At 45.9% G+C, this 72,089-nt stretch overlaps 1 protein-coding gene across 6 annotated transcripts; it reads right to left on the reverse strand.

The window, feature by feature from the left end:
* Positions 1-19,729: 19,729 nt before the first annotated feature.
* SGO1 (shugoshin 1) lies at positions 19,730-52,713 on the reverse strand. 6 transcript variants are annotated; one of them, XM_077268892.1, is made up of 11 exons: positions 52,368-52,505; positions 52,232-52,292; positions 49,137-49,298; positions 48,868-49,064; positions 48,501-48,602; positions 39,163-39,236; positions 26,521-26,657; positions 24,646-25,512; positions 24,027-24,239; positions 22,035-22,230; positions 19,730-21,766 (listed from the first exon to the last, which is right to left on the reverse strand). In XM_077268892.1, exons 3-11 carry the CDS (start codon positions 49,276-49,278, stop codon positions 21,628-21,630), a joined length of 2,067 nt encoding a protein of 688 aa, XP_077125007.1. In that variant the 5' UTR covers positions 49,279-49,298; positions 52,232-52,292; positions 52,368-52,505; the 3' UTR covers positions 19,730-21,627. The 6 variants fall into 6 exon arrangements, with proteins under 6 accessions (XP_077125007.1, XP_077125004.1, XP_077125005.1 ...); XM_077268889.1 differs by lacking the exon at positions 52,232-52,292 and having other exon boundaries at positions 52,484-52,713; XM_077268890.1 differs by lacking the exon at positions 52,232-52,292 and having other exon boundaries at positions 52,368-52,519.
* Between the last annotated feature and the right edge of the window lie 19,376 nt (positions 52,714-72,089).

Genomic DNA, 72,089 nt, shown 5'->3' on the forward strand with positions numbered 1-72,089 from the left:
ACAGGAAAACTTCTAGACAATAAAGAGTATAGCTACATATCAAGTCATAGACAAGCACAAAGGCACAAGGCATGTCTGACGCCAAGCCCGGAGGTATGAAGACAAAGCTAAGCCCGAAGACATGAGGCCAAACCCACTGAAAAATTAGGCTTACATTTTTAGTTTGCAAATGATAAACATCATTTTTAAGTGAGAAGTCCACATATGAATTTTAACAGAATACATTTTGTTTCGTTTGACATAAGGTACGCAAGATGACCACTTATTTATCCAAGAAAACAAAAGTGCTGTTTAAAACCCCCAACTCGGATGAAGGCTTGATGTGTGATTTAGGGAATAAATGTATGAAACAGGAGCCTTTTCCTTTCAGGATTCCCTAGAGTAGTGTTACTCAAATGAGATGCAAATCCCACCAGAGGGACACCGACTGTCCTTGAGGCGCAGCTGGAGATGCAGCTTTATTATACAAGATCTTATTCTGCACACTACAGATTGAGAAGCCCAGACATCATCACTGTCTGTCTGATGAAATCACAGTAAGGCTACTTTGACGCTAGCGTCATACGACGCACGATGCAATGCGTCGTGCCGACGTACCGACGCATGCTGTGAAAGCGCTGCACAACGGGGGCAGCGGATGCAGTTTTTCAACGCATCCGCTGCCCCATTGTGAGTTGCGGGGAGGAGGGGGCGGACACGACGCACCAAAAAACGTTACATGCAACATTTTTTGGTGCCGACGGTCAGCCACAGCACGACGGTTGCGACGTGTGGCAATGCGTCGCTAATGTTAGCCTATGCGGAAAAAACGCATCCTGCAGACAACTTTGCAGGATGCGTTTTTTCCCCTAAACGACGCACTGCGACGTACGTTGCACAACGCTAGTGTGAAAGAGGCCTAAGGCTGGTTTCACATTTGCAGAGGACTGCGTAGTTCCTCATTTAAGCCCCGCCCACTGCCGTGTCTCTTCAGCTCCGCCTACGTCGGCATGCGTCCTGCGTACCCTATCTTTAACATTGGGTACGCAGGCCATGTGGATGCCTCCGCATGTGTTGTTTTCACGCTGTGCCGACCGCAACAAAATGCAACACGTTGTGTTCTACGCAGGTCGGCGTAGCGTGAAAATGACACATGCGGAGGTATCCACATGGCCTGCGTAACCTATGTTGAAGATAGGGTACGCAGGATGCATGCGACGTAGGCGGAGCTGAAGTAAGAGGCGCAGCAGTGGGCAGGGCTTAACGGAGGAGCTACACAGTCCTCCGCAAAGCCCTCATCCGCAAATGTGAAACCAGTCTAAGGCAGTGTTCAAACCAGGGTTGTGGAGTCAGTTGTGGAGTTGGTGTTGGCATAAAATGGACTGACTCCTAAAATATATAATAAATTGGGTACAGTAGTACAGTGCAGGATGTGATGTAAATTATTTCATAGTAATTTGGGAAAGTTACGAAATGTCCTATAAAGGTCTGCCCTGTTCCCAATACAAGGATCTCGGCTTTAGTTGACATGAATCTGTGCTGCACTTTATGTACAGTCTCAGTGCTGTGGGGTTGAATTGTCTTGCCGCCATATTAAAAGAAAAAAAAAAAAAACAGCATTTTACTGTTGCAGCAAATTGAATGATATTTCTGAAATCTCTTGCATACGTTGCTTATTTTTGCCTTGTTAATTTGGAGTTTCAATTCTTTCAGCGTTTTTCACTTATTTTAATGAATGGGGGAAAAAAAAATCCAAAATACACAAAAAACTGAGCATATTTTAGGTTTAATTTTTCCTACCAGCACATCAGTGTTTGCAGAAGATTTTTTATTTTTTAATTCATTTATTTTTTTTAAATGGCATTCCCTTGACATCACTTTGTGGCTTTTGAAGAATGAAGTGGTTATCAGAAGCTCAAAACCACTGAAGTGGTTAGCTGTTAGAGTGGTGATGATTCATTTTCCATCAACTGAAAAGGGAACCAGTCAGGCAAATCATGCTGCCCAAACCACCGAACCATTAACCCCTTAAGCCCCAAGGATGGTTTGCACGTTAATGACCGGGCCAATTTTTACAATTCTGACCACTGTCCCTTTATGAGGTTATAAGTCTGGCACGCTTCAATGGATCTTGGCGATTCTGACATTGTTTTCTCGTGACATATTGTACTTCATGATAGTGGTAAAATTTCTTCGACAGAACTTGCGTTTATTTGTGAAAAAAACGGAAATTTGGCGAAAATATTGAAAATTTTGCAATTTTCTAACTTTGAATTTTTATGCCCTTAAATCACAGATATGTGTCACAAAATAATTAATAAGTAACATTTCCCACATGTCTACTTTACATCAGCACAATTTTGGAACCAAAATTTTTTTTTTTTAGGGAGTTATAAGGGTTAAAAGTTGACCAGTAATTTCTCATTTTTACAACACCAATATTTTTTAGGGACCACATCACATTTGAAGTCATTTTGAGGGGTCTATATGATAGAACATAACCAAGTGTGACACCATTCTAAAAACTGCACCCCTCAAGGTGCTCAAAACCACATTCAAGAAGTTTATTAACCCTTCAGATGTTCTACAGGAATTTTTGGAATGTTTTCAAAAAAATTAACATTTAACTTTTTTTTCACAAAAAATTTCCTTCAGCTCCAATTTGTTTTATTTTACCAAGGGTAACAGGAGCACATGGACCCCAAAAGTTGTTGTACAATTTGTCCTGAGTATGCTGATGCCCCATATGTTGGGGATAAACCACTGTTTGGGTGCATGGCAGAGCTCGGAAGGGAAGGAGCGCCGTTTGACTTTTCAATGCAAAATTGACTGGAATTGAGATGGGACGCCATGTTGCGTTTGTAGAGCCCCTGATGTGCCTAAACATTGAAACCCCCAACAAGTAAAACCATTTTGGAAAGTAGACCCCCTTAGGAACTTTTCTAGATGTGTGGTGAGCACTTTGACCCACCAAGTGCTTCACAGAAGTTTATAACACAGAGCCGTCAAAATAAAAAATATTTTTTCACAATTATGATCTTTTCGCCCCCAATTTTTTATTTTTCCAAGGGTAAGAGAATAAATTGGACACCCAAAGTTGTTGTGCCATTTGTTCTGAGTGCGCCGATACCCAGATGTGGGGGTAAACCACTCTTTGGGCGCATGGCAGAGCTCCGAAGGGAATGAGCGCCGTTTGACTTTTCAATGCAAAATTGACTGGAATTGAGATGGGACGCCATGTTGCGTTTGGAGAGCCCCTGATGTGCCTAAACATTGACACCCCCCACAAGTGACACCATTTTGGAAAGTAGACCCCCTAAGGAACTTATCTAGATGTGTATTGACAGTTTTGAACCCAAAAGTGTTTCACTACAGTTTATAACGCAGAGAAGTGAAAATATATATATTTTTTTCACAAAAATTATTTTTTAGCCCCCAGTTTTGTATTTTCCCAAGGGTAACAGGAGAAATTCGACCCCAAAAATTGTTATTCAATTTGTCCTCAGTATGCTAATACCCTATATGTGGGGGGGAACCACCGTTTGGGCGCATGGCAGAGCTCGGAAGGGAAGGAGCGCCATTTGGAATGCAGACTTAGATGGATTGGTCTGCAGGCGTCATGTTGCATTTGCAGAGACCCTGATGCACCTAAACAGTAGAAACCCCCCACAAGTGACACCATTTTGGAAACTAGACCCCCCATGGAACTTATCTAGATGTGTTGTGAAAACTTTGAACCTCCAAGTGTTTCACTACAGTTTATAACGCAGAGTCGTGAAAATAAAAATTATTTTTTTTCCCACAAAAATGTTTTTTTGGCCCCCAAATTTTTATTTTCCCAAGGGTAACAAGAGAAATTGGACCCCAATAGTTGTTGTCCAATTTGTCCTGAGTATGCTGATACCCCATATGTTGGGGTAAACCCCTGTTTCGGTGCATGGGAGAGCTCGGAAGGGAAGGAGCACTGTTTTACTTTTTCAACGCAGAATTGGCTGGAATTGAGATCCGGACACCATGTCGCGTTTGGAGAGCCCTGATGTGCGTAAACAGTGGAAACACCCAATTCTAACTGAAACCCTATCCCAAACACACCCCTAACCCTAATCCCAACCATAACCCTAACCACCCCCCTAACCCTGACACACCCCTAACCCTGACACACCCCTAACCCTAATCCCAACCGTAAATGTAATCCTAACCCTAACTTTAGCCCCAACCCTAACTTTAGCCCCAGCCCTAACCCTAGCCCCAACCCGAACTGTAGCCCTAACCCTAGCCCCACCCCTAACCCCAATTCTAACGGGAAAATGGAAATAAATACATTTTTTTAATTTTCCCTAACTAAAGGGGTGATGAAGGGGGGTTTGATTTACTTTTATAGCGGGTTTTTTAGCAGATTTTTATGATTGACAGCTGTCACACACTAAAAGACGCTTTTTATTGCAAAAAAAATTTTTTGCGTTACCACATTTTGAGAGCTATAATTTTTCCATATTTTGGTCCCCAGAGTCATGTGAGGTCTTGTTTTTTGCGGGACGAGTTGAAGTTTTTATTGGTACCATTTCTGGGCACATGACATTTTTTGATCGCTTTTTAATTCCGATTTTGTGAGGCAGAATGACCAAAAACCAGCTATTAGTGAATTTCTTCTTTTTTTTTGGGGGGGGGGGGGGGGCGTTTATAACGTTCCACGTTTAGTAAAATGGATAAAGCAGCTTTATTCTTCGGGTCAGTACGATTACAGCGATACATCATTTACCTAATTTTTTTATGTTTTGCCGCTTTTATACGATAAAAACTATTTTATAGAAAAAATAATTATTTTTGCATCGCTTTATTCTGAGGACTATAACTTTTTTATTTTTTTGCTGATGATGCTGTGTGGCAGCTCGTCTTTTGCGGGACAAGATGACGTTTTCAGCGGTACCATGCTTATTTATATCCGTCTTTTTGATCGCGTGTTATTCCACTTTTTGTTCGGCAATATAATAAAGCGTTTTTTGCCTGTTTTTTTTTTTTTTTTTCTTACGGTGTTCACTGAATGGGTTAACTAATGGGAGTTTTATAGGTCGGGTCGTTACGGAGGCGGTGATACTAAATATGTGTACTGTTACTGTTTTTTATTATTTAGATAAAGAAATGTCTTTATGGGAATATATATATTTTTTCTTTATTTAGGAATTTTTTTATATATATTTTTTTTCTACACATTTAAAAATTATTTTTTTTTACTTTTTTACTTTGTCCCAGGGGGGACATCACTGTATAGTGTATACTGTGTCAGATCAGCGATCTGACGTGCCCTGCTCCTGGCTTACCAGCGCCTGCTCTGAGCAGGCACTTGGTAAGCCACCTCCCTGCAGGACCCGGAAGTAGCCCCGCGGCCATTTTGGATCCGGGGCTTGCAGGGAGGAGACGCTCGGTACAAGGTGAGCATATCGCCTTGTACCGAGGGTCTCAGGGAAGCACGCAGGGAGCCCCCTCCCTGCGTGATGCTTTCCTATGCTGCCGGAACACTGCGATCATGTTTGATCGCAGTGTGCCGGGGGTTAATGTGCCGAGGGCGGTCCGTGACCGCTCCTGGCACATAGTGCCGGATGTCAGCTGCGATAGTCAGCCGTAAGCGCGGCCGATCGCATATGACGTACTATCCCGTCACTGGGGATTAAGTCCCAGGTCACCTTGACGGGATAGTACGTCATATGGGATTAAGGGGATAATCACAGCCTGGCTGCACAATTGCAACAAAGTGTATCATTCTCTGAATTTCTCCAACGTGTCAGAAAATATAATTTAAACATCTGGATGGGAACCAGGGACAGAGAATAGAATAGACTAGTCCAGCTCAACCCCTGGCCAGGTCTTCCAGTGCTGCTGCAGGTGACTGACAGGTCTCTCCCTCGCCCCCCAGTTAACGATATAAACTGTAGAAGCTTATTTGCTAGTTGGGTCACACAGTCTGTGCTCGAAGGACAACTGTCCATGCCAACTATGGTGACCCTTGAAGTAAAAAAATAGGGATTTTTGTGTACTCACCGTAAAATCCTTTTCTCCGAGCCATTCATTGGGGGACACAGACCGTGGGTGTATGCTGCTGCCACTAGGAGGCTGACACTAAGTGATACAAAGAAAGTTAGCTCCTCCCCTGCAGTATACAGCCTCCTGCTGGCTCTCAGCTAACCAGTTCGGTGCAAAAGCAGTAGGAGATCAATAACAATATATGAGTGTATAGCATGTCAATTTATAAAACAAGCACAAGCTAATAATAGGGTGGGAGCTCTGTCCCCCAATGAATGGCTCAGAGAAAAGGATTTTACGTTGAGTACACAAAAATCCCTATTTCTCCTTCGCTTCATTGGGAGACAGACCGTGGGATGTCCCAAAGCAGTCCCTGGGTGGGGACAACATCAGATCAGGCCTTGCGAAACGGCTACTTACAAGTGCGCCACCGTGGCCTGCATAGTCCGCCTGCCCAGACTCACATCTGTGAAAGTCTGGGAATTAAGAGTGCTTCAAGAATGCATGCGGACTGAACGAACCCGCAAGCGTGCTTTGCTGACGCCTGGTGCCTAGAACCCAAGAAACCTCGATAGACAGGGAGATAGGCTGACATCTAACACGGAAGGACTCCTGGATGGTGTAACGAATCCACCAGACTAACATGGCCGATGAAACGGCTAAACCCTTCCTGTAACCGTCAGGAAGCCGTCCTCTTACCGTGAGGTAGTCTAAATAAAGTACCAACCTTCGGAAGGACGCCGTCCTCGAGATGTACCTACTCAGAACACTCACCTCGTCCAGAATATGGGGAACCCATTCCGTTTTGTTAACTGGTGCCGAAAGAGATGAGGGAAGAACGATGCCCTCATAACAGTGGGAATAGTATACCACCTTGGTAACAAGGGAAGGGGATGGCCTGAGGACAACCTTGCCTTGATAGTAATAAGGAAAAAAGTCTGAAAGAACAGAGCTGCAAGCTCAGAAGACTCGTCAGGATGAGGAGATCGCAGAGAAAAAAGGGCGACCTTCCCTGATAGTAAAGTCTGTCCGGATCAAAAGGAGTCTACTGTAAGACTCCCAGGACCATTAAGGTCCCAAAGATCTAACAGTATGCGATAGGGAAGAACCACATGTGAAGACTCCCTGCGAGAAGTCCATAGTTGCAGTTTTGGTGCAATAAGACGGAAAAATACTAGTTCTGCAAACGAGAAAACCTGACATGGTCAGTGCGGATCTCCCAGGATCACTGGGGCCCTTCCTGCTTCCAAAAAGATCTCGGAAGTAGTGGATGAGGGGTTATGGAAACTGGTACCATGGAAGAACCAGAGCATGCACTGTGATGGCTTTTGGATCTGGAGGCTCTAACCATGAACTTGAGTACATTGGCGTTCAGTATGGACGCCATCCGACCTACATCTGGAGTGCTCCAGAGAAGACAGATCTGAAGGAAGACTTCCGTGTGAAGTTCCCACTCACATGAGGTGGGACCCTGATGGCCACCCAGAGTTCTACTCCTGAGATGTGTAGTGCCGAGATCACCGAATGATAGATCGTGGCCCAACAGAGAAAGTGAGGTACCTTGGCCATGACACCTGACCGTGGGTACCTGCTAGATGATTGACTTATGGCACAGATGTGGGATTGTCCAATTGAATCGGATGTGGTGACCCGCCAGAAGGCAGTGGACCTGCTGTAGAACTAGCTGTACCGTTCGGATCCCCAGATCAATGATCAGGAGAAGAGGACTGGCATCGGTAGTCACTAATAACCATTGAACTGGGAGAATCTCTCCTGGATGAGGAAGGAGCTCAGAGACTACCCTCTGAAAGCCTGTTTGACCTGCAGAAAACGAGAGGAGGGAAGGAAACCGCTTCCATTGTAGTCACCAATTTTCCTCAGAACCTGGAATGAGGGGATGAGTGAACAAGTGCGCGAGCTCCCTGTTGAAGGGCCACGGCCATGTCTCAAGGGAGAATCACCAACCTTCTGGAAGATTCCAGGACAATCCTCAAAAAGGATATCTGCTGGGCTGTAAATGAAGAAAAACTTGTCTAAGTTTAGCTGCCAGCCCAGGAGAGAGGGTATTGCAGGATATAGACGAGTCAGCGCAGGGCTGCAAGAGCGGCTAGAAAGTCGACCAGATAGTGCAGGACGGCCATGCCTCTAGGGTGCAAGAGGAACATGACAGCCGCCATAACCCTTGCGAACACTCTGGGTGCGGTAGCAAGGCCGAAAGACATGGTCGTGATTTGAAAATGCTGTTCGCGAAAGGGAAAGCGAAGGAATTTTTGAAGAGGGAAAAACATAGGAATGTGAAGGTAAGCTCACAAATGTCGGTGGATGCCAGAAACTTAGCCTTTTTCCGCTGAAGTAATGGCTGAGTGGAGGAACTCCAGCCGAAGAAGGGGGACCTTGTCAAGCTTGGTAGAAGTTGAGGTTCAAGGTCGGTCTTACCTTTCGGTCCCCTTTTTGGAACCAAGATCCCTTAGATCTAGACCGTCCTGGACAACTGATCCACTGCTGGTTGGGTCTATAGGAAACATGCGATCCTTTGTTCCTGTGTGGGGAACACTCCTAACTTCTCACCGAATAACCGATCACTCTAGTAAGGGAGTGATGTCAGAGGCCTTTTGAACGCAGAGTACGCTTCCATTCTGAGCTATAATGTCCTTCTGAGTGCAATGGCATTCGCTGCTGACAGCACCGCGCAAGTAGACGCATCCGAGAGGCGTGAAGCAGCTAATCCCCTCGCTCAAGAAATTTGATTGACCAGCTGTACCGTCTTCGGGAGGTTACTGTTGGAAATCAACGTAGTTAAGGTATCTGACCAGGAGACTATTGCTCTAGCCACACATGCGGCGGCTAAGGAAGGGTAGAGCGCTGACCGGAGGTCGCAAGATGGAACAAACCAGATTTGCTATCTGACAGTCCGTTGTATTTTTAATTGATGACCCATCGGGCAGGGGTACTGGTAGGTATACCACAGGAGATTCTACCCGGTTAATGTCAAGTGGCAGAATGCACGGCTGCATGCAGGTGGTCAGGAAAAAGGGAATTAGACCTACCGGTAATTCGGTTTCCAGGTAGTCCCTCAGGACAGCACAATGGAGGATGTCCTTCCTTTGACCTATAGCGGGACAGGATCATAGAGAGGTTTAAAGGACCCTCCCACCTCCACCCTCCAGTGTTTTTTCAAAGTACCACAGAAGGATGGAAATAAATGGTCTAAACATGCCCTTACAAACACGTGTGTTATAATCCATTTAACGGCTTCATCTTACTTTCGAGCCATGGTGACTCAAAGGACGAACGATCTGCCGGTAGATTAATCCCGTACAAGCCTAAAAAGAGAAACATAAGGGAGGGAACTAAGGGTGCTGTCCTGAGGGACTACCTGGAAACCGAATTACCGGTAGGTCTAATTCCCTTTTTCCCTTACGTCCCTCAGGACAGCACAATGGAGAATACCAAAGAAACTCTCCCAGGGTGGGTACAGAAGCCCAGGAATCAAAGTCCCAGGCAAAAAACAGACTAAATATATAAAGGATCTGAAAGATCAGAAAAACCATAGATATCTAGAGAGATCCGCAAAGAAAATCACCGTAGTGAGTGCCTGGTATACATCTATAATGGCCAAATTTCAGTATGAATGTGGTAAACGAAATAAGCATCAGAAACAGAGAGGGAAATTCACCCATTGTACTCCAATACCAATAATGAACCACAGCAAGTTATTTATTGTGATAGATACTTATAGACATCGCAGCCCCAGAATAAGGTTAGAAAACCTTACTGCCCAGCAAAATATAGTGAAAGTCACAGCCACCACACAATGAGGACTGTACCAACCAATAATAAGCTGCATGTGCTTATAACAGGACTGTTCCTTCATCGGTCCTTCTGGGCTCAGGTTAAGCCTTGGTTACAGGCCAGCTTACCGTACTAGAAGGAGACCTGCAGGACAGAGGCCCTGGACTGCGGAAAGATCAAACCAATAACAGTTAGTACACGGATAATGGCAGAGCATTGGGATGTACACACATTACTCATCCAGGAGACCACGTCTATTCTAAATCCTTAGATGTCTAATCCCAAGTAAGGGTTGGATATTATTGAAACTAAGGAATACACCATCCGGCAGGTAATATCTCCTGCCATTACCAATGCTGGGCTTCTATTAGAAGCGCTGAAAGAGAAACGTGGATCATCACTCCTGTTTTCCTTGATGTTAGACACAGGGAGTCTGTACTCTGAATCGATGAAGGTGGTGGTGCTATTAAAAATCTTCCGACACTTGAAATTATTCGAAACTGCATTTATACGAGTCATTAGTCCAGACATTATAAGTATGTCGACTATTTGTCCATATATGCATATACGCACATACATATCCCAAGAGGCAATCTTCTCAGGGATCTTTATACACTCAGACTGCCATTGTGGGAGTAACCATATTCCATGGCTACAGAAAAAGTAGGTCTCTTCCCCATTACGGAGGGAGATTATCTACTGTGAGGCAGTGAGACTATGGGGTCTTAACAGTAAGAGCCCTGGATCCAGTTTCATTTATCTTAGGAGCCGTGACTGCTGTAGGAGCCGCGAGTATGGGATCCTCTGCCACACGACAGTACTGCTACTTCACCACAAGGTACAGAAGGCAGTGCTGATGACCCTGGAAAACAAACCGCAACAGACTTATGGGACAAGAATCTGTCTGATTGCCGAATGTAGAGTTTGGGAAGGATCAATAATAACAACAACAATAAACTTTATATAAAGTCAACATATTCCGCAGCGCTTTACAGCTTGACAGTTTCAAACGCAACAGTCATAAGTAACCACCATATAATAATTAAAGCAAAATAAAGACCCTGCTCGTGAGAGTTCAATCTACAATGAGGCGGGGAAGATACAATGTACAAGTGTGTATTAACAATGTTGTATAACAATGATGGCACAGCCATCTTCAGGGGGTGGGGGATAGATGGAGATAGTGAATGGGCTACACACACACAAACATAAAATGACTGATTAGGGAACGTGATAGGCCGCTCTGAACAAATGTGTTTTGAGGGAGTGCCCAAAACTATGCAAATTGTAGATGGTCCTAATATTTTAGGGCAAATCATTCCAAGGAGGAAGGAATCCTTCCTTTCAGCTCGTGGGATTTTTCCCATTCCCAGGACAGTAGTATGTCCTTTTATAGGATGTACCAAAATGACATATGTCATCTTTTAAAGCTAATTATGTAATAGACTTGCCTTTAGCACTCAAGGTAGAATCTACCTGACAGATCTGTTCCAAACAGAAGAAATGCAAATTCTACTAAGACAATTCAAGCATATCTGTTTGCTTGACTAAGCCCCAGGGTGGATAAAAATCAATGTTTTTTAAAAAAAAATCAAAAAAATCGGATTTTTTTGATTTAAATCGGATTTTTTTGATTTAAATCGGATTTTTTTCAATAAACTGCTTTTTGAGGAAAATATTTTACCATCCAAAGGTTCTTCCATCATGAGATAAAGCTGAGTTGTTTAACTCAGTAGCATAAAGGCTGTATATGTGTAACATTCACAATGCCATGCTCTTCCAGAGGTTTCTGTAGGATTAGTGGGCAGTTTCTCTCCTATATTATCACAGACGCTCGCTTTACTTACACAGTTCTCAAAACTGAATTTGACTCCGCAGAGGTCCCAGCCTCTTCTTCATGGCAAAAATGTTACAACATGAACAGAGTTGAGAAAAAGACCTTAATCCTATTGTTCTACAAACCTATGAATACAGAATCAACCCCTTCAGTGCCAAGTCCAAGAAGTTAGACAATATGTTTCTGATTGTTTGGAGTGGAATAGATCTGCACAACACAAGAAGAATGTGAATCTAAGTGTTTTGAGGAGGAAGGGCAAGCAGACAAAAAAATGAAAGTGAAACTTTGAGCACAATACTGCAGCACAGCCACAGACAGACAAGTCTGGATCTGTTTGTGTGTACGATCTGAGGTTTATTACATTCTTTCCTTATAATGGCAGCAGGCCGTAAAAGAGACCCAGTTTGGGAATATTTTAATGAAGCTCCTTCGCCTATCGGTAAGGCAGGCATGCGTGCAAAATGCAAACGATGCAACAAAGAGATGCGAGGCCTGGTGGCGTGAATGAGGCAACATCATGAGAAGTGCGGTGATGAAGATGACCAAAGAAACACTTCACTATCAACATCTTCATTTCCCTTCTGGTTGCAGTTTTCATAATGTGATTTCAAACGGCAAACAAGTCCTTGGATATCCTTTTGACAGTATTTGCACTTTGCTCTTGCACCTTTCTTTCCAAGATCTGCTGCTGGCATCTCAACAAAATGAACCCAAATAGGGTCTCTCTTACGACCTGCCATGGCTCACACAGATCACTTATGAAGTTTGATTGTTACTACAGCCAAGTACTGCTGACTATCCAACAAGTTTGGGCATGTCAACTGAATGGAAAAAGAAACTAAACCAAAAGTGAAACCAAGCTAGAAGTGTGGAATTAAAGGGGCAGTATGAACAAAATGTGGAGGCTATTAATAGTTTATACAATTAAGACATGCTGCTTTTAAACACCTACCTATTGCCATATAGTAAAACAAAAAAGATTTTTACTTACTTTGGGGTCCCCCCCTCACCCTGGCGTTAGATCGTTGCCCCTAGTTTTGTCCGTGTAACTATGGGCGCACATGCGCACTGCTCTCACTTCTCATTTTAATCATGATTTATATTAAAAAAAACCTTTTGATTTAAATCAGTGATTTAAATCATGATTAAAATCATGATTTAAATCGATCCGATTTAAATAGAAAAAAATCTTTTGATTTAAATCGTGATTTAAATCATGATTTAAATCGGCGTGATTTAAATCAATCCACCCTGCTAAGCCCTGTTGTAAAGAATGAAGTAAAGTAACAGAAGCTGGATCTGGGTCCAAAAACACAAGGACTCCATATCCAGAGTTGCGGCCCAAGACAAAATGTGAAGTGGTAGGCCGATGATACAATGTGCAGCCACACAAGGCACAAGACAGAAGGTCTAACCCAGTGGTTCACCGCCAGAGGCGAAAAAAGCACCAAGCCTGACACACTAATGATACCCCCTGAGGCACAGGGCACCAAAACCCTATGATGCAAAATGATCCATATAGGAACTATGAAGCAATATAATGCAATATGATGTCCAAAGGCACTATTAAGTAATCTGATTCAATACGATGCAATATGATGCAAAGTCACTATGAAGCGCTATAATGCATATAGCAACTATGAAGAAATATGATGCACAAAGGCAATCTGAAGCACTATGATGCATACACGAACAATGAAGCAATATGATGCATATAGGAATAATGAAGCAGTATGATGCATGAAGTAACTATGAAGCGCTATGGTGCATATAGGAACAATGAAGCACTATAATGCATATAGGAACTATGAAGCAATATGATGCATGAAGTAACTATAAAGCACAATGGTGCATATAGGAACAAAGAAGTAATATGCTGTAATATAATGCACAAAGGCAATATGAAGCACTATGGTGCATATAGGAACAATGAAGCAATATGCTGTAATATAATACACAAAGTCACTATGAAGCGCTATGATGCGTATAGGAAACATGAAGCAATATGCTGTAATATAATGCACAAAGGCAATATGAAGAGCTATGATGCCTATAGGAACCATGAAGCAATATGCTGTAATATAATGCTCAAAGGTAATATGAAGCGCTATGATGCGTATAGGAACCATGAAGCAATATGCTGTAATATAATGCACAAAGGCAATATGCAGCGCTATAATGCGTATAGGAACCATGAAGCAATATGCTGTAATATAATGCTCAAAGGTAATATGCAGCGCTATGATGCGTATAGGAACCATGAAGCAATATGCTGTAATATAATGCACAAAGGCAATATGCAGTGCTATGATGCGTATAGGAACCATGAAGCAATATGCTGTAATATAATGCACAAAGGCAATATGCAGTGCTATGATGCGTATAGGAACCATGAAGCAATATGCTGTAATATAATGCACAAAGGCATTATGAAGCGCTATGATGTGTATAGGAACCATGAAGCAATATGCTGTAATCTAATGCACAGAGGCAATATGAAGCGTTATGATGCATATAGGAACCATAAAGCAATATGATACACAAAGGCAATATGAGCACTATGGTGCATATAGGAACAGAGATGCAATATATGATGCAGAAAGGCAATATGAAGCACTCTGATGCATAAAGGAACCATGAAGCAATATGATGCAATATGATACACGAAGTAACTATGAAGCGCTATGATGCATATAGGAACTATAAAGCAATATGATGCCGTATGATAACCCAGAGGCACTCAATATGTTGCATAGATGTACTATGATTCAGTATCATGCACAGAGACCCTCCATATGATGCATAAAAGCAGTATGATGCAGTATTATGCACGGAGGCACTTGATATGATGCACAGAAAGACTAGGCCATGCTTGAAGGTGCCAAACAAGAGACCAGGCCTACACTTTTAAGCAAAAGAGCAATCTATCAGAGGTCCAGATAAATCTCCACTCTGAACAGTACCTCTCATTTGTCAGACTGACTCCACCCGAAGGAGCTAATTAATGAGCCGCAGCTGGAGGGCAGTCTTCAGGGAGACAATGTGCTGAATTAACACCTTGTGTCCTCCTACGGACGGAGTAGTTAAGTTGCAAAGAAAAGTGAAACACTTGTTTATTGAACCAAAAAATGGAAAGCATGCTTCCAAAAAAAAAATCACTCTGAAGCCCAATCATAAGGCTCTGTGCAGACAAAACCTGCAACTAACTGAAGTCCAGTCATGAGATGTAGCCTGGACATATGGCCCTACCATAGCCTAGAGGTCCAAGGCCTAGCTGCAAATGGGTTCCAGGTACAGCTTTGACACAAAGGCATGAGACTAGAGTCAGCCCAGAGGCCCAGGCCATCAATGCAACATTTAAACCATGCACTCACCTGTGCTGGCTCCATACCTGCTAGAAGACAGGGGGAGCTGGTAACGCCGAAAGCCTACCGTGGAAGGAAGCGGCGTCCCCATTACGCTTCTCCTGTGCCCCCTTCCGTGTTCCATCGTGGAACGCACGCCAAACCTATGTGCCGGCGCTCCATCACTAAGCGCCACGGCCTTCTCCACCACACGACCTTCGGACATAGAGGTGTTTTGCCGGTTGGCGTCCGAGCCGAGAGCCCCCCACCGGGAGGAAGCGGCTCTACCCAGGAGCCCGTCCGCTCGACTGGTCTCTGGGGCTGAGGGACTCCCCACCGGGGAGTTTCCACCCTGGGCTACTTGACAGGGGGAAGGATTGGACCAGCCGCACGATCCCCCTGAGCCCATTGCACAGGCTGACTGTTGGCTGAGGAACCTCTCAAAGAGGAGTCGGCCACGGTCCACTTGACAGGGGTGAGAGAATCCACAGGCTATCTTCACTCTAGGAGCAACCTCTCATACAACCGTCCCCTGTAGGGACAGGAAAAACACTGGAGGGTGGAGGGTCCTTTTAACCTCTCTATGATCCTGTCCCGCTATAGGTCAAAGGAAGGACATCCTCCATTGTGCTGTCCTGATGGACGTAATGGAAAAGCCATCTCTTGCTATCGCCGCTCTCTTTTGATGGTGCGGAGTTAAAATGATGAACCCTCGATCCACCATCCTCTTAACAGGGAAGTGGAGAGGGATCGTCCACCTTCTTGCATCATCTGCTAAATAGTGGAGATGCAGAGGGGGGTGTTCAGATGCCAAAAAGGGAGCCTCTATTCATCCACAGAGTTAAGGTCCCCGGGTGGACAGGGCTGGTTGTCCGGCGTTAGGTCTGGCTGCAAAAGAGGATACATGGAGGCGACACTCCACGTGCTCATTTATTGATGGTGTGGGGAGATCGGTGCCCTTTAAAAGATCCTGTCGCCCCTAAGAATCAGACCATGCATGGCAGCTCACGTCTTAGGTGGGTATACGTGGAGGGGACACCCCACTTGTTTGCATATTGGCTGAAAAAGGATACCGCACTTGCAGAGGTTTCTGTCCAGTAGATCGCTTATCCGGATGCTCCCTGTCCGGGTGAATGGCAAATGCTCTGCTAGGGAGTTTAGTTTCCTCATGACGGACACTGCGTGATCTAGAATAGAACCAAAGTCCTCATCAATCTACAGAGATTGGTTGATGATATCAATAGGCGAATCCATCCTTTTCTGAAATTCTGGAGTCCAGAACGAAGGCAAGATCAGATCCATATTCAGAGACTTGTTCTCAGCAAATCATTGGTGAGGGATCAGGAACTGAAACTTCCGTTTTCTAGGAGCGCGTACGTTTCTAGAAAACTTGTGGCTCCTGCTAGCCGACGGCTCGCATGAAGGAAAGGGACCATCTATATTGGTCCTGTGAGCACTCCGAGCCACAGAGTTTTCACGGAGGGATTCAATCCCTTGGTCAGAGAATCCATGGGTTGCGGCAGTGACGAAGCCCACTCAGAGAACTAGGTACTCTGGGATAGGCGGCGGAGGGCTGCTGAGCTCATTTAGGGTGAACAGCTTCGGACTGGTCATATGCCTTTAAGACGAGGGGATACTGTTTCTGTGCCTTTAAGTCTAGGTAATACTGGTTATGTGCCCTTAAGACCAAGGAATGCTGGTCCTGTGCATTTAAGACCAGTGAATGCTGGTCATGTGCCCTTAAGACCATGAAATATTGGTCATGCGCCTTTAAGACCATGAAATATTGGTCATGCGCCCCTAAGACCAGGGAATACGGGTCATGTGCCTTTAAGACCACGGAATAGTGGTCGTGTACGTTTAAGACCAGGCTAGTAATATACCTTGTAGGAAAGAAAAAGCGCAGATAGTGTCTTATCTCACGATTTAAAGGAAGATTCACCAGTAATGTAACTGCCCACCTGATGAAGATTCATAGGCATAGTGCCGGCTGTCGCAGATCCGCCGGTCGACACGCGACCGTAGCTAAATCGCTGCATAGGAGGATTTGTGGGTTATGATCCACGCTGCCAGCTCATCCAGAAACAGACAAAATGTACAATTGAACAGTGGTTTATTCTACGCGTTTCGGAGTGCACATGAGTCCTTCAGGAAAATACCACAATGGTATTTTCCTGAAGGAGTCATATGCACTCCGAAACGTGTAGAATAAACCACTGTTCAATTGTACATTTTGTCTGTTTCTGGATGAGCTGGCAGCGCAGATCATAACCCACAAATCCTCCTATTCAGCGATTTAAGACCAGGCAGGAGATACTGGACATGTGTCTTTAAGCACAGGGGGAAGATGAAGGGGAAGAGAGCAGTACTTCCTTACCCGGATGCAGAGTCGTTGTGCCCCTTTAATGCAAAACCATAGCCCGTGTGTGAGTGCTGGCAGGGTGGACCAAGATGGCCACCAGAAGCTGCAGAGGTGGTAAAGTCTCGAAGAGAGCGAGAAGCGCCAATTCGGGGGCGGAGCCACATATGCGATGTGGGTGGAGCCTAGTGACTTCCATGAATAGGCCCAAGCCGGGGCCTAAATTTCTGCAGCCGGTGTGAGCAATACCAGGGGTAGAATAGAGGGGCGTTGCCGAGAGAAGCAATCGCTCCTGTGCCAGGGAAGAAGCGCCAGAAAAGGTGGTCGGAGCCGCCTTAGCACGCCATAGTGTGGGCGCGGCTTCCAGGATGCCCTACGGACACTAAGCAAGAACTGGTTAGCTGAGAGCCAGGAGGAGGGTGTATACTGCAGGGGAGGAGCTAACTTTCTTTGTATCGCTTAGTGTCAGCCTCCTAGTGGCAGCAGCATACACCCACGGTCTGTGTCCCCCAATGAGGCGAAGGAGAAAATTGAACTATTTTCTATGGGTGCAGACTGCCCCAGCTCTCAATGGGTATACTAGCAGAGATACTGTTATTTCCCATTTGGATGGAATTTCCACAAATGCTTAAGTCTAGAGATGAGCGAATATGTTCGGTTCCTTCTTATTTCGACAAGCTATAGCACTTGCCCAATAGCTGCATCGGTAATCTGGACACCTGGATCGCTCCTGCTGATCAGCTGTCCAGTGCCGCAGCTGCATGTGTCACGGCTGTGTCAGTCACAATACATGCAGGCCTTTCCCCGGGAAGGAACAACCACGGGAAGGGCAGCATCCAATAAAGGAAAACATCCAATACAGGAAAACCACCTATGCCAAGCATGGTATCCATCCACAGACAGCTGTTTCGGGGTTTTTGCCCCTCATCAGTGTGGAGTAGGAATCTGGCTATTAGGAGCAGTGCCTAGTAAAAAGGCTGTAAAGGCACAGATGATTGGCCTCGGGGAGACCAAAACATCCAACACCACGGAGACACCATCACGTGTTGCTCAACGCAGCGATCCAGAACACTGCCCCCATCCCTTATGGGAAATATGCAAATGCATGTAGAGTAGCTGCGGAGACACCATCACGTGTTTCTCAACGCAAGCAGTGAATAGCCAGGCCTTTCCCCGGGAAGGAACAACCACGGGAAGGGCAGCATCCAATAAAGGAAAACATCCAATACAGGAAAACCACCTATGCCAAGCATGGTATCCATCCACAGATGTTACCATGGATGTTTTGGTCTCCCCGAGGCCAATCATCTGTGCCTTTAAAGCCTTTTTACTAGGCACTGCTCCTAATAGCCAGATTCCTACTGCACACTGATGAGGGGCAAAAACCCCGAAACAGCTGTCTGTGGATGGATACCATGCTTGGCATTTCCTTTATTGGATGCTGCCCTTCCCGTGGTTGTTCCTTCCCGGGGAAAGGCCTGGCTATTCACTGCTTGCGTTGAGAAACACGTGATGGTGTCTCCGCAGCTACTCTACATGCATTTGCATATTTCCCATAAGGGATGGGGGCAGTGTTCTGGATCGCTGCGTTGAGAAACACGTGATGGTGTCTCCGCGGTGTTGGATGTTTTGGTCTCCCTGAGGCCAATCATCTGTGCCTTTACAATACATGCATGGAAAGCCCAACAAACAGGCTTTCCATGCATGTGTTGTGACAGTTAACTTTGTGAGCTATAAATTTGCCATACCATTTAACCTGTGCTATAACAATTTATTTTTTGCAAACAAAAATAGCTTTTAGTGTGCAAAAGTAGCCCCCTTCCCAAAGAAAAAAAAAAAAAAAAAGGTATTTACTAGTGATGAGCAAATATACTCGTTACTCGAGATTTCCCGGGCATGCTCGGGTGTATTTTTTAGTGCTCGGAGATTTTCATCGCCTCTGCTGAATGATTTACAGCTATTAGCCAGGCTGAGTACATGTGGGGGTTGCCTGGTTGCTAGGGAATCCCCACATCTAATCAAGCAGGCTAGTAGCTGTAAATCATCCAGCTGCGGCGAAAAAAAACAACTAAATCTCCGAGCACTAAAAAAAAAATACTCGGGAGGACCCCCGAGCGCGCTTGAGAAATCTCGAGTAACGAGTATATTCGCTCATTACTAGTACTTACATAAATCTGGTATTAGCTCACTATTAAAACCTTGCATGTATTGGTGGATGTTGAGCTCTGAAGGGCATCACCCACCTATATGTACTACACACACAGCCAAAGGAAACAATACAAAAATAATAGGGCCGACACTCCTTTCCTATACACATATCAATATCACATGTCAACATTTTCCAAACATTAAAACAAAAAAAAAAAAAAAAAAAAAAAAAAAAACACTGAAACATCCAGATTTCAAAAGAAATCATTTATTCACACATTAGCAATAAAAGTGGCCCCAGACTACATAAGCAATGCTTTATTACTATTAGCAATCCTCAATGAATAAAATTCTTCAGTGGCTGATATATAAGCTGCCGTTTTCATATTACCAGGCAGACAAATACACAGCGTAAAGAGAAAAGTTGAACATCAATACCTTCCTATATTGACCTACACATTTTACCACTGAAGCAGGTTACTCCAAAGTTGCTGATTCTTACTGTGCTAAAAAAGCAGAAATGGCAGTTTTTTTTTTTTTGTTATTTCTTGCGTATATCTGACAGTGTTTCATAAAGATTCAGACTTAAATTAATTATTAATCAGTATAAAAACCATTTTATGTGTCAATCTAAAAAAGCGCAAACCTAACATTATGATAGATTTTCTATATAAGGGTAACTTCTATAAGGAATGGAAAGTGGCAAAATGTACATAAAGGCGACTTCGCTTACGTTTCATATTGTTATTTTGTATAGAATGGGGTCAATAAGGTAGACATGGATTAAGATAGAGCACATAGCGCCTTCCGCTCCTGTCGGCTTTTCCTGGCTTTACTTGATGGAGCTGAAGACTGACTATAGGCTCACACTGTCATCTGTGAACAGACAAGCTGGGGGAATGCTTTACACTGTGGCATCACATATAATATAAAGGCATCAGACAATAATATGAAATGTGAATGCTTCTACACTTAAATATTTACAAATACATAGATGCACGTGTTAAATAATACTGCAAAAACTATGCAAAATGTACAAGCAGGCTTGTGCGAGATTAACCTTTAGAATAACCCTGCAGTGCATCCCGTCGTGACTTTGGAGGTCCTACAAAGAGGCCCCTTTCTGAAGATTTTAAAGGACCCATCCCTTGTCATAACTAGATTACTTTTTTTTAACTTGGTGTAAAAGCCACTATTCTCTGGAATAAGGTTTGTTTTTTGTTTTTTTTGGGAAGAAATTTGAGATATGGTCCTCTTTCCTGTATATAAATCTAGTCTTTTAACAAAATAGGAGTGGTCCTCCATTCTTCTGTAGATGTCTTCTTGAGGACCAAGCACAGTTGTCTAAAAATGCTAGATTTAAATATATGGAAGAGGGCGCCATGTGGCAGGAATAGGCGCAGGAGCAAAAAAAATAAATAAATAGACTGCTTCGGAAGAAAAGAGTTGTTTACACCAAGCAAAAAATTACATAATTATGGCAAGTGATGGGTGGGCTAAACCTCACAGCCTTTGGCATCCTGTATACTAATGCGGCACCATTGTAAAGTGTGCCGTTATACAAGCACAAATGCCACTGCTGCAGCAAATATGACAGCACCTAGACACCGGCGTCGTTATTAGCCAACAGCATGTAAAAGTTTACGTGGAGGAAGACGGGACTCAGGTTTCAGCTGCAACATACTTTACAGAGGTAATGAATGTATCTTTCGGCAGGTTATCTATGGCGGTAGAGGTTCCAGGATTATTATTCCAACAATATACTGGATCTCCAGCACCAGTACCTTACACATTGGGAGGCGAGAGGCACTGATCGCTCATGAATTCTGAAAGGCAGAATTTGATGCAACACCTCTTTCCCCTGGCCATGAGCAGCACCGGAGAACTCCCCTGTAAAAACACATATGCCCATGTATTCTGAAAGCTGCAATACGATTCCTATTCAGTGTTAATTACAAATCCATCTACTACTGTTTCCTTGGAATTCAGACAGCAGAAAGTCAGATATGTGCAGACCTCCAAATATTGCATATGTGATTTGTAATCCTAATTCATATGAACCTCCACCCACAGTAAAGGCATCTTGTTCTCGCCAGACAAACCCTATTTACAGTATATACAGTGAGAAGAGTTACTAGATTTTTAGTCCATCAACGACAGCCAACAAAAGCTTCGTTGTATCTTGCCAGCGACTTCCTGTTCATTGAATTACGCTTTGAATCACTGTTCTTGAATATTGGAGAACTTAAAAACTCAGTATCTGTGAAGGGATCACCTCTTCTAAGCTTCCTAGAAAATAAAGGACATTGTGAAAATGGCTATTCAGGAGGCAGAAACAGATTAATCTGCATTTGACAAACTCACTGAGAGAATGATCCTGAAATAGTGCATTAAGATAGAGTAAAATCAGAAATCCACTATTGACAGGTCATATTGAAGCGTATATGTGGCATCTTTATTACAAAATTATTTTTTTTTTTAATATAAACATGTTCTAAGAAGATGTTTCTAGAATTATTGCAGGTGTCCACATGGGGAAAGCAACCTTTGAACTCACTTGTTGAGACTTGGCTCGGCATAACTGACTGTAACTGTACATCTCCGCCTCCTCCTCATGCAACCGGCAGATATTTTCCTGTCATCAGAAAACGGGAAGGAGTGTTTCTTAAAGTCGGCACTTCCAGAGCTTGCAGACAGATTTGTCACATCTGCCAGGCTAAATCGAGGAGCTGCAGAAGTTCCTTCTAGTTCACCTGAAATGAGATGGGTAGAATGGCCCGAGTCACACAACAACCCACATTAAATGTCTTAGGAGTGCATCACTAGTTTCCAGAACAGTGTATTTGAGAACCATTAGCCATGTAGCAAACAGTCGCAGACTAGGCAGCTATCCCAAACACTTCTGTGGTTGGAAGAGTGAAGACTAGTGATGAGTGAACGTGCTCAGATACGGTATTATCTAACTATGTTCCAGTCCCCACGCCTGCATGTGTTGCGGCTGCGAACAGCTGTGAGACATAGTCGCGGGGACTGGAACATTTTTTTTTTTTTGAGAATGCCAAAGTCACTTGGTTAGCACCCGAGCATACTCAGACCTACACCTTATCAGAGAATGGTCTACTCTTATCTTCAGCGGTCAACAGTCCGCTCCATTTCGATGTGTCATTTCAGTGCCTCATTCTTGGCAATGATGGGAACTCAGCAACAGGACAATCAGCAAGTTATCACCTATCCTTTGGATAAGTTATTAGAGATGGGCGAACCCGAACAGTACATTACGAATGCCGAACTTAACACCTACTGTTCGGGTACAGACACCGAACACGGACTTCACCAGGAAGTCAGTATTACTGTTCGGGTTCGGCTGCCCGAACACCCAGTGTTTGACAGCGCAGCAAACACTGCTTTTGATCGACAGTGAAATCATCCCCGCCAGCCAGAGAGCCGCGGTTCCCACACTGTCAAATGACAGCGTGAGTGCTCAGCCTCGGATGTGATCGGAGGTATAAATTTTACCTCCGGTCACTGGTGTCAGTGGATGGGACTACAGCTTCCATCATCCAACACCTGCTGACGCTAATAACAGCGAGAGCAGGAGAGACTGATGGAGTAATCATTAGACGCTCCTACGCTATAAAAAATTAAAAACACACCACACACGCAATGCAGGGGTTCCCTTGTATTTTTGGTAGCCAGACAGGCAAAACTCACAGCTCAGCTGTCAGCAAGTCTTTTTTCAAAATCAAGAATAGAGGGGTCCCCACTATGTTTTTGTAATTATTTAAATAAAAAAATTAAAATACGGTGTGCGGTCCCCCCCATTTTTAACAACCAGCCTTGCTAAAGCAGACAGCTGGGGGCTGGTATTTTCAGGCTGGTAAGGTGACATGGACTTTCCATGAGGTAGAATTGTAGTTCTAAAGATGACTCATACAGGGAAAAGAGACGATGCTTCTACACAGAGCTTATAAGGATTCAGTTGGTCAGTTTTAATTACGTGATGTCAGACGAATTGGAAAGCAAAATAATTAACCGGGTAGAAGGGCTAAATTAGCTATTATAAGTACACAGTGCTAAACAAGATGAGGTTTTCAATATACGAAGAGGATAAAAATTTTGATGGGAGTGCATTTTTAAAGAAGTTGTCCTCGAACAAACTCTTCTCAATCTCTGGGTTTCCCCCTTTTTAAAATAACACCTATACTCACCTTCTTCTGGGTTGTCAATGGCTCTCACAGGGATTGTGTGACATTAGGTCACGCGACCCTTGCAAGCCAATAAACGATTGCTTCACTCTTGTTCGACAAATCACATACATCTGGAGGAAATGAGAGCTACTGCTGTGTGACAGCGTTCCACGATCGCTGGGAAGAGTCAGTGTCAACTCTGCAGGAACGACACTGGCACTGGAGGAGAGTATAGGTGTTACTTTACCAGGGGAAAACATAGGGATTGAGAAGAGTTTGTCCGAGTAGTGGACAAACCGTTTAACCACAGAACCATACAAATGTGTATACTGAAATGATACAAAACAATTGTAAATGCCTACACATATTCTTGTCTGTAGAATGCACCAGGTTCTCCTGTGCACTCTGGCCATCCTTGCTTAGCTTGGAGTTTTCTTCTGTCTTTATCACTCTTGGTAAGGAGACCATCTGTCGTCTTCTTTCTGTGGCGTCATCTGCAGGTTTGGCATCAGTCTCCACCGTACCTTTCGTACTACTTCTAGCTTTTTTCTTTCGTCTCGAGACATCTGCAATCACTTAACATTGACAGTACATGTAATGATCACAGAATAAGCATGTTCTGAACTCAGTGCAATAAAAAAAAAAAATACAAGTAACTGACGGTGTCCAACTATTGCAGTTTTAATCAACTATTGCAGAAATTTAGGCTAAGCAACTTTACATACCAGAAAGGTGGGAGAAAAACAAAACTGGCCTTAAAAATAAATTATAGCGTTAAGTCCTCAACAAGTGTAAAAACCTTAGCAGGATGTACAGGGACAGTGGGGACTCAGTAAACTACTTAATCTTACCATACCAGAAGCCTCTTTTCAAGTGAAGTCTACAGTGTTGTATGGAGAACTAGACCCTATGGTCTCCTAACATGCCAATACAATTTCTATTTTACGGTACTATGACAGATTTACAAGAAACTACACAAACCTGGTTTAACCTGTTCACTGCATTTATTTTCAGTCTTCTCAGCACATGGTTGCTGAAGTTGTTTGTTTCTTTTGGACCTTGGTCTTATAGGAAGAGGTGCAGAATTTTGCTCCACATTGCGATTTTTTGCCTTGGCTTTAGTAGGTACGTACAAGCTATCATTTAGCTCATCACTGCTACTACTGCTGCTTTTAACGGACTGGTCATAGTCTGGCTTTTCATAGTCTAGCTCTTCCTTCTCTGGCTCTTCATTCTCTGGAGGGTGACTGCTCAGCTTGAATTGCCTAAATGGACTGACGTGTACACTTTCCTCACAAGCAAAATCATAAGCGTCGCCAGAATTTAAAGACGAGTTCATTTTGTCTTTGGGGACAATTTGCTTGCTTGCACCCCTGTCTCGACTCTTTGACCTAGCTCTTGGCTTTGGCTTTTCCCAAGGTTTTTTCAGTGGAACAGGACCTTGACTGTCTGCTTTGCCTTTGATTACTTTTTCCCTTCCAGTGCGAGACTCCGTTTTCCCTTTAAGAGGCTGAGATTGCTTTGGTTTGGGATCCGGGGTTGAACTTGATATCTGGCAATGGTTTGTGAATGGAAGAAATTCTTCTTTTGATGGGCTTTGGAAGGGGGACATAACCATGACTTCATCATTACAGCATTTTTCAACAGGAAGGATTACTTCTGCAGAAACATCACACTTGGAATTAAGGTTTTGCTCTTCTATTGACTTGACCATGGGACATGCCTCTATGCAAACATTTATGCTAGAGACGCGACGTCTTATTGACACGTTTTTAAAAAAACTATTTTGAGTTTCCAAATCCGTTTTCTCAGGATCAGACTTCGGTTTACTTGAGATACATTTCAATGCTGATAAATATAGAAAAAAAAAAAAAAAAAAAAAAAAGTATGTTTTACTGAAATTTCTCTAGTCCATATGAATGCAGAAGGTGACAAACTGAAGAAAATATATATTGGAACAAGACTAAGTACTATACCACAGTGCCAAAGTATGCAAACGTCCACTTAAAGAGAGCATGTCAACAATTAAAGGGAACTGCTTATGTTCTATAAAAAAAAAAAAAAAAGCTATTAACCTGCAGATATGGGTCAATAGCGTTCTGAAGCTGCCTGGCACAGGGCACTGCTACCAGGAGAAAATGAACTTTATTCATGCACTGATAATGCTCCCTTTCATGTAAAATTAGCTCTGGAAACAGATTCTCAGGGAGATCTAATGTCCGGCCCATAGATCTTAACAGCTCATTTACATATTTTTTAAAAAGTGGATTACTCGCATATTTAAAAAAAACAAACAAAACATGGATTTCTCAGGAATATCAAAGTATAATTTTTTTTAGAAATTTCTAGGACCTACATGCCCATGTAGACAGTTTAGGAGGATTGATCCCACTAACAGATTGAGAAAGTTGAGCTGAGAAAGCTGCTGCCACCGCCCAACCAGGCTCTCAATGTACAAAGTCCATAGACAGCGAGGTGCTTAGTTGCTGGATTTGTCAGCAGTGTTACTCAGTGATAAACCCCTCACTGTAAGTAAACAACAGCAGGCACTTTGACAAATGACACATCCCTGAATTCTGTGTTTCAGCCTCTATTTCTTGCGGTTATCAGATTGCGCAGCAAAAATTTGCTGACAGATTCCCTTTTAAAGAAGCCAGATGAGTCTAGTTGGCACGTCTCTGCAAATCACATAAATGCAGTCTTAACACCACCCATCCCCAAGGGGAATCATGACCATGTGCACATCGCACCGTCACGACTCAACAGTGTGTAGTCAGAGTGACTGAATTTATCATGTAGCAGTTTCTATATTTGGGTGGGAAGTGATTGGATAAAACATATTAAACAGTTTCAAACCTTTAGATTTCTGGTTTCCCGAAGTCACTTTCTCAGAAGATTCTAGTTGGTGACTTCTTCTGCCAGGTCTTGATGCTCTTTCCAACAACTGGCAAAAATTCCTCTGTGTGTCTGAGGCTGGCTCCCCAGTCTGTGGCCTGCGACAGATAAAGCAAAAGAAATACCTGTGACCGGAATGGGGCAATATGCCAGCAGGAAAGTGGCAACCAAATCAGTGCCACCAATTTCTTAAATGTGGCAACTGCTTTAACTTTGTGACCAAAGCATATTTTTTGCAATCTGACGTGTCACTATGTGGCAATAACTCTGGAATGTGATTTTGAGACTATTTTAACCCCTTCATGACCCAGCCCATTTTGACCTTAATGACCTGGCCATTTTTTGCAATTCTGACCAGTGTCCCTTTATGAGGTAATAACTCAGCAACGCTTCAACGGATCCTAGCGATTCTGAGATTGTTTTTTCGTGACATATTGGGCTTCATGATAGTGGTAAATTTAGGTAGATAATTTCTGCGTTTATTTGTGAAAAAAAATGGAAATTTGGCGAAAATTTTGAAAATTTCGCAATTTTCACATTTTGAATTGTTATTCTGTTAAACCAGAGAGTTATGTGACACAAAATAGTTAATAAATAACATTTCCCACAAGTCTACTTTACATCAGCACAATTTTGGAAACATTTTTTTTTGCTAGGATGTTATAAGGGTTAAAATTTGACCAGTGATTTCTCATTTTTACAACAAAATTTACAAAACCATTTTTTTTTAGGGACCACCTCGCATTTGAAGTCAGTTTGAAGGGTCTATATGGCTGAAAATACCCAAAAGTGACACAATTCTAAAAACTGCACCCCTCAAGGTGCTCAAAACCACATTCAAGAAGTTTATTAACCCTTCAGGTGCTTCACAGCAGCAGAAGCAACACGGAAGGAAAAAATGAACATTTAACTTTTTAGTCACAAAAATGATATTTTAGCAACAATTTTGTTATTTTCCCAAGGGTAAAAGGAGAAACTGGACCACGAAAGTTGTTGTCCAATTTGTCCTGAGTACGCTGATACCTCATATGTGGGGGTAAACCATTGATTGGGCGCACGGCAGGGCTCGGAAGGGAAGGAGCGCCATTTGACTTTTTGAATGAAAAATTGGCTCCAATCTTTAGCGGACACGTCGCGTTTGGAGAGCCCCCGTGTGCCTAAACATTGGAGCTCCCCCACAAGTGACCCCATTTTGGAAACTAGACGCCCCAAGGAACTTATCCAGATGCATAGTGAGCACTTTAAACCCCCAGGTGCTTCACAAATTGATCCGTAAAAATGAAAAAGTACTTTTTTTTTTTCACAAAAAAATTTTTAGCCTCAATTTTTTGATTTTCACATGGGCAACAGGATAAAATGGATCCTAAAATTTGTTGGGCAATTTTTCCTGAGTACGCCGATACCTCATATGTGGGGGTAAACCACTGTTTGGGCGCTCGGCAAGGCTTGGAAGGGAAGGCGCGCCATTTGACTTTTTGAATGGAAAATTAGCTCCAATCGTTAGCGGACACCATGTCGCGTTTGGAGAGCCCCTGTGTGCCTAAACATTGGAGCTCCCCCACAAGGGACCACATTTTGGAAACTTAGACGCCCCAAGGAACTTATCTAGATGCATAATGAGCACTTTATACCCCCAGGTGCTTCACAGAAGTTTATAACGCAAAGCCGTGAAAATAATTCTTCTTTCCTCAAAAATGATTTTTTAGCCCGGAATTTTTTATTTTCCCAAGGGTAACAGGAGAAATTGGACCCCAAATCTTGGTGTCCAGTTTGTCCTGAGTACGCTGATACCCCATATGTGGGGGTAAACCACTGTTTGGGTGCACGGCAGGGCTCGGAAGGGAAGGCACGCCATTTGGCTTTTTGAATGGAAAATTAGCTCTAATCATTAGCGGACACCATATCGCGTTTGGAGAGCCCCTGTGTGCCTAAACATTGGAGCTCCCCCACAAGTGACCCCATTTTGGAAACTAGGCCTCCCAAGGAACTAATCTAGATGTGTGGTGAGCACTTTGAACCCCCAAGTGCTTCACAGAAGTTTATAACGCAGAGCCATGAAAATAAAAAATAATTTTTCTTTTCTCAAAAATGATTTTTTAGCCCACAATTTTTTATTTTCCCAAGGGTAACAGGACACATTTGACCCCAAAAGTTGTTGTCCAGTTTCTCCTGAGTACGCTGATACCCCATATGTGGGGGTAAACCACTGTTTGGGCACATGCTGGGGCTCGGAAGGGAAGTAGTGACGTTTTGAAATGCAGACTTTGATGGAATGCTCTGCGGGCGTCACGTTGCATTTGCAGAGCCCCTGATGTGCCTAATCAGTAGAAACCCCCCACAAGTGACCCCATTTTGGAAACTAGAGCCCCAAAGGAACTTATCTAGATGTGTGGTGAGCACTTTGAACCCCCAAGTGCTTCACAGAAGTTTATAACGCAGAGCCGTGAAAATAAAAAATCATTTTTCTTTCCTCAAAAATAAATTTTTAGCCCGCAATTTTTTATTTTCCCAAGGGTTACAGGAGAAATTTGACCCCAAAAGTTGTTGTCCAGTTTCTCCTAACTACGCTGGTACCCCATATGTGGGAGTAAACCACTGTTTGGGCACACGTCTGGGCTCGGAAGGGAGATAGCACCATTTGACTTTTTCAATGCAAGATTGGCTGGAATTAATGGTGGCGCCATGTGGCGTTTGGAGACCCCCTGATGTGCCTAAACAGTGGAAACCCCTCAATTCTAACTCAAACACTAACCCCAACACACCCCTAACCCTAATCCCAACCCTAACCACAACCCTAACAGCAACACACCCCTATCCCTAGTCTTAACCCTAATTCCAACCCTAACTCTAATTCCAACCCTAACCCTAAGGCTATGTGCCCACGTTGCGGATTTGTGTGCGGATTATTCGGCACCGTTTTGAAAAATCTGCAGGTAAAACGCACTGCGCTTTACCTACGGATTTACCGTGGATTTCCAGTGTTTTTTGTGTGGATTTCACCTGCGGATTCCTATTATGGAGCAGGTGTAAGACGCTGCGGAATCCGCACAAAGAATTGACATGCTGTGGAAAATACAACGCAGCGTTTCCGTGCTGTATTTTCCGCACCATGGGCACAGCGGATTTCGTTTTCCATAGGTTTACGTGGTACTGTAAACGTGATGGAAAACTGCTACGAATCCGCAGCGACCAATCCTCTGCGGATCCGCAGCCAAATCCACACCGTGTGCACATAGCCTAATTCTAACCCTAAGTGCAACCCTACCCCCAAGTGCAACCCTACCCCCAAGTGCAACCCTACCCCCAAGTGCAACCCTACCCCCAAGTGCAACCCTACCCCCAAGTGCAACCCTACCCCCAAGTGCAACCCTACCCCCAAGTGCAACCCTACCCCCAAGTGCAACCCTACCCCCAAGTGCAACCCTACCCCCAAGTGCAACCCTACCCCCAAGTGCAACCCTACCCCCAAGTGCAACCCTACCCCCAAGTGCAACCCTACCCCCAAGTGCAACCCTACCCCCAAGTGCAACCCTACCCCCAAGTGCAACCCTACCCCCAAGTGCAACCCTACCCCCAAGTGCAACCCTACCCCCAAGTGCAACCCTACCCCCAAGTGCAACCCTACCCCCAAGTGCAACCCTACCCCCAAGTGCAACCCTACCCCTAATGGAAAAACAAAAATAAATATATTTTCTGTATTTTATTATTGGCCCTACCTATGGGGGTGATAAAGGGGGGGGGGGGGATTGTTTACTATTTTTTTTTTATTTTGATCGCTGTGATAGAACTTATCACAGCGATCAAAATGTACAGGGAACGATTCTGCCGGCCGATTCGGCGGGCGCACTGCACATGCGCCCGCCATTTTCCAAGATGGCGGCGCCCATGCGAGAAGACGGAGGACACCGGGAGGGACACCAGGACTAGGTAAGTATGGGGGGGTGCGATCGGACAGCGGGGGGGGGCGGCGGAGGGGAGAACGGGGGAGAGACGGAGGGGAGAGGAAGGCGCTTAGGACAGGACGGAGGGGTAGGGAACACTGACGGCGGCTGCAGATCGCCGCCGCCAGTCGGTAGGGGGGCCAGATCGGATTCTCCAGCCATGGCCGATGCTATTGCAGCATCGGCCATGGCTGGATTGTAATATTTCACCAATTTTCATAGGTAAAATATTACAGATTGCTCTGATTGGCTGTTGAAAGTGAAACAGCCAATCAGAGCGATCGTAGCCACGGGGGCGAAGCCACCCCCCCTGGGCTGTAGCACCACTCCCCCTGTCCCTGCATGTCGGGTGAAATTGGAGTTAACCCTTTCACCCGGCCTGCAGGGACGCGATCCGGCCATGACGCATATGCTGCGTCACAGGTCGGGAAGGGGTTAAGAAAGTTTGCACTTCATGATAGAGAAACTACATGCTATAAAATACAAATCTTTATTAACTATTAAAATACTGTAGGAAAACAACAAACAGTGGCAAAACACATACAGAGGCTTAAAACATGTACCGTATATACTTGAGTATAAGCCGACCCGAGTATAAGCCGAGACCCCTAATTTTGACACAAAAAAACTGGGAAAACTTATTGACTCGAGTATAAGTCTAGGGTGGAAAATGCAGCAGCTACCGGTAAGTGTCAAAAATAAAAATAGGTACCAATAAAAGTAAAATTACCGTATTTTTCGGACTATAAGACACTCCGGACTATAAGACGCACCCAGGTTTTAGAGGTAGAAAATAGGGAAAAAAAATATTTGAAGCAAAAAAGGTGGTAAAATATTTAATAACAAACATACTATTATATATAATAACAACACATATAATAGTATGTTATTATGTTGGAAGCTGCGGGTAGAAGATGGAGCTGCGGGTGTCTGTAAATATAAGAATGGGGGCACAGGGCTTATATTTAAAGCACCACTCCAGCACTGAAAAATAACACTGGAGATCTGCTTTAAGAACCCATGGGAGAACTATAACTCCCAGCATGTCCTGCAGATTCTATGGCATGCTGGGAGTTATAGTTCACCACAGGAGTGGCAGAGTGCTTTATTGTGTGTTGTAGTGACTAACCTTTTAATTGTGGCAGCCAACCAGCTGTGGTGAGGTAAAATGCTGGAGCATCCCATGACACCACAGAGTGCTCCCTCTTGTTGCCTCTCCACAGCACAGGAGGAAGCTTGCGGATTGTAGTGTGGTGTCTGCAGGACCTGTGATGACATCAGAAGAGGGAGGGCTCTGTGTTGCCATGTGATGCTCCAGCCCGCCCTCTTCATGACATCACACAGGTCCTTGTGCTGGAGCACTCAGCATCCAGCACAGCCGGCAGGCAGGTATGCAGCGATCTTGTGTCCCCTCTGGCCCCTGCTGCTGCCTCCTCCACCAGACACACAGATCTCCCCAGCTGCTGCAGGAATCCAGCGCTGGGGAAACCATGTGTGTCCCTGTGAAGGAGTAATCATTTGCTGCTCCCTGCCTCAGCTGACAGGTGGGCGGGGAAGCAGCTAATGAATATTCACTGCATTTTAATGATCAGAACCATGTGGTTTCCCCAGGGCTGATTCCTGAAAGGGAACCTGTCACCACGTTTTTGGAAGATGGGATAAAAATAGCGTTAAATAGGGGCAGAGGTGGGCGTTACATTAGTGTGTTTGTTATGCGTTTATTACCCACCTAAGTTGCCGAAATACCTTTGCAAAGTCTCCGTTTTTGCCTGTCAATCAGGCTGGTCTGGTCAAAAGGGGAGTGTTGTCTTCCCCCAGATTTTGCGTAGTTTTCCGTTGGTGGCGTAGTGGTGTGCGCATGCCCAAGGTCCCGAATCCTCTGCCAGGGGATTTAAAAGAGCGCGCTGTTCGTTATTTCATTGGTGATCGGTGGGCGCGGCCATCTTCCTTTGGCCGCGCGTGCGCAGAAGCGGCGCTCTGCTGGCCGCGGCTTCAGGAAAATGGCCGCCGCGATATCCATCTGCGCACGCGCGGCATCCCGCGGCCATTTTCCTGAAGCCGCGGCCAGCAGAGCGCAGCTTCTGCGCACGCGCGGCCAAAGGAAGATGGCCGCGCCCACCGATCACCAATGAAATAACGAACAGCGCGCTCTTTTAAATCCCCTGGCAGAGGATTCGGGACCTTGGGCATGCGCACACCACTTCGCCACCAACAGAAAACTACGCAAAATCTGGGGGAAGACAACACGCCCTTTTGACCAGACCAGCCTGATTGACAGGCGAAAACGGAGACTTTGCAAAGGTATTTCGGCAACTTAGGTGGGTAATAAACGCATAACAAACACACTAATGTAACGCCCACCTCTGCCCCTATTTAACGCTATTTTTATCCCATCTTCCAAAAACGTGGTGACAGGTTCCCTTGAAGCCTGGCAGGGACATTTTTCTCCCTCCTGCCTCCCAGTGCAATCCCACTCGCTACTGCCCCCTCCCCACGTTACATCCCTACCATAAGACGCACCGACACTTTCCTCCCAAATTTGGAGTAAAAAAAAAGTGCGTCTTATGGTCAGAAAAATACGGTAATTGAGACATCAGTAGGTTAAGTGTTTTTGAATATCCATATTGAATCAGGAGCCCCATATAATGCTCCTTATAGTTCATGATGGGCCAAATAAGATACTTCATACAGTTCATGATGGGACCCATAAGATGCTCCATACAAAATACGCCCCATATAATGCTCCATAAAGTTTATGATGGGCCCCATAAGATGCTCCATATTAAAATATGCCCCATATAATGCTGCACGAAGGTTAATAATGGCCCCGTAAGATGCTCCATAGGAAATATGCCCCATATAATGCTCAGTAAAAGTAGGTTATTGCCCCATAAAATGCAGTTTATGCCGATAAAAAAAAAAAAAAAAAATTGCGCAATTGTCCGGTACTTGTAGCGTCTCCATTATTCGTGATCTGGGGTCGGGTGAGGGCTTATTTTTTGCACACCGAGCTGATAATTCTAAAAACCGCACCCCTTAAGGTGCTCAAAACCACATTGAAGTTTATTAACCCTTCAGGTGCTTCACAGGAAATAATGGAAAACGGAAAAAAAAAATAAAAAAAAAAATGAACATTTAACCTTTTCCCATAAAAATGTTACTTTAGCACCAATTTTTTAATTTTCACAAGGGTAACAGGAAAATCCACCATAAAAAGTTTTGTGCGATTTCTCCCGAGTATGCAAATACCCTTTATGTGGTGGAAAACTACTGTTTGGGTGCACGGCAGGGCTCAGATGAGAAGGAGCATTGTTTGAGTTTTGGAATGCAAAATTGGCTGGAATCGACAGCAGATGCCATGTCGCGTTTGGAGAGCCCCTGATGTGCCTTAACAGTGGAGGGGAAAAAAAACAAAAAAAAAAACACAAATTATCCCGTTTTGGAAACTAGACCCCCTTATCTAGATGTCTGGTGAGCATCTTGAACCCCCAGGTGCTTCACAGAAATGTATAACGTTGAGACGTGAAAATATAAACTATCAAATTTTTACGACATAAATGTTTTACCCCAAATTTTTTATTTTAACAAGGGTAACAGGATAAAATGGATGCCAAAATTTGTTGTGCAATTTTTCCAAAGTACGCAGGTACCTCAGATTTGTTGGAAACTGCTTGGGCGCATGCTTGGGCTGGAAAGGGAATGATTGCTATTTTGTCTGGAATAAGTTGCGGATACCATGTCACAATTGAAGAGCCCCTGACATGCCAAAACCCCCACCGTTGATCCCATTTTGTAAACTACTCCTCTCAAGGAATTCATATAGGGGAGTAGTGAGTTTTTTTTAACTCTCAGGCAATTCACAAACTTGGGATAAGTAAATAAAACATTTTTTTCCATTAAAATGTTGCTTTGACCCAAAGATTGCAATTTTCAAAAGGGATCATAGGAGAAAATGAACAATACAATTCGTTATGCAATTTCTCCTGAGCAAATTAATATCCCATATGTGATCAAAAACTACTTTGAGGCACAGTGCAAAGCTCAAAAGAGTAGAAGCGCCATATTACAGTGCAGATTTTACTGCACTGGTTTTGAGGGGCCACCTCTAGCTGAAGTTAATTTAGGGGTGCATTGATCATTTTGACACCACAGGGGGGGGGGGGGGGGGGGGGGGGGGGTGTCACAGAATTTTACACCATTGGTCAGTGAAGAAAAAATAATTACATTTTTACCACAAAAAGAAATTGCCGTAGCCCCAGATTTTACATTTTCACACTTGGAAATTGGTAAAAATGTTACAAAAATGTGTCACACAATTTCTGCTGAATGTGGCAATACCTCATATGTGGCTGTATAGTACTGCTTAGCCAAACAGAGAGACTCGGGAGGGACAGAGCGCTATTTGACTCGGAGAACACAGAGCCCCTAAATGCCACAAGATCAGAATCCCCACCCAAGTTATCCCATTTTGGAAATTACATCCCTTTGAGAATTTATCTACAGGGGTAGTGATGATTTTAACTCCATATGTGTTTTCCAGAAGCAAACAGCAGTGGATGTTGCCAAGTGAAGATTGCACACTTGCTGTTGCAGCGACCAATACATTGTAGTGCCCAGTACGTTATGGGCTGCTCATGCTTCTGGAGACATGCACCCGTGAATTAGACGAGCTCTCATCACTACAGAAATGCCAAACATGTGGTTTAGGTACACTGTGGGCTCAGAAGGTAGGGGGGGAGGTATTTGGATTTGGGAGTGCAGAATTCATTGGATTTCTTTTGGGGGGGGGGGGGGGGGGAGGAGTCAGCACTTTCACAGAGCCTTTGCACTACTAGTACCATGGAAGCCCTCTGTATTTCCATTAATTGATGATGGACCTGAGTGGGGACTTATTTTTTTTGTGGATTGAGTTGAAACTTTTATTCGGAACATTTTACATAACGTTTGGGATCAAATTTATCCTGCACTCTATGCTGAGCACTTACTTTGGGGGTCTCCATCTAAATCTTCAAGTGACATGATTCAGATGAAACCTCCCGAGGGATCCATTCACTATAATGAGGCAGCAGAGTTACACTGAACTTAGTCTGGCCTCTGTTCAGTGGTGTCCTTTTCAGAGGTGCACTAAACTGGGGGACCTTGCCTCTATGCAGGCCTAAAAAGTCTGACACCACTGGATCACAGGTCAGACAGTCTACAGTGCCACCATCTGTCTCATTACATGGAATCTTCAGAAGGGGTTTACATCCTAATCAGGTATTTCAGAGATTTACATGGAAACCCCGATGTAAATGCTCAGCATAAAGAGATCTTTGAGAGGCAGAACGAACAAATCAACATCAAGTGAAGAATTAGTTTTATTTATTTTTTACACAGTTCCTTGTGCGGTATAAGAGATTAGGCGACTTTATTCTTCGGGTGGTACGATTACAGCGATACCAGATTTATCTCAGGTTTTTCTGTTTGGCAGCTGTCACAATAAAAGATGATTTGACAAAAACAAGTTTTTGTGTCACCATATTTTGAGAGTTATAATTTTTCCATCTTTCAGCAGTCATGTGACAGCTTATTCTTTGCAGGACAAGTTGACGTTTTTATTGCACACATTTTCATGCACATGACATTTTCTGATCACTTTGTATTCCAATTTTTGGGAGGCAGCATGAACAAACAGCAATTTTTTTTTCTTTATTGCCATTTATTGTGTGTGATAAAATTAATAAGGCAGCTTTATTCTTAGGGTCGGTACGTTTACAGCAATACCACATTTATTTAGTTTATGTTTTGCAGCTTTTACATAACATTTTATAAAAAATATAAAAAAAAAAAAAGTTGTTTTTGCATCATTTTACTTAAAGGGCCACTGTCACCCCCTCCAGCCGTTATAAACTAAAAGAGCCACCTTGTGCAGCAGTAATGCTGCAGTCTAACAAGGTGGCTCTTTTAGTTTTTGATACATTTATTACCTCAAAAAAGCGTTTTAAAAATTGGCCACACATACCAGATATTGTACCAGGAGGCGGTCCAAAGCGTCCTGTATGAAGCTCCCAACTGCCGTCACTCTTCTCTTCAGGGGCGATGGTCGCCGCCCCCTGAGCGCTGTTATCTTCTGAAATCCGGCGCCTGCGCTGTGCGTGCCTGCCTGGGGCCTGCGCAGTGTTCATTGTCAGTGCGGACACACTGTTGCTGAATCCCCCGCCCCGCACTGTTATTCATTATGCACAGTGCGGGGCTGGGGTTCCTGGGCATGCGCACTGCATGACGCTCCCCAGCTCCGACGCTCCCCAGCTCCCCCGCCTTCCCAGGAACCCCAGCCCTGCACTGTGCATAATGAATAACAGTGCGGGGCGGGGGATTCAGCAACAGTGTGGCCGCACTGACAATGAACACTGCGCAGGCCCCAGGCAGGCACGCACAGCGCAGGCGCCGGATTTCAGAAGATAACAGCGCTCAGGGGGCGGCGACCATCGCCCCTGAAGAGAAGAGTGACGGCAGTTGGGAGCTTCATAGAGGACGATTCGGACCGCCTCCGGGTACAATATCTGGTATGTGTGGCCAATTTTTAAAATGCTTTTTTAAGGTAATAAATGAATCAAAAACTAAAAGAGCCACCTTCTTAGACTGCAACATTACTGCTGCACAAGGTGGCTGTTTTAGTTTATAACGGCTGGGGGGGGGGGGGTGATAGTGGCCCTTTAAAGCTATAACTTATTTTGCCACTGTTGGAGTTGTATGGCGGCTTGTTTTTTTGGGGACAAGATGATATTTTCATTGTTAACCTTTTTATTTAGATGTAACTTTTTGATAGCATTTTATTCTACTTATTGAATGCTGGATCCCCTGCGATGGGGGGAGGTGGGGGGCTTCGCAGGGGTGAGTACAGCAGTGGTCTCCCTCTGCTATCTTCTAAATTATGAGACCGCGCCGTTTGAGTTTTCAGTGCAAAATTGGCTGGAATTGAGACCGGAAACCATGTCGCGTTTGGTGAGCCCCTGATGTACCTAAACAGTGGAAACCCCTCAATTCTAACTCGAACCCTAACCATCACTACACCCCTAACCCGAACACACCCCTAACCCCAACCATAATCACACCCCTAACCCGAACACACCCCTAACTGACAAACCCCTAACCCTAATCCCAACCCTAACAGTAATCCAAACCCTAACCCCAACTCTAGCCTCAACGGGAAAATTGAAACAAATACATTTTTTTTATTTTATTATTTTTCTCTAACCAAGGGGTGATGAAGGGGGGGTTTGATTTACTATTTATAGCGGGTTTTCATATTGGGTTTTAATGTTTGGCAGCTGTCAGACGCTTTTTATTGCAAAAAATAATTTTGGCATCACCACATTTTGAGATCTATAATTTTTGCATATTTTGTTGCACAGAGTCATGTGAGGTCTTGTTTTTTGCAGAACGAGTTGACTTTTTATTGGCACCATTTTCGGGCACATGATATTTTTTGATCGCTTTTATTACGATTTTTGGGAGGCATAATGAACAAAAACCAGCAATTCATGAATTTCTTTTAGGGCGGGCGTTTATACCGCTCCATGTGTGGTAAAATTGATAGAGCAGTTTTATTCTTTGGGTCAGTACGATTACAGCGATACCTCATTTATATCATTTTTTTATGTTTTTGGCCCTTTGAACGCATAATTTTTTAAAAACTTTTTTACATTGTCCAGGGTGGGACATAACTGTATACAGTCAGATCGCTGATCTGACAGGCAGTGAAGGAGGCTTGCCGATGCCAGCTCTTAGCAGGCACAGAGAAGCCATCTTGGATCCTGCAGGGAGGAGACCCTCGGGGAGAGGGCGCAGGATGCATCGCTGACCGATTTTCCGACGTGCACAAAAAACGTTACAATGAACGTTCTCTGCACGACGGACTGCTATTTTACGATGGATCCAGTGCACGACGGATGAAACGGATGGCCATCCGTCACTGATACAAGTCTATGGGAAAATGCAGGATCCTGCAAATTTTTTTGTAGGATCCTGCATTCTAAAAAAAAAAAAAAAAAAAGACGGATTGTGACGGATCTGAAAAGACGGAAGTGTGAAAGAGGCCTAGTGTCAGAAAGGCGTTAAATACACTTTACCACCTGCTTGTTTTCCCTCAATCTCCACTCTGCCCCTCTTCTTTGATTTACAGCACTGGCTTCAAAGGGAGAAGGGTGGAATGGAAACCAAGCAGGGAGAAAGGTGTAACTAAATGTTTGGCCCTGTCATGGAGCACAGATTGGACCGCCTGCACTTGCTTTGAACAGTCATTCTGTGCAGATAGTCCCTTTAACCATCTAGATGCCGAATTCACCATTGACAACAAAATCTAAAAAGGTTAAACGGCAATGGTCGATGCATTTTAACCCGTCGGGGGATGCTAGTCTTTTAGATCTCAGGTCAGTAAAAAAAGAGTCTTACTAAGGGATTAAAAAAGCAGCTGCTGAAACAGATTGCTATGCTCTATTTATAACTCCCAGAAAACAGCCGTGATTAGGTGTTTATGCTCCCCAATTTCCTGTGGCCGGCTTCTGGTCACTGTTATACTTGTCTCAGCCAAGAAAGACTTAGATGAGAATAATCTTTTAAGAGGTTTGGTTGCCTCAAGCATAAAAAAATATATAAAAAAAAAAAATAAATGTAAACTCACAATGGTCCAGGAACCAGAAGAGGAGTGGTCGTTGTGCTTTTCACCGCTACACACGCTGGGGAACTTGACAGACTCTAAAATGACCAAAAGTTTATTACAAGTCAAATCCCTGTTTAAAAAAAAACAAAAACCATATGTTTAAATATAATAGCAGGTTCATTTTCAGCTATAAACCCCTTTTGATTTTTTGCTTGTGTGTGTTTTCCTTCCCTTCTTCCAAAAGCTGTAACTTTTTAATTTTTCTGTAAATAGTCATATGTCTTGGTTGTTTTGGGATGAGTTCTAGGAAAGAATGACACCATTCACTTTACCATACAACGTCATAAAAAGGCTGAAAAAAAACCTCCAAGTGAAAAGATGAGAAAAAAAAAAAAAAAAAAAAAAGAAGTCTAAATTCCACCATTGATTTCTCTAATCCCCACCACACCACAGGAGGTTGCCTACCCATCCTACTTAGGGACAGGAAACAAGAGGTTTAAAAAGCCCTCCCCCTCCATCTATCCTCAGTGCTTTTCCTGTCCCCAAGGGATAAAGAGGTTTCTTTCTGAGAATGCTGGGACTGGCGAACAGACCCTCTATTTAGGGTACCTTAAGCCTGGGTCGATCGTCCTGCACCTTCCTCCCAGCGCAGCTCCCACTCCGGAGCGTGACAGCACCATCCTCCTGCGTTAACAGCAATGCTGGATGGTGAGAGTGGCTGGGTGCATCTGGTAGATCCCCAGCCGGATAAATCATCTCCCCTCTCTTCGGTGAGATGCTGCTGCTGCGTCTCTTCCAGAGCTTCTCCAGCAGGCCTCGGCACGAATAGAAGTGTCGCGCCGAGTCGTGACGTCACTTCCAGGGTGGAATGCACCACTATTTTGGCAGGAAATTTTATATCTGGAAAGGTTCCCAAATTACAGGACCGGACATCAGAAGAGGGGAGATCTCATCCCATTGGATGAGGAAAAGCGCTAATCACGGTTTCCTGTATAAGAAGATCCTGACGGAAGACACCATAAAGGTAGGACTTAGGTTCTGATGATGGATGTGTGCTCCCTTAGAACTGTTTATGCAGAGCCTAGCACTAACTCTGGCCCCCTGGTAGGGGTAGGTCCCTTTGGTACAGGATCGGTCCTTCTGGATCCCACCCACCCCCTTTTCTTTCAAGGGAGACAAGGATCCTGCACCAAAGTCTAAGGAAAAATCTGCAAAATTGCTAGTATGCGACTTGCAGTAAAAAACTTCCATCCGCACACAAAAAGTCTCTATGCCAGCCGTGTATGGAGAAAACCAACTGAGAGAAAACCTTCTGTAATGAATGACATTCGAAGAATGGAGATCCAATCGTCCCAAGCCACATTCAGTCTTTCAGGGGGCTCCTCCGTGTCAAAAACAAGGAAATATGACCCGGAAGATAGCACTGACTCAGATGTGGAAATGTCCGTTCCCGAAGTATGGTTGGAGGAAAGCAAAGTTACTCCAAGTTACTACACCGAGCAAGATGATAATTTTCCTCTTGACACTGAGGAATTATTACTTGCTGTCAGAAATGCAATGGGGATAGAAGAAGAGAAAACGTCCCGCACAGCCCAGGATGAGATGTTCGGGGGCTCGAGAATGAAAACGGAAATGGTTTCCCATCCATGACAATGTTCAGAATTTAATTCTGGATGAATGGGAGTTCCCAAAAAGGAAGCTGAACAACCTAGGTGATCTGAAGGACCGTTTCCCTCTGGATGAAAACATTGCTAAGTGCTGGACAGAAATTCCTAAAGTAGATATTCAGGTGACCAAAAAAGATACCTTACCCTTTGAGGACTCCTCCCAACTTAAAAGATCCACTTGACCGCAAGATGGATAGTCTGTTGACGAAGTCTTGGGAGACATCGGCAGCCTCCTCAAGAAAGAATGTTGCATCCACTTGCGTCACGAGAGCCATGTTTCGTTAGTTACAACATATAGAGGATCATATGAAGGGAGGTACTCCTAGAGAAGATCTTCTGGCCTCGTTACCCCTCTTGCAGAAAGCAGCAGGATTCCTAGCGGATGCCTCTGTTAAATCTGTCCAATTTGCAGCAAGTGCTTCGGTTCTAACACCATGAGTAGAGCACTATGATTAAAGATGTGGTGTGGAGACATCCTATCTAAATCTAAGTTATGTTATATACCTTTCAGAGGGGAATACGTGTTTGGTCAAGCTATAGATGATTTGCTGGAGAAGCTGGTAGATAAAAAAGCATCTTCGAGAACCAAGACACATCAAAAAGAAGTCACTTCATCCCCCATAAACACAAAATCCTCAATATAGAGGAAAAGGTAAACTGGGACGTTGGAGCTACCCAAAAGGAGGGAGAAGTATATTCATAACCAAAATGTTCTGAAAGGCACTGACGCCAAAAAGGTAGGGGGCAGGATTTCAATCTTCTTCCCACAGTGGCGAGAAATAACATCAGACCGCAAAATTCTGGAATCAGTCAGGACTGGAATAAAAATTTAATTTTCCTCCTTCCCTCTGCAGAGACTAGAAACAACATCTCTTCCATCAACAAAGTTACAGAACGAGTCTTAGAAGCAGAACTACAAAGGCTGTTATCCTCCGCAGTAATCTCTCCTGTTACAGAAGTTTAATGGCAAAAGGCCATTACTCTCGTTTGTTCCTTATATTAAAAAAACAAAAACGGAACCTACTGAGTCATTATCAACTTGAAGCAACTAAATCAGCACATAGTATATCGAAGCTTCAAAACAGAATCCGTAAAATATAAATCTGGAAGGACTTTGTCATGACTACTAAAGATCTCCAAGATGCATACCATCACGCACCCATTCATCCAGACTACCAACGATATCTGAGGTTTGCAGTCACACAAAGTCAAAGGTGTGCCACTTCCAATTCTAAGTCATTCCCTTCGGCATCTCCTCGGCTCCACAAACATCATGGCGAAACACCAAGGTTACTTACCGTTTTTTTTTTTTTTTTCCAGAACCCATGACTCACATGACAGAGGGATCCGCCCAGCCAGGACAGGAAACCTACTGAAATGAAAGTAGGGCGGTATCTCTCCCCCACTTCATTTGGGTTAGAGAAAATGGGAGGACCTCCGGTTAGTTTACACACATAACCAACGCCATATTATATGAAAACACACCCCAAAAGGTGAGAATGGAGGGGGGGGGGCGATAGGAGAATATACGGGTGCTGTCATGTGTTCCGGAAAAAAAGGCTACCAGTAAGTAACTTTGGTATTTTCCCCCTTCACCCATGACAGCACACCTGAGAGATTTTTGGAGAAATGAAACACCTTAGGGCTCATTTCCACATGCGAGGCATACGTCCGTATCTCGCATGTGGAAACCAAGCTGTGGAGCCGGCACTCCAGAGCGGAGCGTGCGGCCGCATAGGAACACAGCTCCGCTCCAAAGTGCCGGCGCCAGAGCTTGGTTCCCACATGCGAGATACAGACGTGTGCCTCGCATGTGGAAATGAGCCCTTAGGGAGGGACTACAGCTTGCAGCACCCTTCTATCAAAGGTCAAGTCAGCAGAGGAGGACAGATTCAGTCTGTAGTGTTTAAAGAAAGTAGCTGGTGAGGACCAGGTAGCGACAATAAAGATCTGATCAATTGATACCCCTGCCTTTTCTGCCCAGGAGGTAGGTAGCTATGGTCCTAGTGGAGTGAGCCTTAATGCCTTCAGGAACCGGAGCACCACTCGCAGAGCAAGACAAACTAATGGCCTCCCTGATCCATCTGGCAATGGTACTCAGACACTGCATACACAATTCTCCTACCCTGAAAGGCCACGAATAGGGACTGGTCCTTTCTCCACTGACTGGTCATAGACATACACTCACCGGCCACTTTATTAGGTACACCATGCTAGTAACGGGTTGGACCCCCTTTTGCCTTCAGAACTGCCTCAATTCTTTGTGGCATAGATTCAACAAGGTGCTGGAAGCATTCCTCAGAGATTTTGGTCCATATTGACATGATGGCATCACACAGTTGCCGCAGATTTGTCGGCTGCACATCCCAAAGATGCTCCATACAAGGCAGGATGGATCCATGCTTTCATGTTGTTTACGCCAAATTCTGACCCTACCATCCGAATGTCGCAGCAGAAATCGAGACTCATCAGACCAAGCAACGTTTTTCCAATCTTCTACTGTCCAATTTCGATGAGCTTGTACAAATTGTAGCCTCAGTTTCCTGTTCTTAGCTGAAAGGAGTGGTACCCGGTGTGGTCTTCTGCTGCTGTAGCCCATCTGCCTCAAAGTTCGACGCACTGTGCGTTCAGAGATGCTCTTAGGCCTACCTTGGTTGTAACGGGTGGCGATTTGAGTCACTGTTGCCTTTCTATCAGCTCGAACCAGTCTGCCCATTCTCCTCTGACCTCTGGCATCAACAAGGCATTTCCGCCCACAGAACTGCCGCTCACTGGATTTTTTTTCTTTTTCGGACCATTCTCTGTAAACCCTAGAGATGGTTGTGCGTGAAAATCCCAGTAGATCAGCAGTTTCTGAAATACTCAGACCAGCCCTTCTGGCACCAACAACCATGCCACGTTCAAAGGCACTCAAATCACCTTTCTTCCCCATACTGATGCTCGGTTTGAACTGCAGGAGATTGTCTTGACCATGTCTACATGCCTAAATGCACTGAGTTGCCGCCATGTGATTGGCTGATTAGAAATTAAGTGTTAACAAGAATAAAATCAACAAACAGGTGCTGCGCTAGCAGGAGGAACTGTGACTAGGAATACATCTCAGTCACCTACCTCACTGTTATGAACTGATGTGTCCACTTGGGACAATGAGCTGCTGCAGACCGTCCTCTGCTATCTTGGAAGATCTGTGATTAGACAGTGCAGCCACGTAAACGATGCACTACCATCCGGGGAGCGTCCTCCCGTAGTGCTGAAAACCCCACCAGTCTCGCCGCTGTAGTGTCCGGCAGGCACTGGGGGTTTTCAGCACTACGGGAGGACGCTCCCCGGATGGTAGTGCATCGTTTACGTGGCTGCACTGTCTAATCACAGATCTTCCAAGATAGCAGAGGACGGTCTGCAGCAGCTCATTGTCCCAAGTGGACACATCAGTTCATAACAGTGAGGTAGGTGACTGAGATGTATTCCTAGTCACAGTTCCTCCTGCTAGCGCAGCACCTGTTTGTTGATTTTATTCTAATTTTAATATTGGTTGGCAGGGTTGCACACTACGTGCCAAGGTGCTTGCAGCTGAAGGTTCAGGCCAATACATAGCGCCAGTGTGTTACTTTACAGTGTTAAGTGTTAACAAGAAGTTGGACAGGTGTACCTAACAAAGTGGCCGGTGAGTGTATATTCTAACATGGACCTCCTCACGTCTAATATATGGATTTTTTCTTCCCCTGGATTTTTAGGGTCATTACAAAAAGGAGGGCAAAGTAATTTATTGGCTCCTATGGAACTTAAGAACCACTTTGGGGAGATATGCCGGGTCTGGCCTTAGAATAATTCTGTCGTCATACACCTGTATGTAGGGGGAGGGGGGGGGACATATGGACAGGGCTTGTATGTCGCTCACCCTGCGGGCTGATGTTAGGGCCACTAGCAACACCGTTTTAAGCGTGAGGAACTTCGCAGATAAATCCCATAAGGGCTCAAATGGATCCCTAGTTAGCACCTCTAAAACCAGGCTCAGGTCCCATGGAGCTTTGGACATAAAGGCTTCTTCCTTATAAGAAGGATCCACTGCGCTTCCCGCATCCTCCAACGCACTTCCCGCCTCCTCCGGTGCCCTTTCCCCCGGCACGCATCTCAGCCGGCTTTTTCGCCCAGGCCGTCGCCATCTTGGCCCCGGCGAACCCCCACTGATGTCACGCAGGCACACCCATTCCCAGCATGCCTCGCACAACGTCAGCAGAGCGCACCCGATAGCCAGACTCACTATGGAGCTGCGTACAGAAGGCAGAGGAGGGAGAGTGGCGTGGCGGATGCAGAAGCCTCCAGCCTCACTCAGCACGAGAATCTCCCTTCCTCACCACGTAAAGATATCCCTCAACTGGTAGCCCAACCAGGAAAATCTGACGAAGAGAATACCTTGAATTCAACCCCGTTTCTTCTGTAACAACGGATGCCAGCAAAAGGGGTTGGGGAGCAATTACATCGAGAGGTCTTTCAGGAAGCCTGGCCCAAAACATGGACTCCGATCTTCAAATTTCAGGGAATTAAGAGCTGTAGAGGAAGCCCCGAGAGCAGCAAATTCTATACTTCAAGGAACTCAAGTCTGAATTTACTCAGACAATATGACCACAGTGGCTCATCTACGTCATCAGGACAGCACAAGATGTGACAGGCTACAACAAGTCTCGGCAAGAGTTTTATTTTGGGCAGGACATCTCCTATCCTTGACGGCCCTTCATCTAAAGGGATATGAGAATATTGAGGCAGACTTCCTGAGCAGGATGGATCAAAATTCGGGGGAATGGAGCCTCAGTACAGACAGTCCAGAAGTATTTCAATTAGTAACTAGGAAATGGGGTCACCCAGATCACCATTTGCCAATTGGGGGGAAAAAAAAACAAAAAAAAAAAAAAAAAACACAAAAGGTAGATCATTATTTCTCTATAGGTCCAAACGAAACCCAATTAAGAGTGGATGCCTTTTCTCTCCCGTGGAACTTCAGTTTGGCCTATGCGTTCCCTCGAATTCTGTTATTACTAAGAACATTGCAGGTGGTCAGAATGGACAGGGTCAAAACCATTCTGATAGCTCCTCTCTCGCCAAACAGGAGCTGGTTTGGGGCTCAAACTTCTGAACTCAGTGGAGCCTCTCATACTTCCTCCAGACCAAGACCTACTAAATCAAGGTCCAATTTGTCAACCGGCTCCCCACAGCTTAAAGGGAATCTGTCACCCCAAAATTCGAGAATGAGCTGCGGCCACCGGCATCAGGGGCTTATCTACAGCATTCTGTAATGCTGTAGATAAGCCCCCGATGTACTCTGAAAGATAAGAAAAACAGGTTAGATTATACTCACCCAGGGGCGGTCCCGGTTCGGGTGGGTCCAATGGGTGTCGCAGTCCGGCGCCACCTTTCTTCATGCGATGACGTCCTCTTCTTTTCTTCCTGCCATGGCTGCTGAGCAGGCGTACTTTATCTGCCCTGTTGAGGGCAAAGTACTGCAGTGCGCAGGCGCCAGGCCTCTCTGACCTTTCCCGGCGCCTGCGCACTGCAGTACTTTGCTCGGCCTTTAACAGGGCAGACAAAGTACGCCTGCGCAGGAGCCGCAGCAGGAAGAAAAGAAGAGGACGTCATCACATGAAGATGGGAGGCGCCGAACCCGGACTGCGACACCTATCAGAACCGAACCGGGACCACCCCTGGGTGAGTATAATCTAACCTGTTTTTCTTATTTTTCAGGGTACATCGGGGGCTTATCTACAGCATTACAGAATGCTGTAGATAAGCCCCTGATGCCGGTGGCCGCAGCTCATACTCGAATTTTGGGGGTGACAGATTCCTTTTAAGCTTGGCAGCCTGGCTTCTGAAGCCTCAATCCTGAAAGCCACAGGTCTCTCAGATGCAGTCATAAGTACCCTGCAAAAAAAGCAGGAAACAGGTCACAAATGTCAACTATTCCAAGATATGGAAGACCTTCTCTGTGTGACATGGATTTACCTACCCCCATCGATCCATTTCATCCTGATATTGCCAGGATATTAGACTTCCCACAGGACGGCCTATCGAAAGGGTTAAGACCTAGTACCATGAAAGTCCAGGTGTCGGCCCGGATTTCCTTTTTTAACACAAAACCTGGCGGACAACCAATGGATAAAGAGGTTCATGATAGCAGTCTCTAGAATTTGTCCAAGGAGGTCCAATGTAATTCCATCTTGAGACCTGAATATGGTATTGAAGGGTCTTGCTATCCTGCCCTTTGATCCTATGGCCCAAATCCAAATGGACAAACTATCTTGGAAAGTGGCCTTATTGGTAACCATTACGACAGCAAGGAGGACTGGCGAGATACAGGCCCTATCCATCAGGGAACCTTATTTGAAAATCCGGGACGACAATCCTTCGCCTAGACCCTTCCTTCCAATGGTAACATCTGAATTTCACATGTCCCAGAAAATAATTCTTCATTCCTTTTGTCAGAACCCAAAGGGCGATAGAGAAGCAGAATTTCATTTTCTAGATGTTCAGAGAACCATCCTCTGAGTCAAACGGGACCTTGGAGAAAAGATCAAAACCTTTCTGTCCAATACTGTGGACCAAATAAAGGTAAGATAGCCTCCAAGAACTCTGGCGAACAGAATTAAAAAAGCAAATCACAGAAACGTAAAAATCAAGATTTATCTCCTCCTGAATCACTAATGGCTTATTCCACTAGAGCAGTATCCGTCTCTTGGGCTGAAAGGGCCAGTGTTTCTAACGAGCAGCTCTGCAGAGCTGCTAACTGGTCCTCAGTCCATACCTTTACTAAGCATTACAGATTAGAATATATATATATATATATATATATATATATATATATATATATATATATATATATATATATATATAAAAATCTAGCCTTTGGCAGGAAAGTCCTCCAGGCTATTGCCCCTCCTTATCGTTGTTACCGTAATTTCCATTTCTCCTGTGGTGCAGTCCTGGAGGGGGATTAGAGAAAATAGACTTACACGTATTAGTAATTTGGTTTTTAAGACCCTCTACAACAGCACGGGTAATTCCCACCCTATGAAACGTTATGTTCACTTGATTCCTTGGTGTTAATAAAAAAATTAAAGTATCCATACTGTGTGGTCCTTGGAAAAAACATGGAGTATGGAGGGATGGGAAGGGCTATTTAAACCTCGTGTTTCCTGTCCCTAATTAGGATGGGGTTGCAACCTCCAATGGTGATGTCGTAGAGCGTCAGACAAACCGAATTACCGTTAACTGTAACTTTTTTTTTTTTCCTTGCATGTCAAGCTTATTGATACCATAGATCAGAGCATGACAGATACGGGGGTGCTCTAGTTGGCCCCCAGCTGCCATAGCAACTAATCCACAAGTGGTCCAGGATACCGATGGCAGTCAATAGTGTCGTCCGCCATGTTGAAGTCTGTCAGTTGTGACGTGGCATGTAAGAGGTTAAAACTAATGCAATAAGAGTAAGCTCTGATCACATCATTTAATGTTGAGTGAAGGGTATGTAACAGGTGGCACCCACACAGCATGGAGCAGGTTCAACTTGAGCACACGCCATACAGTGATTTTGCACAGCAGCTGTACATGTACGGCAGCCGTCACTAATGGGTTAAACCACTGAATTATTTTATGTGAAGCCAGACTCCTGCATACGGGTCTGGCTTAGATAATAATACTCACTCCAGTGGAACACAAGGCATGTGCAGGGCCAAGTAGGTTGGCTGTCTCCAGCAAATTGTGAGTGACTTTGGCAATTATTTCCTTCAAGGAAGCAAACTTTGTCTAGGAAAAGTATTAAAAACAGCGTAAACCATTATGAAAGCACCATATGTATTTGGTTAGTCAGTCCCTATAGAAAAACACTAACTGCAAAGATGGGCATTTATAAGCAGATTCAGGATGCCCATTATTTCATGGTAACCACGTATACAAGGGACTTCAATGATCGCAGTTTATTTCTATAGCGCCAACATGGCCTGTAATGCTGTACACAGACTGTAATCATTCACTATAGAGTGAATCTGCAGACTATGAATATTACACTCACGTCTGAGGCACTGTTCCCCTGCTGCATGGTCAGCTTCCTCCTTAACAGAAAGATCTCACAGATCAGCCTCTGGTGCTCTCGTTTCAGCTGGAGAATGAGATCCTGAGCCTGCCTGCTCTTACATTTCTCAGCTTCTAGAGCAAGAGCCAGAGCCTTATTGTTCGCCTGGAAGCTCTTCACTGTTACAGAGCTGTTGCCTGAAGAGGAAAAGAATGAAATGTAATATTCGCAACGTACCCCTTCCCACAGATAAAGGGTAGAGCTCTTACCAATTATCTTGACTTTGGTGGATAAAGCCTTACTGACTGTGGCCACCTTTGCAAGCTTTTTTGTCCTCTTCTCTTTCATCCGCTCCTTTATGTCCTCCAGGCTGTCCTGAAAGCTCTTCTTTACACATCTTTCTTTAGACATCTTTTCAGAGGCTCAGTAGTCTGCAACATCATAATGAAAAAAATGCATCAAATAAATTGATCACAAAATAAAAAGAAATAAATATCACAAGACCAAAATAAATCATCTTTCTGCAAAAAACAAAAATACAGGGAGTTAGACGATTATTATTGTGCCATATTTGAGAAGAAAGGCTTTCCAAGCACTGATACACACAAAAACCACGTTTGTACATGACCCTCCCACCCGCAGAATGCATCCCTGCTGCGGTCGTGTCATAAACTGAGTGTAAGCAATTGGCAAGTCCACTGGGCCTCAAAGAGGGTTTCCAGACACATAAAATTGATTACCTTTGCTTGTTATAAAATTAGCAACTTAGTGGGGGTGTTTGACCACTACCATCAGCAGTTATTGGCACCGGCAGAGAATAAGAGCCCATCTGAAGTACACAGGAGTGGCCACCAAACAACGAACGGAGCGATGTAGGGCATCTCGGTACAATGCTTACATCTGGCTGTAGGAGACTTGAAGCTGTGATCATCCTATCTCCCGGCTGTAATGACAACCCATCGGCGCCCCACAATCAAGTCACATGTGTGCAGATGGGCAGGAGCGCTTCCGGCCAGCGGTCACTGATTGACAGTGCCATTTAACTGGTTAACAGCCATGGGTGGATCCGAGGTCCACCTGCATCTGTTAGAGGCATATGACAGCTGATCAGATCAGGGAAAGATGCAGGCTGAGCATTGAAGCGCGTATCAAAGGCAGGGACGTGACCGTTCACATACCTATCCGTGAAAGGCTGTGAAGGAGTTAAAGTAAGTTCCCTACCCGTAATATATTCACTAGCCGCAGTTCTCATCTGTTCTCCAGTCTTCTGCAGGTTATGAGCTGTCAGATCGCTCCAGTGTTTTCTGGGCGAGCTAGAAGTCACTACTCAATGGCAGCTGAGCACTTGTGACCGCTACCTCTACTGGTCAGTCAGAAGTGGCGGTCACAAGATGGCGAATAAGGACATTTATAAGAAAAAAAAAAATTAAGGCCCAAGGAAAACCTTTAACGAAAGGATTCATAAAAGTGCAACCTTCACTACCTCCCATAAATGTATTTTTCCCTTTCATCTGTTTTACAGAGCATGCAATTTTCAGTCCCCAGCAGAGGAAACTAGAATATCAAGCTGCAGATTTGGACTTGTGGTCAATTTACCAAAGTAAACTATTGTGCAAAGTAATTAAAGGGCCACTGTCACCCCCCTCCAGCCGTTATAAACTAAAAGAGCCACCTTGTGCAGCAGTAATGCTGCAGTCTAACAAGGTGGCTCTTTTAGTTTTTGATTCAGTTATTACCTCAATAAAGCGATTTGAAAATTGTCCACAAAGACCAGCTATTGTACCGGGAGGCGGTCCTAAGCGTCCTGTATGAATCCCCCAACGGCCGTCACTCTTCTCTTCAGGGGCGATGGTTTCCGCCCCCTGAGCGGTGTTTCTTCTTAAATCCGGCGCTTGCGCTGTTCTTTCCTGCCTGGGGCCTGCGCAGTGTTTACTGTGAGTCACAGCACAGACGCAGGGTGCCTGACTGCGCAGGTGCGGGCAGTGCGGCCGCCCTGTTCCTGAATCCCCGCCCCGCACTGTGTTATTCATCATGCACAGTGCGGGGCTGGCATTCCTGGGCATGCGCACTGCACTGCGCTGTTCAGGCCCTCCCCCATCTCGGACGTTCTCCCTTGTCTGACGTTCCCCCTGCTCCCCCGCCTTCCAGCATTGTTATTTTCGGCTGCCAGATTCCAAAAGCTGGTGAGGATTAGTGCAGTGCGCATGCCCAGGAATGCCAGCCCCGCACTGTGCATAATGAATAACAGTGCGGGGCGGGGATTCAGGAACAGGGCGGCCGCACTGCCCGCACAGGCGCAGTCAGGCACCCTGCGTCTGTGCTGTGACTCACAGTAAACACTGCGCAGGCCCCAGGCAGGAAAGAACAGCGCAAGCGCCGGATTTAAGAAGAAACACCGCTCAGGGGGCGGAAACCAGCGCCCCTGAAGAGAAGAGTGACGGCTGTTGGGGGATTCATACAGGACGCTTAGGACCGCCTCCCGGTACAATAGCTGGTCTTTGTGGACAATTTTCAAATCGCTTTATTGAGGTAATAACTGAATCAAAAACTAAAAGAGCCACCTTGTTAGACTGCAGCATTACTGCTGCACAAGGTGGCTCTTTTAGTTTATAACGGCTGGGGGGGGTGACAGTGGCCCTTTAACTTCAGAACCCAATTCACACTCAATGGGAAAAGTCCATGCATATGTTAGGGCTTGCTGCAGATTCTGCCATTTCAAAAGTGAATTTCAATGCTGTTCAACCAACAGCGATTCGGCCCCCATCCCCAACCAGGGGAAGGTTCATGCGTTTGTAGGGATGAGTACTGTCTTACCCTGTTCCTGAAGACAATAGATGTGTCATGTGAATACTGTTGTGCGGTTTTATATGCAAATATAATGTGTGGCTTATGTAATGTATTATGGTGATATACAGCATGTGAAGTGTTAATGCATAATGTAAATAGAGCATAAGATATAGAATAAGGATAATCATTTTAGCATGTAAGATGGGAAATGGTTAAGGATGGAACTAGCCCAGTGGGTGGGAACTAGTGCTGATAAAAGGGGAGAACTTCCTGGTTATAGGGAGTTCAGTGTTCGTGAAGGCCAAGCCCAGGTGCAGTGGGCTGCTAGGGTCAGCATGTGTCGCTCGTTCCATATAGATAGATAGAACAAAAAAGCAAAAAACAAAACCATAAGGAAGAGACCAATTATGTACATAAAATACAAAGTACGTAAGCAAAGCCCCAAGGAGTATGTAATAAATGCGATTGATAAATCGGTGTCCAGGTAGGCAAAAAACGGAGGACGTCTGGCTTCATAGACAATTGAAAATTGATCAGATGCAAAATAGATATGCAGGAAGCGTAGAGCAGGACTGACCATAAGAAGTGGAGAGTGATGGAAGAGAGGACACTTGTCCGATGGATGGCGACAGAAGCTCCTATAGAGAGTGAAAAAGAATGAGGACCTGAAGCTGATGCTGCAGTAAAGGCCAGCAAAGAACATAAACACATACCACAAGATACCCAAGAGGACTAGGAAGTACAGGGATCCGGAACGGCACGAACAGGGAGCAGCGTTCCTAGAGGCACTGTGAACGAGAGTCAGGGAGCTGGTCAGAGAGAAATGTACCTGTGGGTCCAGCAGGAGGGAGGACGGCGGTAGTGTCAGGCGTCATAGGTGGTCGGGTAAAACTAGCAGCCAGACCGGAAGTGTGGTGGGGTGGGAGGGCGCGCGCGCGCAGGATGCGAGAGGGAGGCTAGAAACGCACGCTGTGTGGCACGCAATAGGTAGTGGAGCGCAGCGCTGTGTTCGCGCATGCGCAGGAGGCAAGAGGCGTCCATACATAATAGGGACGCGGCCGGCGAGTATTGAACTCGCAGGCTGAATGTGTTGTGGGCGTGTCAGGAGAGCGGCAGTCTTTGTGAACTGCAGCGCTGATTGGTTCATCAGGGCATCGAAGGCGGTGCATTTAGGAGCGCGCTCTGTTCCTGAGATAGGCTTGCAATATGGAAGGAGCACATTCAGGAGCGCGCATTTATACCTTTCGGCGCGCATTTCGAATGTAAGGAAGCGCGCATTCAGGATCGCGGATCCGTATTCTGCCTGTAGTGAGCCGTTGCGTTTATTCCCAGCGGATCCGTATTCTGCCTGTAGTGAGCTGTTGCGTTTATTCCCAGCGTATCCGTATTCTGCCTGTAGTAACCTGTTGCCTTTATTTCCAGCGGATCCATATTCCCCTTATTACCCCATATCCCACCGCTACAGGGGAGTGGGAAGAGAGTGACCAAGTGCCAGAATAGGCGCATCTTCCAGATGTGCCTTTTCTGGGGTGGCTGGGGGCAGATGTTTGTAGCCAGGGGGGGCCCAATAACCATGCTCCCTCTCTAGGCTATTAACCCCTTAATCCCATATGAGGTACGATCCCGGCAAGGTGACCTGGGACTTAATTCCTAGTGACGGGATAGTAAGTCATACTGTTTAATGCGACATCGCGACTTAAGTCACGGTGATCGTATTACATTTCCGGCGCCATCTTACCTGCAGGAAGATGGCGTTGGCATCCCAGGGCCTGGCTCCGCCCCCCAGGCCTCATGATCGCTGTGATTGGCTGTTCAATTCTGAACAGCCAATCACAGCGTTTCTCATTGTTTCAGCCAATCGGAGCGGCTGAAATAATGAGGTCCCAGGCTAGGATCAAGTATAGTGATGGGCAGTCCGGCTCTTTTTGGTGATCCGGCTCTCATGGCTCCGCTCACCAAAAAGAGCCGGCACTTTCGGCTCATGAACCGGCTCTTTTTGGATCGTATTAGATCCCTATTGAGTACCTGTTCATGCGTCCGAAACTCCGCCCACCTACCGCAGAAACTCCACCCACTTCTTAGAGAGCCAATTAAATTGAAGAGTGGGCGGGGTTTTGCTCAAGTAGGCGGAGTTACGCCCCCGAAGTCCGGGATTTTACGCCCAGTGAGAGCCATTGAGGGATTTTAGTGGCTCTCACTGGTGTGCCGGCTCCCATCGTTCACAGCAGGGAGACGGCTCTTTGTGTCAGCTCGTTCGCGAACGACACATCACTAATCGAGTACCCCCAGATTGGTGTGATCGCCGATCGATTCGATCGCGCCAATCGCAGGGCACAGCGGCGGTATTACCGAGCTGTGCTCTGCTGTACCCAGCTGTCCCCTGCTGTAGTGGCCTGGATCGGTGCTGCAATCGCACCGATCGCAGGCCAGAGACTAGTGCAGGCCCAGCAGGGCTATCGACGATCGCGCCAATTATAGGGCACAGCAGCGGTCACGTTGTGACCGCTGTGTGCCCTGCTGGTGACCTGGCTGTGACCTGCTTAGGATCGGAGGGATCCTAGGCAGTTGCCATGGTCACCAGGGATTGGTGGGATCGATGTTATCATTCGATCCCACCAATGACAGCTCACATCAGCAGTGTGACCGCTCTGTGACCTGTCTGTCACCTGCAGGTGACCTGTCTGACCGCTCTGCAGGGGTCCCCACTCTAGCTGAGGACTCCTGCAGAGTGGTCACACAGCCAGATCTTGTCTTGCTGGGCCTTGTGGTGCTACAGAAGCCTGTAACACCACAATCCCCTGCGTTAGAAAAGAGCGAAAGAAAGAAAACCGAAGAAAGAAGAGAGACTACAAATGTAAGCGTTAACAGCCCCTACTCGATCTCTCTTCACCCCCCTCTTTTTTAACCCCCTCCATCCCTCTTTGCGCCGCCTCCGTGCGCACGTTTAGCAGCCGCCGAGCGTTGATTGGTGACGCAGTTCACCGATCAACACTCGTGCTCGCTTTTTTTTCCATCAGCCCCCTTTGCCCAATTCCGTACACCCATCCCGCAGCCGCCAAACTTTGATAAGTGACGCAGTTCACTTATCAGAGCGTGTGCCTGCCGTTTTCCTTTTTTTTTTTTCACCACACCTCTGCGCACACCCAGCAGCCGCCAAACTTTGATAAGTGACGCGGTTCATTTATTAAAGCTCTCGTGCCTGCCGTTTTCTTTTTTTTTTTTTTTTTTTTTTTCACATCTCCGTGCGCTCATCCAGCCGCCACATCTAACCCGTGCCTTCCTTTTCTTTTTTCTTTTCACATCTGCTTGCGCTCACCCAGCCGCCGCGTCTATCCCGTGCCATCCTTTTCTTTTTTTTTCACATCTTGCGCTCACCCAGCCGCCGCGTCTAACCCGTGCCTTCCTTATCTTTTTTTTTTCACATCTCTGCGCACACCCAGCAGCCGCTGAACTTTGATAAGTGACGCAGTTCACTTATCAGAGCTAGGGCCTGCTGTTTTAGACTTTTTTTTCCCTTTTTTTTCCTTTAGCTTTTTCTTTTCAGAGTAGTTTGCACCAAGCACTATCCCACCCACACTTACACAGTTACCAATAAAGTACACCCAAGCACCACACTTACAAAAAAAAGTCCCGCTCGTCCCAACAGCGCTAGTCAGCGGAGGATACATATTCTTTCCTTGCCTCCGAGACTGATAGCGAGGGAGAGGATCCCGCTTTTCTTTATTTTTCAGATTCTTCCTCATCCTCTTCCCACTCCTCATCTTCCTCCTCCGGCCCTGCGGAACCGCCACGCAGACGCCGCAGGACAGAAGATGAGGCAAGGCCCATCATTGATGAAGATGATGAAGCTCCCACCATTGCTGAAGACGAACCAGCGCACCCCACTGCGGACCCCATATGGACCTCTCCACCCGAAAATTACGAGCCACTGATTCCTGATTTTGTGGCAGAGTTGGAGCGGCCCCCAAACGCAGGGCAGCGGGGTACTCGGTACCGGGTCTCTCTCTCGGTTCTGGGGATGTCACGGTGGCCTGACCCAGTCCGTGGCCCTGCTAAGGGGCGCCCAATAAAAGGTAGTAAATGTAGCTGGTGGTGTAGGTTGCAGTAAATGACGAGGACACAGGGTTGCAGTCTCTTTACCTCTTTACTGAAGGCTTCGGCATCCGCAATCCAGAGCACTGCTAACAGGGCTGGCTGAGACCGGCCGGTCCAAAGGCACATCCAGAGTTCCCTTTGCAGGTGGAAATCAGTAGCCTACCTACTAGCACCTGGGTGTTGTAGTACTTCCCTGCTGAGCACCACGGGATAGTCCTCACAACTGTCGTGTATGTTTCTGTTCTTTCTCTCCGTCCCCCAGATGATATGGATAGGACGCACCCGTATGACGGGGTAGGCCTGGAGTTATTTTATAGGGACCCTAGAGACGCCCCTCTCCCACAATTGCCTCTGTTGTCTTCATTAGGTGATTAAGGTGAGACAGCCAACCTAAAGTTAACTGCCCTGCCGTTGGTTTGAAGTAATGCGTAGAGCCTAATACTTCCTCGGCGTTCCAGCCGCCAGCTATGCGCCTCAGAAGAATGTTGCCGATCTCGGGGCATGACTCCTTCTGGTTCTATCGCCTTTGTGCTGTGATCTCGTTTCTCACTTCTCCACAATATACTTCGCTTCGTGTCCTTTCTTAAGATGCCGCCGCAATGAGGTGCAGGCACGGCTCCTTAATGATCTGTCCTGTGCTAGGCCACTGTCAGGATCCCACCCCTGACAGGGACCCCCCTGAGTCTTCCCAAGCAACCTCTTCTTTCACTAGGTGTTGCCTGGGCAACACACTTCCTATCCAACCCCCAGTTTTACCAGAGTGTGAGGAGTGGCCTAATACATAGAACCCTTTGCTCCCCCTGGTAGCCAGAGTGTGAAGTGTAATGTGTGACTGTGATACCTGGTCAGGTGAACTCCTTAAGTGCCATCAGACTTACCCTCACTCTCCTTAGTGGCGGAGCGTCAGTACTGCAACGACCAGGACTCTGGGGCGCTGCACAAACTTCACACTCAACCAGTGGATGTGGTTGTGAAGGCGTGCTTGGTCCTACATAACTATGTACTTTCCAAGGAGCCTGTTTCTGTGGAAGATGAGGACTTGGAGACCACCCTGTGGGATTACAACAGCAGCTCTGTACGTTCCGCCGGTTCTGTTTCCAGAATGAGGGACCAGTTGGCTGAGTATTTTGTTTCACCTGTGGGCAGGGTGCCATGGCAAGACAACATTGTGTGACATCTTTTTTCATTTTTTTGGTGATTAATGTTTGTGTAAAAAGTTTTTTTATTCACACCAACTTTTACTAATTACTGTCCAAAACTTTGGTATATTTTGGGTAATAAACCAAATGTTATACCTTCTAACGTGTGGTGTGTAATGTTTTTGTACATTTAGTTAGCATACTTAAATAAAGGCACTTCACAAAGAAAACCAAACCAAATTTTATTTAGCATCTTACAATACAAAATTTGTTATACTTTTTTTTTTTTTATAAAAAAAACTTATTTTGGAAATTTTATTTTTATGGGGGGGTTAACCTTTTCTTTGGTTACCCTTTTATTTTTGGTAAACTTTTTATTTGAAGTAATCTTTTTGTTTTGTAAACCATTTTGTTTTGTAAACCATTTTTTTTTTTGTTAACCATTTTTTTTGGTAAAATATAACAACAAATGCAACACATTACAAATCTGTAAACTGTGGGGTGGAGATAGTAGCGGGGGGGCTGGAAGGTTGGACCACGTCGATAGGTGGGGAAAGCCTACTGGGTTGGGGTGTAGTGGAAGGGGTGGAAAAAACAGGAGGCTGAGCAGGGGTGGGTGTTGGGGTAGGTGGAATACTAAATGGGGAAGGTAAGCAAGAAAACATTGGGGAAGACACTTGGATTTGGGGATGGGAATTGGGACTGGGTTGGGTATTGCGACTGTGGTTGGTATTGGGCCTGGGGTGAGAATTGGGACTGGGGTGGGAATTGGGACTGGGCAGGGAAAGTTGCGGTGGCAGTGTGGGGAGGTGTGGGAGTTTTGGATTTGGACATGACCCGCAGTAGAGCAGCATGGCAGTCGTGCATTACCTGCATCTGCTCGTCAAGATTAAGCTTTTCCATGCTCCTGAGCACAGATTGAAAGAAAAGGTTGCTTGGAGCTTGGCTTGCATCTGAATGCAGCCTATCCAAGCGACTGCTGTTTTCACTGATGCGTCCTTGCACCATGTTGAAACCAGCAGTCACTTGCTCTCCCAAAATTTTGAAAGAGCTTTGGAAGGCTGCATTCAGATGCAAGAACTCAGGAGCATAGCTCCTTTCCGGACCCCTCTGTCGCTGCTGCCACGAACCTAATGGTGGTCTAGAGGTGGCAGGATCAGAGGGGTGTGGTAAAGGGAACGCTACGTCTTGACCAGCAGATTCAAGTAACGAGGGCTGCGATGCTGCTCCAGTGCTTGTGGAGGTGGATGGGGCAGAGGTATCGGAAGGGCCAGACAAGGGGTCAGAGGGGTGGGGTCTACCGACGTGGCCCTCGGTGTCGGACTCCTGAGAAATCGCTCCAGAGGGGTCCAAAGTAGATGCAGGCGCCCGATGACTGGAGAAGGTGCTGTGAAATAGAGAAAAAAAAAATAATTTATTGATAGGGGAAAAGCCCTGACTGAAACCAAACAAGTTATACAGGTAAACATGGTGATTTATTCAATGGGCTGTTGAATACTTACACTCTACTCAGCATACTTTCTCTGAGGAAGGACAGGGCACGGCTGTATTTATACCTAGTCCTTCGCCGACGTGCTGAGCCACTCGGGGCCTGCATCTCCTCGTTAAACTCCCTCTTGAAGCGATCTCTGAGTGACCGCCACCGCTTCCTAACCTTTTCACCTGTAAAGACAAGAATAAAAGCAAGTGTTAATTAAAACACATTCCATTCAGTTCAAAACATAACTGAAAAGTGAATACTTACATTCTTGAGTCCGCTGCCTTGGATCAAGGTCTTCCCACCGCGGCAATACGTTCTGGCATACTTCCTCCCAGAGCCGACGGGTCACATATAGTGTTGAGTAGTGTTGAGCGATACCGTCCGATACTTGAAAGTATCGGTATCGGAAAGTATCGGCCGATACCGGCAAAATATCGGATCCAATCCGATACCGATACCCGATACCAATACAAGTCAATGGGACTCAGGTATCGGACGGTATCCCTGATGGTTCCCAGGGTCTGAAGGAGAGGAAACTCTCCTTCAGGCCCTGGGAACCATATTAATGTGTAAAAGAAAGAATTAAAATAAAAAATATCGCTATACTCACCTGTCCGACGCAGCCGGGACCTCAGCGAGGGAACCGGCAGCGTTGTTTGTTTAAAATTCGCGCTTTTACTTGGTTACGTGAGGTCCCGGCTTGTGATTGGTCAGGGCGGCCATGTTGCCGGGACGCGGACCAATCACAGCAAGCCGTGACGAAATTACGTCACGGCTTGCTGTGATTGGTCCGAGTCCCGGCAACATGGCCGCCAATAACCAATCACAAGCCGTGACGTCACGGGAGGCTGGACATGCGCGTATTTTGAAAAGCGCGCGTGTCCAGCCTCCAGTGACGTCCCGGCTTATGATTGGTCACGGCGCCATGTTGCTGGGACGCGGACCAATCACAGCAAGCCGTGACGAAATTACGTCACGCCTTGCTGTGATTGGTCCGCGTCCCGGCAACATGGCCGCCATTAACCAATCACAAGCCGTGACGTCACGGGAGGCTGGACACGCGCGCTTTTCAAAATACGCGCATGTCCAGCCTCCCGTGACGTCCCGGCTTGTGATTGGTTAATGGCGGCCATGTTGCCGGGACGTCACTGGAGGCTGGACACGCGCGCTTTTCAAAATACGCGCATGTCCAGCCTCCCGTGACGTCACGGCTTGTGATTGGTTAATGGCGGCCATGTTGCCGGGACGCGGACCAATCACAGCAAGCCGTGACGTAATTTCGTCACGGCTTGCTGTGATTGGTCCGCGTCCCGGCAACATGGCCGCCCTGACCAATCACAAGCCGGGACTTCACGTAACCAAGTAAAAGCGCGAAATTTAAACAAACAACGCTGCCGGTTCCCTCGCTGAGGTCCCGGCTGCGTCGGACAGGTGAGTATAGCGATATTTTTTATTTTAATTCTCTTTTTTACACATTATTACATTAATGTTGTTGCGATACCCGATACCCGATATCACAAAAATATCGGATCTCGGTATCGGAAATTCCGATACAGCAAGTATCGGCCGATACCCGATACTTGCAGTATCGGAATGCTCAACACTAGTGTTGAGCGATACCGTCCGATACTTGAAAGTATCGGTATCGGAAAGTATCGGCCGATACCGGCAAAGTATCGGATCCAATCCGATACCGATACCCGATACCAATACAAGTCAATGGGACTCAAGTATCGGACGGTATTCCTGATGGTTCTCAGGGTCTGAAGGAGAGGAAACTCTCCTTCAGGCCCTGGGAACCATATTAATGTGTAAAAGAAAGAATTAAAATAAAAAATATTGCTATACTCACCTCTCCAACGCAGCCTGAACCTCAGCGAGGGAACCGGCAGCGTTGTTTGCTTAAAATTCGCGCTTTTCTTTCCTTACGTGAAGTCCCGGCTTGTGATTGGTCGCGTGCCGCCCATGTGGCTGCGACCCAACCAATCACAGCAAGCCGTGACGTAATTTCAGGTCATTCAGTATTTTAAAATTACGCTCCGGCTTTGTGATTGGTTGCGTCGCAGTCACATGGGCGACGCAACCAATCACAGCAAGCCGTGACGTAATTTCAGGTCCTTAAGGATTTTAAAATTACGTCCCGGCTTTGTGATTGGTTGCGTCGCAGTCACATGGGCGACGCAACCAATCACAAGCCGTGACGTCACGGGAGGCTGGACACGCGCGCATTTTAAAATGAGCGCGTGTCCAGCCTCCCGTGACGTCCCGGCTTGTGATTGGTTGCCTCGCGGTCAACCAATCACAAGCCGGGAGGCTGGACACGCGCGCATTTTAAAATGAGCGCGTGTCCAGCCTCCCGTGACGTCCCGGCTTGTGATTGGTTGCCTCGCGGTCAACCAATCACAAGCCGGGAGGCTGGACACGCGCGCATTTTAAATTGCTGGTTTCGAATTTCCCTCTCAATCTCTGTTCTTTCTCCGTCGGATTATTACCGGCCCCTCTGCTGTAGCGGCGGTCGCTGTGTATACCGGTGGGGGCAGCTCTACCCCGCTGATAATACCGGGTCCTGTCCTTCCAGCTGTCTGCCCCCAAACACGGCCTCCCGTGACGTCCCGGCTTGTGATTGGTTGCGTCGCGGTCAACCAATCACAAGCCGGGAGGCTGGACACGCGCGCATTTAAAAATTTTTAAAATGCGCGTGTCCAGCCTCCCGGCTTGTGATTGGTTGACCGCGACGCAACCAATCACAAGCCGGGACGTCACGGGAGGCTGGACAAGCGCGCATTTTAAAATGCGCGCGTGTCCAGCCTCCCGTGACGTCACGGCTTGTGATTGGTTGCGTCGCCCATGTGACTGCGACGCAACCAATCACAAAGCCGGGACGTAATTTTAAAATCCTTAAGGGCCTGAAATTACGTCACGGCTTGCTGTGATTGGTTGCGTCGCCCATGTGACTGCGACGCAACCAATCACAAAGCCGGGACCTAATTTTAAAATCCTTAAGGACCTGAAATTACGTCACGGCTTGCTGTGATTGGTTGCGTCGCCCATGTGACTGCGACGCAACCAATCACAAGCCGGGACTTCACGTAAAGGAAAGAAAAGCGCGAATTTTAAACAAAGAACGCTGCCGCTTCCCTCGGTAAGGTGCAGGCTGCGTCGGAGAGGTGAGTATAGCAATATTTTTTATTTTAATTCTCTCTTTTACACATTTTTACATTAATGTTGTTTCGATACCGATACCCGATACCACAAAAGTATCGCATCTCGGTATCGGAATTCCGATACCCGCAAGTATCGGCCGATACCCGATACTTGCGGTATCGGAATGCTCAACACTAGTCACATACGTATCAGCATGCCTGCGGTCAGCCATATTCCACAGCGGCTCCCGCTCGCGGACCTCCTCGATGAGGCGGGCCACATCAATTCCCGTATCCTCACCGTCTGAGCCAGGAGTACACTGTAAAGACTGAAAAGAAAAAAAAAAAAATACACTGAAACCAAAAACTACAAAGAGAAAAAAAAAGACAAAAAAAAAAAATTACTCACTGCTGGCTGACTGCGGCGTCGACCACCACGTCGACCACCACGTCGACTCCGGGAGCGGCTGGGAAGATCCTCCAGGCGTTGGCCTGAATGTGCAGCAGACTAAAACAAAAGAAAAATAGTTATCTTTGATATAGGCATATGTTGTATCTGTACAGTGATGTATGATGATCTGTTTTATGTGTTGGGTGCACTGTGATTTGTGAAGCAACTCTTTCGACACAACTTACACTCTGTGCGCCTGCTCCTGACATTTCTCCACCCATCTCGTCCCCTTCTGAGAGCTCCGCTTCAGCTTCCCGTGAAAACATAATTAATGCATATAGTGATCAACAGAAAATTTAACTAACACCCAAATAAAATTAAAACATTTTTAACTGACCGCTACACGCTGTCTCTCTGGAGGAGGGCTATCAGAAGAGGACATTCTTGCTGTGGTCCCTGGTGGCTCTGTAAGTAAAAAGACACTTGTAATCTGCTATACACATTGAATTGGCAGATTTAGGGTCTTCGAAACTTACATCTGGAAATAAGCTTTTTGTGTGCACGTGGCTGTGGTCCCTGGCAAAGGTTGCCTGTGGTTCCTGGTGGCTGGCAAAGGTGGCCTGTAGTTCCTGGTGGCTGGCAAAGGTGGCCTGTGGTTCCTGGTGGCTGGCAAAGGTGGCCTGTGGTTCCTGGTGGCTGGCAAAGGTGGCCTGTGGTTCCTGGTGGCTGGCAAGGCGGTTGGGTACCTGGTGGCTCTGTAAGTAAAAAGACACTTGTAACCTGCTATACACATTGAATTGGCAGATTTAGGGTCTTCAAAACTTACATCTGGAAATAGGCTTTTTGTGTGCACGTGGCTGTGGTCCCTGGCAAAGGTGGCCTGTGGTTTCTGGTGGCTGGCAAAGGTGACCTGTGGTTCCTGGTGGCTGGCAAGGCGGTTGGGTCCCTGGTGGCTCTGTAAGTATAAAAAATGTATAGTTATACCCACCCCACAAACTCATCTAATAGATTTAATAACCACCCTGCTCAAATTATGTGAGCAATGTTCATGAAGGCCAACACCAACAGTTTTGAGAAACAAACCCAAAAACAAATAGATCCAAGGCACACCAGTTTGAGCTGGATTACCTACTTCAATTATATGTGCAAGCTGTAAAACCATTTCCCTATCACCCCCCCAAAAAAAACCCTCTTGTGAAATTGAAATTCCTACACACAAGTTCAAAATGTATTTATCACATATGTGGTTTGAAAATATCCCTTTAAAAATAACTTTAAAAAATTAATTTCCCTTTAAAATTTTTTAGATTACCTTTTATCTTAAAAAATAAACCCTGAACCAACACAGTATTGCATGTGTAACCATTTGTATAAAAAACAGTTTAAAATTTACCTTTGTGAAAAGATACTACGGACATTTGTTAGAAAATTTGTATTCTTTTTTATTTTTATTTTTTTTTTACCATCACAATAGGAGCTAAAATGCTCTTTATTTTAAATACAAGTACATCAACTGGAAATGTGTTGAAAAATAAAAAAAATTTACAGGAAAAAAAAACACGCAAGAAATACGCTCACACATGCTCACACACTGAAACCACATGCTGCACAGACCACACTACTTGGTAAATACATCACAGTAAAAAAAAAATGCATGTGAAATCACCGCACGTGAGTGTTTGGATGCATGCACCTGCAATCACCCAGACGCATGCACAAAAGCACACAGGCGCATGCACAACGAATGCACACGCACAAAAGCACACAGGTGCAGGCATAACGCACGCACACACACAAAAGCACACAGCCATACCCAAACACACATGCACACACACAAAAGCACACAGCCGGAGAAAAACACAAAGACGCAAACAGACACGCACACACACGCATGCACCAACACACATACGCCAAAATGGCAGGACTCAGGCTGGAGATGGACGCTGGCTGTATTCACAGTGGAAGGCCTCATGCTGGAGCTGGACTCTGGAACGCTGGCTGTTGAAAGACGATGGCAGGCCTCTGCTGTATTCAGGTTTAGCTCTGTCTGTATTCAGTAGCACATCATAGGCTACGTTCACATTTGCGTTGTGCGCCGCAGCGTCGGCGCCGCAGCGCACAACGCAAACAAAAACGCGGCAAAACGCATGCACAACGCTGCGTTTTGCGCCGCATGCGTCCTTTTTTTCATTGATTTTGGACGCAGCAAAAATGCAACTTGCTGCGTCCTCTGCGCCCCGACGCGGGCGCCGCAGGGACGCATGCGGCGCCAAACGCAAGTGCACCGCATGTGCATGCGCCCCCATGTTAAATATAGGGGCGCATGATGCATGCGGCGCCGCTGCGGCGCCCGACGCTGCGGCGAGGACCGCAAATGTGAACGTAGCCTTACAGACACAAACACATGCACACGCACACAAAGACATGCACACAGACGCACACAAAAATGGCTGTTTTAGTACTCACACTGACTGGAAGGCTGCAGGTTGAGGTTCTGTAGCTGTCAGGCCTCTGGACGCTGGCAGGCTGGGCAGATGCTGGCAGGCTGGGCAGATGCTGTCTTCAGGCTGGCTTCAGTCTTCTGTCTGGCACATTTGGGGTTGAAGCCCCATGCCTGGTTTATATAGATTTGGGGGTGTCTGGTGAATTGGCAACAAAATCCTGCTTCTGAGCATGCTCAGTGTAAAAAACACATTGCAGCGCTGCATTCCGTCATACGACGTGTGTCGACGCATCCTGCGCCCATAGGCTTCCATTCTAGCCAACGACGCACGCCGCAGGATGCGTCGTGACACGTTTTCCCGGCGCAGACAAAAAAACGTTACAATCAACGTTTTTTCCAGACGACGTGTCGCCAAATTCCGATGCATCCGTCGCACGACGCACACAACGCGTGTCAATCCGTCGCGATGCGTCGCCAATACAAGTCTATGGGAAAAAAACGCATCCTGCGGGAGAATTTGCAGGATGCGTTTTTTTCACAAAACGACGCTTTGAGACGTCCGCCGAACAATGCTAGTGTGAAAGTAGCCTTAGTGTTGAGCGATACCTTCCGATATCAAGAAGTATCGGTATCGGATTGGATGGGCCGATATCCAAAAAATATCGATATCGCCGATACCAATGCAAGTCTATGGGACAAAAATATCAGAATGTAAATAAGCCCTTTCTGTCCTTCTACATAATGTTCCGGAGGGGGGAAGAGTGTAGGCGGGATCTGTACGGGGGTCTGTGCAGGCTGCCGGGGATCTGTACGTGCCTGCCGGGGCTCCGTGCGGCGTGCCGGGGCTCTGTGCGTGTGTGCAGGCATCGTCCGATGGGACTACAAGTCCCATCGGACGATTCCTGCAACAGTGACAGTGATTGACACATTAACCAATGATGGGACAGTAGTAGTCCCATCATCCGGCTAATGAGTTGAATGTAAAATTAAAAAAATACTACATACATACTACATAAATACATACTACGTACTACATACATACTACATACAATACATTCATACATTACATACAATACATACATACATACATACAATACATTAAACATAGAGTACATACTCACCATTACTTGTCACTTTGTTTCCCGAAGCCAGTGTCATCTGTAAAAAAGATTAAAATAACAAACAACCAATATACTCCCTGTCTGCAGAAATCCACGAGTGTCCCACGACGATCTCCCGTGGAGAACGGCAGCATCAGCTGATGCAACCGCTCTCTAGGGGACCCAGGAATACAATGACGGAAGGAAGGTATCCTTCCGCACTGTATTCCTCCGCCGCTGTAAAAAAATAGTCCCTAGTCTCACTTTTGACATTGCTGTGTGAGAAATTTTCCCATGCAGCAATTGTCTTAAAGTGAGACTTTGTCCTAAGGTAACCTCTCAGTGATGCACTGCAGGAGCCATTGTCTCCTGTCAGTGTCACTGTTCTATAGGGGAGATCGTCGTGAGACACTCGTTATTAATTGGACTACGGCAGACAGGTAGTATACGGTTTAATATTTTACGTTTTTTGCAGGCGCTGAAGTATGGTAAGTATGGTTAAATGAAGAATATTAAAATACTTTTATCTAATGTGTGTGTTTTATTAACCCTTTATTACTATTGGATTAATAACGGATAGGTGTCTTATCGACGCCTCTCCGTTATTAACCCGGCTCAATGTCACCTTACAATAGCAAGGTGACATTAACCCCTTATTACCCCATATCCCACCGCTACACGGGAGTGGGAAGAGAGGGGCTAAGTGCTGGAATTGGCACATCTTACAGATGCACCATTTCTGTGGCGGCTGCGGACTGGTATTTGTAGCCGGGGGGCCAATATCCATGGCCCCTCTCTAGGCTATGAATATCAGCCCGCAGCTGTCTGCGTAGCCTTTCTGGCTATAAAATATAGGGGGACCCCACGTCATTTTTTGGGGGTTCCCCCTATTTTGATAGCCAGTAAAGGACTACACAGACAGCTGCGGGCTGATAATCATAGCAGGCTACAAATATTGGCCCCTGGCCGTCGGCTTTCCCCCTCTGGCGCAGAAAATTGCCCGGGAGCCCACGCTGTTATTTTCCGTTTTTTTTTTTTAAATTCAACGCTCGTTAAGGAATCTTTCACACTTGTGTCGGTACGTGTCCATCGCTATGCGTCGGGCCGACGTACCGGCGCACGTTGTGAAATTTGTGCATGACGTGGGCAGCAGATGCAGTTTTTCAACGCATCCGCTGCCCATTTTGAAGTCCGGGGAGGAGGGGGCGGAGTTTCGGCTGCGCATGCAAGGTAGAAAATGGCGGACGCGAATGACAAAAAAAGGTTCACTTGAACGTTTTTTTGTGCCGACGGTCTGCCAAAACACGACGGATCCGTTGCACGAAACGTCGCGTCCGTCTTGCAATGGATCCGTCGTGTTTTGGCTGACCGTCGGCACGAAAAGTGAACTTTTTTTGTCCTTCGCGTCCGCAATTTTCTACCACGCATGCGTGGCCGAAACTCCGCCCCCTCCGCGGACTTCAGAATGGGCAGCGGATGCGTTGAAAAACTGCATCCGCTGCCCATGTCATGCACAAATTTCACAACGTGCGTCGGTACGTCGGGCCAACGCATAGCGACGGACCTGTACCGACGAAAGTGTGAAAGAGTCCTTAATGAGCGTTGAATTTAAAGAAAAAAAACAATTTTCTGCGCCAGAGCCGACGGCCAGGGGCCAATATTTGAAGCCTGCTATGAATATCAGCCCGCAGCTATCTGCGTAGCCTTTACTGGCTATTAAAATAGGGAGACCCCCACAAAAAATGATGTGGGGTCCCTCTATATTTTATAGCCAGGCTACGCAGACAGCTGTGGGCTGATATTCATAGCCTAGAGAGGGGCCATGGATATTGCCCCCCCGGCTACAAATACCAGTCCGCAGCCTCCCCAGAAATGGTGCATCTGTTAGATGCGCCAATTCCGGCACTTAGCCCCTCTCTTCCCACTCCCGTGTAGCAGTGGGATATGGGGTAATAAGGGGTTAATGTCACCTTGCTATTGTAAGGTGACATTAAGCCGGCTAAGGCTACTTTCACACTAGCGTCGTACGACGCACGTCGCAATGCGTCGTTTAGGGGAAAAAACACATGCAAGTTGTCTGCAGGATGCGTTTTTTCCCCATAGGCTAACATTAGCGACGCATTGCCACACGTCACAACCGTCGTGCGACGGTTGCGTCGTGTTGGGGCGGACCGTCGGCTCAAAAAAAGTTGCATGTAACGTTTTTTAGTGCGTCGTGTCCGCCATTTCCGACCGTGCATGCGTGGCCGGAACTCCGCCCCCTCCTCCCCGCAACTCACAATGGGGCAGCCGATGCGTTGAAAAACTGCATCCGCTGCCCCCGTTGTGCGGCGCTTCCACAGCTTGCGTCGGTACGTCGACACGACGCATTGTGTCGTGCGTCGTACGACGCAAGTGTGAAAGTAGCCTAAATAACGGAGAGGCGTCAATAAGACGCCTATCCATTACTAATCCAATAGTAGGAAAGGGTTAATAAAACACACACATTAGGAAAAAGTATTTTAATATTCTTCATTTAACCATACTTACCATACTTCAGCGCCTGCAAAAAACGTAAAATAATAAACCGTATACTACCTGTCCGCCATAGTCCAATTAATAACGAGTGTCCCATGACGATCTCCCCTATAGAACAGTGACATCGGGTGATGTCACTGCTTTATAGGACCCTCAGTGACACACTGACAGGAGCCAATGGCTCCTGCAGTGCATCACTGAGAGGTTACCTTAGGACAAAGTCTCACTTTATGGCAATTGCTGCATGGGAAAATTTCTCACACAGCAATGTCAAAAGTGAGACTAGGGACTATTTTTTTACAGCGGGGGAGGAATACAGTGCGGAAGGATACCTTCCTCCCGTCATTGTATTCCTGGAGCCCCTAGAGAGCGGTCGTATGAGCTGATGCTGCCGTTCTCCACGGGAGATCGTCATGGGACACTCGTGGATTTCTGCAGACAGGGAGTATATTGGTTGTTTGTTATTTTAATCTTTTTTACAGATGACACTCGCTTCGGGGAACAAAGTGACAAGTAATGGTGAGTATGTACTCTATGTTATATGTACTGTATGCATGTATTGTATGTAATGTATGAATGTATTGTATGTATGTAGTATATAGTGGTTTTTTGTTTTTTTTTTACATTGCATTCAACACATTAGCCGGATAATGGGACTACTACTGTCCCATCATTGGCTAATGTGTCAATCACTGTCACTGTTGCAGGCATCGTCCGATGGGACTTGTAGTCCCATCGGACGATGCCTGCACACATGCACAGAGCCCCGGCAGGCCCGCACAGAGCCCCAGCAGGCCTGCACAGAGCCCCGGCAGACCCGCACAGAGCCCGCACACACACACGCAGTGTCTGCCCACACTTCATTATAGTGCATTATTGCACTATGGGAACTTCCGATTCCGGTATCCGATATTGCAAAAATATTGGAACTCAGTATCGGAATTCCGATACGGCGAATATCAGCCGATACCCGATATTTGCAGTATCGGAATGCTCAACACTAGTCACGAAAAAACAATGTCAAAGTCACTGGGAGATGTTGAAGCATTCCAGAGTTATTGCCACATAAAGTAACACAGGTCATTTAAAAAATTTGGCTCCGTCACTAAGGGGTTAATGAAATAAAACAACACAGTTTTGCCTGCTTTATTCTGCCAATCCATGGGATGCCCTCAATCTCTTGCAAAAAGAGAAAAAATAATAAACCAACACACATACTCCCTGGTCCGACACAGTCCATTTAATAACGACTGTCCAACAATGATCTCCCCTATAGAGCAGTCACATCAGGAGATGTGACAGCTCTATAGGCCTCCGGTGACACACTGACAGGAGACAATGGCTCCTGCAGTGTTATCACTGAAGGTTCAATGGGCTCTCACTTTACGGCACTGCTGCTTGAGAATTTTCCCACGCAGCAATGCCGCAAGTGACAGTATGAACTCTGCACTCACAGCGGAGTAGTGATACAGTGTGGAGGATTACCTCCTGTCACTGTATCACCGGAGCCCCCGGAGAGTGGTCGCATCTGCTGATGTGACAGCTCTCCACGGGAGATTGTCGTGGGACACTTGTTATTAAATGGATTACATCGGATCAGGAAGTATACTGTTGGTTAATTATTATTTTTGTTTTTTCACAGTTGATTGAGGACTTAGGGGACTAGGTGATTGCTGAGTATGTACTGTATGTTGTATGTCTATATGTGTACGTGGTTTTTTGTTTTTTTTTAAACACTTGAACACAGTAGCCGGATGATGGGACTACTACTGTCCCATCATCCGGCTAGCTGTCACTGTAGCAGGCATAGCTGGATTGGACTAGTAGTCTCATTGGACGATGCCTGCCTACACACAGCCCCGCACACACAAACACCCACACACAGATACACAGACATGCAAATCTGCCACATACAGTCTCCTCCCACAAACTCTTCCTCCTACCGATCTGCAGTGTTTCTCGCAGGCACATCTGCAGCAAATCCGCAGATCTTTTTTAAACCTGCAGTTTTGCTGCGGATTTGCCTGACTCTATGTAAGTCAATGGGTACAGAAACGCAGATCCGTAAAAAGAATTACTTGCGTTAAACGCTGCAAATCCGCGTGTTTTTTTCCGCAGCATGTGCACAACAATTCTCACTTTCCCATTAACGAACACTACACTTCAAATTTGATGTAATTCCCCACGTCCAAAACCTCTGCAGATCCGCACAACGTGTGTACATAGCCTTACAATAAAAAAAAAATACTGTAGTTTTTCAGTAGCCCCTGGTATTCTGATGCACTCCGTCAGTGCCGATTGCATAGAAGATCCAAAAATCAGACACCCTCCAGTTACTCTTCTGGTTCTTCCTAGACTTCCACATTTTTCCAGGATGACATCTGTCTATTGCTCTTCATCGTTCGAGCCACAGACTGCTCAGGCTTCTGACTAAGTTGGACTCTGATATAGACTCTGACCGGGCCATCAAAGTTTCAGAATATGGTGAACAATCTGATCTTGGTAGTCAACCAGACTCGTGAGGTCAAGGAAGATGACGTGCCTCCCACAGAGCCGTTGGTATCCTTAAAAAGGCAAAACCCCTCTGTTGTTTGCTTACTACAAAGAGTTTGAAACCATTTCATCCAGGAAATAGGGCCATCTGGAAAGCCATTTTCAAAGTAGGCAAATAGGATTTCTATTTCCCTACCTCTTAAAGGGAACCTGTCACCACGTTTTTGGAAGATGGGATAAAAATAGCGTTAAATAGGGGCAGAGGTGGGCGTTACATTAGTGTGTTTGTTATGCGTTTATTACCCACCTAAGTTGCCGAAATACCTTTGCAAAGTCTCCGTTTTCGCCTGTCAATCAGGCTGGTCTGGTCAAAAGGGCGTGTTGTCTTCCCCCAGATTTTGCGTAGTTTTCCGTTGGTGGCGTAGTGGTGTGCGCATGCCCAAGGTCCCGAATCCTCTGCCAGGGGATTTAAAAGAGCGCGCTGTTCGTTATTTCATTGGTGATCAGTGGGCGCGGCCATCTTCCTTTGGCCGCGCGTGCGCAGAAGCGGCGCTCTGCTGGCCGCGACTTCAGGAAAATGGCCGCCGCGATATCCATCTGCGCACGCGCGGCATCCCACGGCCATTTTCCTGAAGCCGCGGCCAGCAGAGCGCCGCTTCTGCGCACGCGCGGCCAAAGGAAGATGGCCGCGCCCACCGATCACCAATGAAATAACGAACAGCGCACTCTTTTAAATCCCCTGGCAGAGGATTCGGGACCTTGGGCATGCGCACACCACTACGCCACCAACGGAAAACTACGCAAAATCTGGGGGAAGACAACACGCCCTTTTGACCAGACCAGCCTGATTGACAGGTGAAAACGGAGACTTTGCAAAGGTATTTCGGCAACTTAGGTGGGTAATAAACGCATAACAAACACACTAATGTAACGCCCACCTCTGCCCCTATTTAACGCTATTTTTATCCCATCTTCCAAAAACGTGGTGACAGGTTCCCTTTAAAGGACTAGGCCAGGGATGGGCAGCCTTTTTCCTGCTAAGGGCCATTTTACTATCATTCAGGGGCCTCAGAAACTTATCACCTTCAGGCTGTGTGCCCACTTTGTGTTTTTATGCGTTTCTGCCACACTTTTTGATGCAGCGGAAACACTTAAAATACGCATACCCATGCAATCCTATGGGATTCCGCAGTTGCTGTCCCCATGCTGCGGATTTTCTCACTGCGGAATCACATAGCGGTAAAATCCACAGCATGTTCATCATTTCTGCGGAATTGCGGCGATTCCGCCGCCATAGGATTGCACTGAAACGCTCACTGTACGCATGTGGCTATGCCCACCATGCATAAAGTGAGCGCTTCATGTGCGGATGGTACCCAGGATCTGAAGGAGAGGAGACTCTCCTCCAGGTCCTGTGTACAATATTCATGTAAAAAGAAAATAAAAAATAGGGATATACTTACCTTCCAATGGCCCCCGCAGTCCTCCCGGCTCTCAGCGGTGCACGCAGCGGCTTGCGTTCCCAGGGATGCAATGCGAGAATCACCTGAGATGACATCGCGGTCACGCGACCGTGACGTCACAAAGGTCCTTCGCGCAATGCATCCCTGGGAATGGAACGTACCGGGAGCGCC

Source organism: Ranitomeya variabilis, chromosome 6 (genome assembly GCF_051348905.1).
Source record: "Ranitomeya variabilis isolate aRanVar5 chromosome 6, aRanVar5.hap1, whole genome shotgun sequence".
NCBI lineage: Eukaryota > Metazoa > Chordata > Amphibia > Anura > Dendrobatidae > Ranitomeya > Ranitomeya variabilis.

Excerpts from the sequence above, each read along its gene's own strand:
- SGO1 (XM_077268889.1), bottom strand. The coding sequence starts at position 49,278 with ATGTCTAAAGAAAGATGTGTAAAGAAGAGCTTTCAGGACAGCCTGGAG. Across the intron at positions 26,658-39,162 it reads CTTCTGGTTCCTGGACCATT|GCCACAGACTGGGGAGCCAG; the intron begins GTGAGTTTACAT and ends TATCTGTCGCAG. Across the intron at positions 22,231-24,026 it reads TTCTACAGACAAGAATATGT|GTGAACTAGAAGGAACTTCT; the intron begins GTAGGCATTTAC and ends ATCTCATTTCAG.